The sequence below is a fragment of the Labrus bergylta genome, chromosome 23 (assembly GCF_963930695.1).
Source record: "Labrus bergylta chromosome 23, fLabBer1.1, whole genome shotgun sequence".
Taxonomy (NCBI): Eukaryota; Metazoa; Chordata; class Actinopteri; order Labriformes; family Labridae; genus Labrus; species Labrus bergylta.
This window is the reverse complement of record NC_089217.1, coordinates 5,352,784-5,407,107: the sequence shown is the minus strand read 5'-3', so window position 1 is coordinate 5,407,107 and position 54,324 is coordinate 5,352,784. Positions and strand designations below refer to the sequence as shown.

General features: G+C 41.4%; 1 protein-coding gene across 3 annotated transcripts; it reads right to left on the bottom strand.

Annotated features, from left to right (window-relative positions):
* Positions 1-1,815: 1,815 nt before the first annotated feature.
* Positions 1,816-54,082, bottom strand: pawr (PRKC, apoptosis, WT1, regulator). Of its 3 annotated transcripts, XM_029280041.2 has the most exons (8): positions 53,938-54,082; positions 52,938-53,687; positions 19,036-19,158; positions 12,034-12,068; positions 8,993-9,119; positions 7,322-7,426; positions 5,144-5,305; positions 1,816-3,191 (listed from the first exon to the last, which is right to left on the bottom strand). In XM_029280041.2, the coding sequence occupies exons 2-8, from the start codon at positions 53,553-53,555 to the stop codon at positions 3,105-3,107; spliced, it is 1,257 nt and encodes a 418-aa protein (XP_029135874.2). In that variant the 5' UTR covers positions 53,556-53,687; positions 53,938-54,082; the 3' UTR covers positions 1,816-3,104. The 3 variants fall into 3 exon arrangements, with proteins under 3 accessions (XP_029135874.2, XP_020503389.2, XP_065807431.1); XM_020647733.3 differs by lacking the exon at positions 5,144-5,305; XM_065951359.1 differs by lacking the exon at positions 53,938-54,082 and having other exon boundaries at positions 52,938-53,918.
* Between the last annotated feature and the right edge of the window lie 242 nt (positions 54,083-54,324).

The following is a 54,324-nucleotide window of genomic DNA, read 5'->3' as shown; positions in this document are numbered from 1 at the left end:
GTACTACTTCATAATGGTACCAAACATTCATTTGTGGTGGCAGGTTGGATTTTAGTTAAGTATATCATACTTCACAACTATTTTATATATTGGAAAAAGGGTTAGGGTTAGAACAAAAACTAAAAAGCATGACAACCACTTTAAAGACTGAAATGACCAGATTTTGACAAACTTTTATGTTACCAAAATGTTTCACGTTGTTAAAACTCTTTGAATATGTAGTGTTAACTGCTTCAAATGTTATTTCCCCTCCTTGTTTACCTTCATATTCCCTGCTGTGAGGCGAAGCTAAAACAGACAACAAAACCAAAAAAAACTTTCCCACTATTCTGAGCTGAAGAAGTGAAAGTCTGCCATTTTCTTTAAATGTCACACCCTCTGAACTGCCATTAGTTGATTCCTCTCTGTTTGTGAACTGTATCAGAATTACATTGACTTTTACAGAACATTTCAACAAAGGGCAGCTCTGCATGTGGTCCAGGTATTCAGAGAAGTGCACCTGAAGTCTTGTTTTTTTTCAGGTCTAGCTCCAAACATGTTGCTGTTTGTCAGCAGAGAGCGCCTGGCAGCACAGCGTGACTTCAAAAAGCACTTTCATGGAGGAGCGCCGGAAAAATCTCCCAAACTTGAAAGTGACAGCGAGAGATTGGGCCTTCTGCTGCAAGTACTGTGTGACATCAGATTGAGTTCGAAGGTCTGAGCCCAATCATTTCCCAACACCAAGGACGATTCAATTTGAATCCCAGCTTTAAAGCGTCACCTCAGGTATCACTTGGTTTGAGATAATGAGGTATAAAAGGTGCATGAGTAGGTAGAAGTCATTTTCAGGCTGTTGTGAGAAAGTGGAGCAGAAGAAATTGGCAGAGGAAATTGCACAAATATGTCCGGTCTCGTTCCATCCACTCGTTCTGGCTCTCTCTGGCATCCTGACCCCCGCCATCCTCGGCGTGGATGAGTGCTTCCCTGTACCAGAGACCCTGGAGATTGAGGAGATTGGCCGTAGAACCGAGAGCATGAAACCAACCGATAATGAAATATGGCTGGGTTTCTACAAGGACAAGATAAGGCCTGCCTCTCATCTCTGTCCGCACTATCAACCTTTCAGGATCTAATAGGACTTTTGTAGAGGTAAACAAGCAAACCAGATTAGACAAAGGATTTTCATTACAAGCTGTATGAAGCATTTTGTTGGTACATAAACGCCAAACACTGATTAAGTTGTGCATTGAATTGATTTTGACAGAAAGGGAGTATGTTTGCTCTGACAAAGACAAAGAAAACAAATATTTGGCATTAGCAATTTGGCAAGGCAGTCTTCGTATTAAATCTGGATATTATGTTGCCCTTTCATGTCTGGTTTGTCACATTTGGCAGCAAACTCTTTACTTATTATATCCTGATTGTCTTGGACCTCTGTTGCCAGGAAGAATGACAACTTTTCATAAAAATACAAATAGGGATTATGGAGCGAGCCTCAAGCAGCACAGATCAGCTGAAAGAGGTCATTATCTGAAAATGTAGGTGACATTGCTCCGGTTATGTTTCCTATTTAAGAAGATTGACGTGTTTCAACGGTGTAATAGAAGATCTGCGAGGTGGAAGGAGGTTTTCTTTTGTTTTTTATGTGCCAGGGTGGTGGCTGTATACAGTAAGGTGTTGATTGACATGTTGAATCATCATGATTGGGAGTGTGTGTTTGTGTTCAGAGCACCCGGCAGAGGATCTGAACCCCCCGCCACCGTCACATTGCATTACTGCCTCAGTGGCACAGCATCATCACAGCAAATTAGTCTTAATGAACACGAGCGAGTCGACTGAGGAGAGAGATAATCAAACTTTTATTAAATGTCTTAATCTTCTGTACATGCATAATGTCATGGAAAGAGAGATGGGTTTGTGGTGTCTGCCATCAAGTGGATGATCTTTACCCCAAAATGTGAGCATGAATGTAGAAGCTGAATTATCTATTGTACGTCTAAAACCTATCGATTAATCGCCATAGAGGAGGAGCTTAATGAAAAAGCTCCTTAGTGAGATAAAAAGATTTTAGTATGGAAATTACCCAGGTGAGCCTGTTCCCTTGAGTAAACAAAAAGAGATGCATTTCAAAAAGTATGTTCCTTCAGTTCATTTTGGTTGTCATACAAAAAAAAATGCACTGTAGCTCACTCCACACATCTTAGATGCCATAAACAGAGCAGCTAAAACATCTATCACATATAACAAAGAGATAACTTGTAAACAAATTACAGGAAGAAAAATGCTTTTAAAAATAGGATCCATATGTATATTCTAGGAAAAAGGGGTTGACCCTGCAACATTTCATTGAAATGCATAAAGCATGTACTTGGTAGAAAGTTTTACATCCGAAAAAATAATCATGGAATTTTCTTCACCCGGGTTTGTAGATGCCCTTATTGGGCTGCAAATGTACCAAGAAATGATGAGAGGAAAGAAATCTGGCACTACTGTTAATTATTAAAGCACCAGGCTTTAAGCGTTTGTTTCTTTTTGGACAAATAAAATTGCACGTCTTACACACTTTGGCTGTTGGTAATGAAAAAGTAACTAGGTCGAATTTAGTCCAAGTGTTCCTCAACAGAAGCTCCATCGCTGAATGAACTGCACTCAGACAAACTTCTATCATTGCAACACTGCAATTTTGTTATTCAATTGACCTGGAAGGGTTCCAATCTGAACAGGAAAAATATAGATTTTTGTCAACCTCTAAACATGTTTTCAAAAGGCTTTGTGTGCTCGTTTGTGCTGCACATACATTCGTTTGACTTTTGCTTTTTAAGACCTTACCAAAAAAAAAATAAATCTAAAAATTAACAATCTTAATGGCCTATGTACAATACATTTACATTAAATATGGATATGACAGATAGTCCTCATGAGAGTGTCAGGACAGGAAAACAAAAGCCCCTAGTTTGCTCAGCTCTCACAACTAATGGAATCGGCTGAGAGGCTGAGGAAGACTCCTTAGACAGAATATAACAGATAAAAGGTCGAGACCAAGGGCAGGAGGTCAGGAGAAAGGACAGATAAGAGTTGCTCCATTTCATCTGTGATGTTTGTGTCAGGTCCAATGGGGTGCAGTTCTACCTCGTCAGCTGACCGACCACTTTCAGCAGAGTCTTGTTCTCCTGTTTGAGTTGCTCGTTCTCGTCTTCAATGTCATCCAGGTCCTGTAGAGGAGGGTAAACACAGACAACCCTAAAGGTTACACTTTCTGGACACATTCAGACACATGAATATTCACAATCCTGCCTCTATACCTTTGAGGGCCCAGTCAGGTTGGAGTGTTAAGTCTGAGAGTTAAAGCCGGCATTACTTTCTGCAGAGTTTCCCCCTGCAGCCGAGCTGCCTCGCTGGCAGCAAATTAGACATAAACAGCTTCAATTAGCTGGAAATGAGAGAGACTCTCAGTTGCAACAGCACCGCCTCTTCAAAAGGACGACCCCCTATTCTCGGTTTCCCACATCAGTGGTCATGATGGCACGGCTCCTGAGACTGAACCAAACTACGTTTAAAGATGAAAGTGGAAGTAAGTCGACATGAGTTTCCTAACAGCAGTTTGTCTCTTCTGCACTATACGAGTGAAAAGTTAACTCTGATGTTAGAAGCTACAATCAATATGTTGAGCCTTCAGCAACTCTTTCCCTGAATCAGCATCTCCCATTAGCTTAATGGAGCTTAATGGTTTGTTTAGTCATCTCACTGCAAACTCTTTTGGTTGTCTGAACTGGTCTTAAAGCATCGTTTTTGCATTCAGCATGAAGATGCTCAAAGCAAGACCATAGACTGAATATTAATGGACAACGCCTGAGTGACGTCAGCCATCTGTTCCTGCAGGGGGCTTTGGAGTCCCATCTATGGAGGTCGCCATGTTGGAAAAGGAAATGCTGTCTCAGTCTAACTTTCAGTCAATCTAGCGAAAAGCTGAGAGACGGAGCTGAGGCGGGGTTTAAGCCTCTTGACGAACTGTTACAGGTCAGCTATTAGTTTGTGCTGTAAGGCTTTTTTAATATATCATGAATGCATTATGTGTTAACAGGTATAAACAGTAAGTGCTCTACAGAACTGTATTGTCAAGAACTAAATAAATGTCACACAGCAAAGCTTTATCTTTTCTCTCTCTACTCAATAAACTTCTACACCGACCGAGGGTTCAATCTGCGGAGACAGCACAGTGGATCAGTCTTATCTCCCTTTGTTCCCATCAGGCCTTGCAGAAGCTGTTCTGGGACATTTCTGATGGATATCACTGTCAAAAGTCCTTACATAAAGGCTCTCTCTTATGACCAGCTTCCTGTTTGTGCGATGCTATCACAGAGATGTCGCCTGCAATATTGCACTCTCAGTATTTGAAGATATGTTGTGTCTCACAATGACTGAAGTGCCAGGATAATAACCAAGCGACATTTATTAGACTTGTTGCTTAAAATGTACACATCTCTAACTGTTGTATTTTTCAGCAGAGCTTGTTTTCTTGTTTCGATTTGATTGGCTTCACAGAGAGAGATCCGAGATCTCTTTTCTCTTTTAGAATCTTTGAGACATGAAAAGTCTTTCTGATGTTTCCCTTCCTGCTGCATTTCCCTTATGAGATGCCAAAAAAACAGAGATGTATTTCAACAGCAGCCTTCTGCGCTGACCCCACAAAATAAGGGCTGCAAGTTGTGAAGATATTGTTGACAGTCGGTGGGTAAAAAGAAGATGAAAGCTCAGAGGGTTCAGGTAGGTTACACTCTGCCTGCTGAAAATAAAGCACACCCAGCTTACAGGAGAAGCCTCTGAACTGTGAACCCTGGCCACATTGAGAGGAGGAAGACGGACCTTGTCCTAGGAGGGCAAACCAAGCTAGTTAACCAAACTTAAGCAATTACATACATATTTTACCAAACCCAATATATGCTTAACTTTCTTGCTTGAACTAACACCACTGCAGTTTCTACCTTTAATCATTACCACACATCTGAAAAGACTGATCACTGTTTAGTGCAGAAAGCACTGGCTTGGTACACAGAACCACATCCACATTTTCAAACACTGGAGCAAAATCTAGAGGTGAACTTCATGTTTCATGAGCTACCAAATCTTTCAGTTCTGGTTCATAACTTTCATGACAATTCCTCACAGTGGTATCAAGAGTTTCTGATGCCTCCCCATCAAAAAGTGCTCCCAAATCAGGTGGGAGAACGGTATCAGGCGTATCCTTCTGAGATGTCTGGCAAAAAGGATTCATTTCATCAGGACAGACAGGTGCCACCTCAGGAAACTCTGTAACAACTTCATGTTTCTGCAAGACAAATTGCATCTGGGTTACAACAGTCAGAGGCTTTTCTTCAGCAAAAGACACATTACCCAGCCAAAGCATTCCCCAGAATGTTCATCCCATCGACAGGCAGTCGAGGACAAATATCCAAATGTACTTTTACCAAGTAAAAAAAACTGTACCACCTGTGTCTCAGTCAGGTGAAGAAGGCAAAACATGCGTGCTAGTGAAACTGTCTAGTGCACCCCGGTCACTCATGCAGCAAGGTTCACTGGGGCTTAATCTTCCCCAAATTAAACCAACCAAGCTTCACTACACCAAAGCTACTCACAGAAGAAATATTGCAACGCTAAGCTACAGCAACACAACAAAAGCAGCTTGCTACATCTGAGCTTTTCCACGTTTTAGATTTATTATAACTTCATTTCAGCAGGTGGCTCAACTCTCCCATTTTCCTCTACTCTAGGATGTAACATCTTTTGCCTTTTCTCCTGACTTGCACACCTCTTCCCTCCTGCATGTTCTGCGGTTAGCTGTTGGTTGGTCATTTTAGCATGTAGCTTCCCCTGTAGGTGAACATATCGCCTGTCTGCATTGTCACCATCAAGGATTACGCAGTGATGTCACTGTCAAATGGAAGTAACTAGTCCGCTACAAATACATGTCCGTGTGTAGTCTGGTTTCATGTACTCATCCTAAGAAGTTTGATTTTGGACCGTCACAAAATGCTCCGATTTGCTTCCACTTTCTCATGTTTTCAACCCCAACAGGGTGCATGTTTTGTAACCCCCAACCACAATCTTTCCCTAAGTCTCTCAAACTGTAACTAGGCTTCATGACACCTTTTTGCAGCTTACATTTATATACACATATTACATTTACCTCAGCAAAGATTCCTGATAAGTGATTTATTGAATGTTGGTTGAAAAAAGCACTACCTACACAGGTACAGGACAGAATCAGCAAAGCGATAAGACTCACTGCTTCATCCATAAGAGGTCGCCAAAATCGACACAAACCTAAAGTTCCTCACAGGAGCTTTAACTCATTCAGCCTCTCTGCAGATGGCAGACGAGGTCAAGCAGGTGAAATATCCCTGCCATCTAGCTGTATTTACTCTCCATCGTGGTGATTATGGATGCTTTTGTCTAACTGTAATCAGCCGTGCATAGTTAACATGGAAAGCTCATTCATTTGTTTCAGGTTTGAACAAAGCCTTTAATCTGATCTGTGACTGATTGTAGTCGTTTTCATATCCCAGAGGGGGGTCTGACAATTCCACACTGATTGGACGAAGAGGTCATCATTTGGTGATCATTGACATTGGCTTGTGGTTCATTTGCTGAATGAGTAATGCTTTATGAATGATTAAGCATGAGGTTGAAACTCACTTTGCAGTTTGATCTAGAGGGTTTTTGAACACCGGAAGCTCGACTCGGTCAACTTCAACTGAAGTGTATCGTTAAAAGAGATGAAAAGTAAAGAGTTAGAGACTAGGATGAAAAGATAAAGATTGTTGTGTTCGCAGTCGTCACTGAACACTTTCTTTCCTATTGATCGCTTTCTCTTCTGCTTTTTTTTGACAATCGGTCCCAAAACTTCTGAGACGAGCACCCCCTCAGAGTTGAACTTAAAGACCCCCAAAAATCACAAAAAAGATTTCCCCTCCACAATGTCTTTCAGACACAAAACATGGTAGGAGTTATTGTGTTTGTTGAAATAAACAAACAATGAACATTAATGTCACCGGCTCAGTTGTCAACAAACTACTTGTGAATTTTGTTGTGTGTTAAAAATGCCTCTGAGTCTAATATTTGCTTCTTAACTGTAACAAGGGTGTAAAAACAAAAATATTGGTTTGCTGGGTTCTACATCCTAATGGACTACAACAAAAAAAAAAACATTTTAGAATTATACATAGCTGTTAAAAACAACTCCACTTGAATGCCAGATGATGATTTTGCAACCCTCTCACGCCTCCCACACATGAAAACACATCAAAAAAACATCAGAGCAGAAAATCACGCAGGCTGGACTTACTGTGTTCAGCAAGTCAATTTCCTCTTTCAGCTTCCCGATGAGGTCATCTTTGTCCTGGTGGGCTTTTAGCAACCGGGCGTTCTCCTGACGCTCTCTGGCCAGCTCCTAAAAAAACCACACACGCATGAAGAACAACATGATTATGTTAATCATGAATCATTTACAAGATGAGAACGGCATGACATTTGTATTTAAGTTAACAAACATAAAAAAAAAAAAACGCTGTTAGTTTAGGTGATATTTGATGAATGCAGATTTTCAACCAAAGTGAAAAGAAAAACTAATTCATTAAATTAAAAAGTAATTCCCCTTCTTTATTGAAAACTCATTTCACTTCCTTTTTTTTAACAGCTGTTTCGATTTAATCAATAGGAAGCATTGAATCTCTGCGATATGACAGTTGGACATCATTATTCTTTTTCCTAACTCACCAGACGCTGCAGTTATAAACACAATACAAACTGTCAGTGAACAATGCATTAAAAGAGTCTTTGTGTTTCTTTCAAATTGAACTTGGTTTAAAGACAGTGTGTTATTGTCTGCCTCCTCCAACAACTTCTGAGAAATCAATGGATGATGTTCCTCCCTCACTTTATCTCAATCATTCACCATGCATGAATGTTGAACCTGCTGTTTGAGTACATGACTGAAAAGATGATAAGACCAGGATTTCTACTTTCACTTTTCTATGCAGAGCAGCAGTAAAGTGTTTCCATGGAAACCGAACAAGCAGGTAGTCATTCTGGGTTTGGGTAAGATTCAGCCAGGCTTTGAACAAAAACGTTTTCTTCAGTGAGAGATATATATGTTTATAGCAAACAAACGGGGAATACATCTCTGTAATTTGGAAGGTTTTTCAGTAATATCTAAAGTTGCACCCTGCAGAAAGAAATCTTGTGTAAACAGAACTGTTCCTCGAGCAAAGTGAAAGTGTTTGAAATTTGATTTTTTAAAGTGTCTCAAGCCATTTGACTCAGAAAAACACCTCGCACAGAAAGTCACCGAGGTCACAGAAGTACTTACTTTAAAAACCTCTTTTTGAAAGCAACCCAAGTGACATTTGTTCCGAGCTGAATTTTTCACTTTGAGAGCTTGAGTGTCTGATGGGCACGGCGTGGGAGGTAAAAGGCATATCTGCGGTGTAAAAGGTCATCTCTTCAACAAGGAGGAGAATTTTGAACATAGTTGAGACACAGAATCCAGACAGAAAATCAAAACCTAGGATGGCTGCTGAAAGTGGAAATTCATTTAAACAGAAGTGCCTCTGATAGAGGCTTTCAGTCAGACAAAAAAAGTTTAGGATGGACTCGTACAAACCGCAGGAGCATTGGGTGGGTTTGTTTGTGATAGCAGATTTAATTCTGGTTACACAAACAATTATAGAGGAAGAAAAACCAACTCCACCAAAGAGGAAAATAGGAGAGAGGGCGTAATAAAAACTAGTCATTGAACTTTCTAAAACCTTGTATCTCCTCCAATCCTACACAAGAATCAGGTGTGCTGTGGACTGTACCGACCTGAGGGATCTTTGACATTTGATGTACAAATTGTGTCAGCAGCGCAATATGTCTGTGTCCATCACTGAGGTAGTTTGGCTTCACATATGTAAAAACCAATGAGACAGAGACACACTGTCCTTATTAATATACGATCAATGGTCAGAAGACACACCTTCTCCAGCTCCTCCATCCTGTTCTCCAAACTCCACGTTGCTGCAGCTCCATCATCTCTGGCGTGACGGTGGTGTCGTTGTCTGCTGTTCCTACTCACCTCTTCTTCAGACCCCGGCCCTGCAGAGCTGCAACAAACGCAAGAAAAGAAAACAGAACTTAGTTACCAAAATACAATTTTTTTTTTTTTTTTTACTTCAAATAGTCATGATGATAGAAAAAGGTAGTAAAAGCTGTGAATACTGTGCAGGTTTCCACAGTGCAAAGTGTCCAGTATTGTATTAACACTAAGACTGTTTGAAGGTATGACTCATTGCCACTTTATTAAACTTCAATGGGATGACACATCCATCATCAGAAAAACAGGTGGGAATATCTTCTGCGTTTTTGCCCTTTCTAATTAAGCATGCATTATTAACAGGCCTCTGCCTTTTATGCTGTTAATGGAGAAAAAAGGTCTGCCAAGGGTTTGCAACTTAGTGCAAAAAGGATTCTGATTTAGACACAATTTACATATTACAACTTCAAATAGGCTCAAGAATGGCAGAAGCTGTTCTTATATCGGGTGGGGGGGGGGGGCATGGTGGTGGTGGTGGTGGGGGGGTGTTGTCAAGGTTTTTGTTCGCAGCTCTTGGAGAACATTAACCTTATCTCCTCTTTACTTCTTTGCTGCTTAGTGACGGATTCTGGGGCAGCTGGGGAAGAATATTCAGGTAGAGATTATTTGCTGACTGACCTTCTTTCAATAAATATTCATTTATTAAATATTTAGAATCGTAGAATGAGTTCTGTAACTGCCCCACAAAAAACCTGGCAGATTGTTGTTTATAGAATCTCACTGGAAATAAAATGAGTCTTGAGACTGTGCTGAATTTTCTGTAGGAGGCTGTCTGCATATTTCTACAGCTGAGACAAACAGGAAAGCTGCTGGCAAGACAAAAGACAAACATTACTCCTTTGTGCCATCTGTACTATTTTTTAGGATCTGCCAAATGTGATGGTCCCAATATAGACAAGTTTACAAAGCAGGTCCTTCCAAATCTAAGAATTAAGACAGCAAAGGGCTGTATGATTAAAAACTTCTTTGGCTTTCTTAGATTTGACTGAATAGAAAACATCATACTGCAGTTTTTTGGGAAATGATGCAGAAATATGTAAAGAAGGAAAAGACAGTAAAGATGTATCATTCTAGTTATCCAGTGAAACTCTACTGAAAAAAAAAGATCTTGCTGATTGATTGATTAGCAAAAAGTGTGCAATAAAATGCACATTTTGATAAATAAAGTATACCGAGGTGTTCACTTTCACATGACCTTGCAGAACACTTAAAGCAGGATGAGGGCTTAAAGAAAAGGGACATAGTAGACATGGGATTGGTTGTGTTATGATAAATTTCATCCACATATTTCTGAGTTAAATCTCTGTTTCACCCAGCTCAGACTGTCTTCTTTTCTCTGTTGAGGCTCCAGTTCTCATACACAAGCAGAGGCGTTATTTGTACGATGACATTTACAGGACCAACAGCTTATTTCGCTCACTTATACAAAGAGGCAAACGTTAGAGCGGCCATCACTTTTGATGAAGAGGGAGTCCTTGAAACGCTCTCCTTGGCGATCGCCCACGCCAAGATAAAGTGCATTTCATTTGTCTCTCTCATTGTGGCTCTAACGGCCACTTGTCCTTTATCAGTACGAGCACACACACACGTACACATGCAGAATGCTAACACACAATCATACACAGGTATACATTACAAAGCAGACCAACAACAAAAACACCCCCCTCACCATGATGCCCAGAAAAGCAGAACACAGAAATGCCTTGTTTAAGTCAACGCTTGTCATCTTTTTTTTCAGTAGATATCTGAATGTTGGCACACACAAACACAAGTACTCAGCAGGTGTTGAAGCTAAGCCTAAACAACCATGACCTCCATACTAAATATCCCACTGCGGCCCATTAGCACCCTGCAGCGGGAGGTCTGGGAGAAGAGCCGAGCCGAGCCAATAAAACACTCTTGGGAGCCTCAGCAGGTGGGAAGGAGAAAGCACAGACAGGTATAACAACGTCTCTTACAAACACAAAGTGTCACCTCACACACCAATCAACACACAGTACTCAAATATTTCTCAACGTCCGATCTGTCCACAATAAATCCTTTTTGCTCTAAAAACCAAGAAAAGTTCGACCAAGTATTCATTTAAAGACATAATATTTCAAAGTACATTTGATTGGTAGCGACCAATCAGAGTGTAGCAGATCAATGCCAGTCCCTTGTGTTCTATCTTAATGGCAGCCGAGTTTTCAAGCTTTGTTAATGGCCGTGTTTTGGTTTTGAATTCTCCCATCTCCGAGGGCCTCTGAACTATCCAAGATGACCTACATTCATTTATTCGGTCATTGGGAAAGTGAAAGGGGCTTAAGGCAAAATGATACTAATGTAGTGTTGGGACAACACAACCGGGCAGTAGAGGGGTTGTTACTACAACCTTGTGGACAGGAAGTGTTTGAGTAAATAGCAGGCTAATATACAGATCATAAGGTAATGAGGCTACTTGAATGATAAAAGTCCTGAAAATTCCCATCCCTAGGAAAAAGATACCAACGTGCTTTGTGACTAAACTTCTGCAATAAACGAGAAGGAGACATCTTTCCAAACAGTTTTAGGAGGTTGTCTTGAAAGTTTAGAGGCCTGTTGATAGACAGAGCTGCACATTTCATCTCCAAACCTTTGAAAGCCAACGATTACCTCTCAACACTCCCAGCCTGCAACAACAGTAAAATGTCTCGGGGCCCAGATGGAGTCTGCTCAAAAATGCTGTTCTTTCTTGAGACAGAAATTAAGAGATAGAGCAATCCTGAGTGGGGGAATAGACAGTGATGGAAAGTGCTCCTTGGTGCATATCGTTGTGTTTTTGTTCTTGTAATTAATGACATAAACTTCTGTTTCTCGTCCAGGCCTCTGTTACTTAACAAGACACATTACTAGTGATGTGAAAGCAGATAAACTCTCAGTGTGAGGATAATAAAAATGAGTCTCACCTCTTGTGGCGGCCGCTCCCAGATCTGGGGGTCTCCTGAAAAAAAAAAAAAAAGAAAAAGGAGAGGAATAAATTCAAGAAGATAGACATCAGAGCGAGATTTGGGGTATCATCTGTTGTGTCCATGTGCCTTGGGTTGTGTTGGTCCCAAAAAGAAATGAAAAAAAATCACAGAATCTCATTGGCTGGATAAGAAAAATTCATCAGGAGCAGCATTTATAGAAAGCCTTCAGGTTGTGTACGAGCGTTTGTGAATCTCACAAGCTGGGCTGATATATAGATGAGCTCTGTTGCATTTAATAGTTCAGCAGGAGCCCTATAGCCCCAAGTTGTATCCGACAATCTTGTTTCGCAACGTGGAGGTGAATGTTTATCTTCTTTTTCCATTATGGTATGATCTAAAGGTTGCTTAGATCTATACAGCGGTGATGCTCCAATAAAGCCGCCCTCGGTAAAATAGCTGCCCTGGAAATATGAGGTTTTTTTTGTTTTTGTGTGAGATGGATACGTATCTTCTCTCTCCTAAGGTCTTGTGCAGTGAAGGGTCCCCGAGTATGATGGAGAAACCTTGGCTCTGCTACCATCTATCAGTCAGAACCTGGTCTTAGAGGGTGAGGGGAAAACGCTTTGTCTGAATCTACGCATGCATCATGCCTCTCTGTGTCAGTGACATCATTTATTACCGCTGGATATAACCCCGGCCTTCATCTCTTCCCCGGCTCGGGCCTGGATAGATTTACTAAGACGGAGGACAGTCAAGAGTGCAGTCTCCTCTAGCGGTGGGCATGTTGTGGTTAACCACTTACATTATTAACCTCTGGTTTAAAGCGTCACGGTTGAATTAGAAGAAGAAGAAAAAGGAGAATTACATAACAACAATAACAGAATTAGATAACAAAATGAAAGACGGTGTGATGGCTCAAACCATTTCTTGTTGTGATATGATGCTTATAGTTTGTAAGGCAGCTGGAGACCAGCATTCGCTCAGACACAGACTCCAGCTGTAGAATAAAAAAGCTGTCCAAATGCAAATGCGTTTTTGCTCTAAGGCTTTCACAGTCTATTGTAACTTAAATAAACCAGCAGGATCTGTTGAATAAACTATTGACCTGGAAATGCAGTCTGTCATTCTCCATCAGGAACCACACTAAATAAGAAAATACAGTTCAGATTTCCCCAGATGATTTTAATACATCTGTTTTATAAAAACAGGAGCGAGAATCATATTCAAAGTCTGTTGGCTTACTGTCAAAGGTTCAGTGGACTGGATTGATTGTTTTCTGAGGTATAAAAGGATTGAAATATGAGTCAAAGCGACAGTATGATGTGAGGTCATAGCGGTCAGCAGAGCCTGTGAGACTGTGCCAATCCTTCTTTGCATAATGTGATGTGTGCAGTCAAAACAAAAGAGCAGAAATGGCTCTTACATGACCACGTAAAGAATAGACTAAAGCTGTAGCAACAGGGTTTTAATCATATGCTTTCACAGCCTAGCATAGGTAATTTTTTTTCTACACCTTATTGTAATAGCTTGAGTAAAATCCTGTTTGTTAGGACGTTCTTCGGCCACTGGAAGAGACAATTCAAAACTTTAGAATAAGAAGCCGCCATGTTTACGATGTGATTTCAATCCAAGCGGTTACCGTTTGTCTTCATGTTAACGGTCATTTAATGCATTCTTCTTCTCACAGATAGAAGTTAAATATTTCCAATCGAGAGGAAAATGACAGAAGCACATCTGAGATAACGATGCTTCAGCTAGGACCAAAAATGTCCCAACATGATTTTACTGTTTTAGAAGCTTCCAGATTAACATCATTGTTGCTGGACCTTCTGAAGTGCACTTTCAGTGTCCTTAGTTTCATTATTGACAGCACGATGACATTGTAAAAATAATAATACATTACAGATATTACTTAGCATAATTTGGCCCTTATTGAAAGACGACCCCCTTCAGTGTCGTCGAATGTGAAAGACCCAAACAATGATGTATAAACAAAAGCACAACATCTAGTCTGTTTATTATCACTAACTCTTTGTCTGAATCTCATGCTACTTTATTATCTGTGCATTATTATTTCCTCTAAGACTGTTTAAACAAGTCCTCCTGAGACAGCTGCCCCACCCCTCTGCAGATATATGAAGAGAAAATTACATCCATGCGTCAAATAAGACTCCACAACCACTGAAGTCCTTCTACATCCAGACTGAAGTGCTTTTAAGACAAAGGTCTTTTTGGGCACGCAAAATCTGTAACATCTTATTTCTTGGCTGCTTGACAGTTCTTTAACGACTCTGCTGCCTTGATATCTATTCTCTCAAATGTGTCATCATCGCTCTGCCTAAGTTGTCGCTTAACTTGACTGACTTTGGAGCCACGTTCTGAATCCTACCGGGACTGCAGATGTGAGTGACAGCAGGCTGGCGTCAGTCATGAGTGGTACAGTCACTACACGATAAGTGGCTTCCATTACTGTGCTGAATGTACATACTGACATTTACAAGTCTAGATAATACCACTCTTTTCAGATGTATTAAGAGGGGGTCTTACTCATCCAGGATTTACAAACGGAAACATGTGCTTTAAAAGTTATAAAACAGTCATATTATAGACCATATTAACAAGCTTAAGTTTAAACAGTATCTGATTGGCTTTATTTGCCACATTACAATTGCACCTTTTTGGAATAGTTTCCCCCACTGCGCTTCTTCTATCACGGATATGAATCTGTGAGACAAGGTCAGCGTAACTCATGTTATTCACTGCACACAATTCACGCCTGTGCAACTTTATTTATCATGCTCGAGCTGCGCTGACGGCTCCCATAAGCCCCGCTGTGGAGCTCAGAGCCACTGAGAACACAGAGAGACAAATATCAAACAGTAAAACAAAAGCACTTTATCACTGAACTCAGGCAGATTACTACTTAATGTGAATTTCTGTGCACGAGCACTCGCATGAAACACCCCATGGCACACTAAATGTGTGATAAAACACATCCATCTTTCCTCGATGGTTTAATTTGATTCATGATTTATGTCTCGACAGCTCGTTAAACGTAGAAATCTCTAAAGGAATACAAACGTTGTGCATGAAAAGGTGAGATTTGCAGTGTATCTGACCACCACTGTGTAATGCTTGGAACATATGCAATCACTGTAGGGGTTTACAAAGATTTTAAAAAAAGAGAGAGATGCTCAACAAAAGTGTTATTTGCATTTTTGCGAGTAAATGCAGGCCAGATATCTTAACTAGCAAAAGTAGACTACTTGAACGCAAGAACAAATTAAAATCGAGACCAAATGACATTTGGATTGCCATTCTTCTTAAATATTAGTTGTTATGTGGAAAAATGCAGGAGATTTCACCAGATACATGCTGTGTGTTATTCATACACATAATTAATCTCAACAATAGCTGTGGTAATTATTTGGTCGAGGGATGGAGAGGTTTAATGGAAAATGGAAATGGAAATGTGTCGCTAATTGTAATATTTTCTTGAAAAAGGTAAATGAAAAACTTGTGAGCTTTCATCAATGTCATCTATCTTTTTAATTTAGATGCCAACCTCACCTGGCTGTCTCAGGCTTTGAAAGGATGGATGTCAAAATGTCAACATGAAGCATAAATTGTAGGCTGAGGATCAAAACACGACTTTGCTGCAAACTCCAATGTAAACAGCTACAGAGAGTCATGTCAAACTCTCAGCCCTTTCGTGCCAATTGCAGCTGAAGGACACCTTATGGTTCAGAATGAACGCTTTTATGACGTCAGATCTGGAGATCTATGGACTCATTGTTATATCTATGTGAGGTTCATTTGACATCAATGTAATTTCTGTATAAAAAAAGATATAGAAGAACAGAAGCTGTGAAAAAGGTTTGAAAAATGCAAAAACCTGAAGGTAAGAGAAAATAAAGACGTAATGGAACGTGATTCACCTTGTCTCACTTCACTGTCAGTGGAATTCTTCAGTTCAATGTGATAACAGCTACGTTAGCTCATTTTCAGAAAGCTACAGAGGTAAAAGTCACCATGGACAGAGCTGCAAAGTCAAACAGAATATTTCTTTAGCGGAAGATACAAATCATTTAAAAATCAATGCAATCTTTTCCAAATCAATTGTTTGTGTCAAATTAAGCAGAGATAATGTACAGTAAGTGGTCCTGCTCACCCTGTCAGGGTTCTATTCTCCTATAACAAACCGCTCGTTATACATTATTATATATTATTAAATGTATTTTCTAAAACTTCTAGGCACCTTCTTCTTTTATGTTGATGTTTTAAAAGATCTCTGCGTGACATTTTATCGGCTTTTCTTCAGCTTCCTTTAAGTACATTTGCTGGTAGAAGTCCTGTCAAAGATAAATATTGGTGTGGTTTAGTTGGCTTATGTAACAGCGGTCCGTACAATCTTAAATCAACAGAGGTGTGAATGTGAACAAATATTGTTTCAGGCAACAGGATACATTTCAGTTTGCACAGAGGCTGCTGGATGGAAAAGCAATGTGACAGGTAGTGAACATGTCCCTGCTGCTCAGACAAGTAGTCTGCATCAGCACCAGTTTTTTGGACTGAAAGGTGATAATTAAAAATGCAAATGAGGCTTGGGGGGGGGGAGACTGTTAGGGTAATGTGTTTTCCATGTGTGTGTGCGTGTGTGTGTGAGAGAGAGAGAGAGAGAGAGAGAGGCGGATAGAGACCTGAACGGCTGTGCTTTGGACCTGGCGCCACATTAAATGCAGATGATCCCGAGGAATGCTACATATGGTTCTGACTCCTGGATCGCTGAAACAGGTTTCCTTGTAGCACATGCATACCAGAGGGAGGTAAGACCTGATAACCAGGACCACATGCCCTGCAGAAGGCCTCTCTGAGCCTGCTCTTATCAGATACATGTGTCCTGTCACACGGAGGACGAGCACACACACACACACACACACACACCGCCTCTATATGCGTACTGTACGTAAATGGAACACAGGCCCACAGATGGAAAAAGAAGGACAGAGTTTGAAACATCTGATAAAATGTTTCATATGCCAGATACTGTGTGGAGTTTCCATAATGTCTTCAGCAGCTAAGACACAAGACTTGCAGCTTGTTTTGGTTGTGAAGTGCTCTGAATCCTGAGGAGATTGTTAACAGCCCTGCAGCTCTGAACAGAAGTTGACATGATCTACTTTTTTTAAGAACTTTTTCTCCTGATATCTTGATTCCAGCTACAAGGCCAGACTGGACGCCGTACATCATAACCAGCTTTGACATGGCAATTGCTTGTCTCCCGTTGATAAATGGGGCCGGGGAGAAGAGGCACATTTTTGGGATGCTCTGTCTCTACAGATGTCTAACTGACAGCTCTGTTGTAAATCCACTGACCACGCTGTCTGCTCTTTTTATTTCTCCCAGCCGGCCTCCTTATGAGCGAGCTGGCACAGGACCCCCAGCAGAATCTGAATGTCTCATATGTTATATTTGAGTGACAGTGAGACATTTAATAGTTACTCTGTGCGTAGCTACATCTGGTCTGTGTTAGCCGCCATGTATGAGAATGGTAAAACATATCCAACAGGAATGAATGGACATATTCTGTTTCACATGATGGACCGAGAGTCTCTCCTTTCGACAGATTGCATGGAAACAGCTGTAGCTGAACCTTTTGAGTTTCATTTTTTTGCCACCACAACTCAGCAGGTGCTGTCACAATCTTCCTGTTTGTGTGGTGTTTGTGTACATATTTCATACACAAGCCCCTTGCTTCTTGTAAACAGCCTTAGACGGTTCCAGCCCAAAACAAAATAAGCCCGCTGATGCGAAACAGCCGATCCATCTGGAACAAAACTCTTCCAACAGGATTCACTCAGCAGCAGAGACTTTTCATCTGTATGTTTTATGTCTTTCAAATGGCAGTGTTCACGTCGATCAGATGATGTCTTTCATAGAAAAATACAATGCGGAGGATTCAGTCGATGTCACACAGCTGGATGCTTTTCTTATGCACACACGTTTGGAAAATCCCTCTGTGCGCATTTCAAGTGGTGGAGGAAATTACTTGAGCTGCACGGCTGAATTTCAACGACTGTTCTCAAGAAAAATGAGAAGACTCAAATCATGAGCGTGGCATTTTTTGATCTTTACTCGCGCGTTTATGTTCTCACTCTACGTTCAGATTTACTTTCCTAGTTTATTTGGAGGAACAGCAGCTCTGCACATCTTCCATCAAACAAACACAAGCTAAGTTTGACAGATTCAAAGATTCATTTTGATGACATCATCAGTCATTGATTAATTAACACAGCTAAGAAGCAGACAGCTGACAGACAAAGCAGATACTAATGCTAGCATTGAAATCTATAATCTATCTATATTTTGTTGAATGTGTTCTTTTTTTCTTAATCATAGCTAAAAAATCATTTTGTTAATTTCTAATGATATTTTGCTCATTTTTATCAATATACATTTTGTTGCGTCACTGGGACTATTACAAGCAGAATCATCCACTCTATAATTTCACATGAGCAGCTGCTGCAATGGAAATATCTTCAGTTTGTGACCTTTTTATGAATGAGCACATTATTATGGAAAAACCCCCCACAGCCCCAGACTCTCTCCAGGTAGCTTTAAGAGCATTTTAGGCTTTTTTCTCTTTCTCTTTAACTGATTTCACTGTGATGATGAAATGCAGAGACACCTTTGGGCTTTGCATCACTGGAGATTTTCACACACACTCAGATCCTGAGCTCTCTGGGTGTCTGCTTGAGCAACAGTGCCTCTGTTTGGCAGCATCGGTAAACCAATCTGTGCAGAATACTGCAGGAGGGAAATGGAGAAAATGGAAGAGGATTGTAGGAATCCATGGCAGACGAAACAGAGACAGAGGCACTGCTGCAGAGACATTTTAGAGGCTGAAGCATCCTTGGTAAATACACCCAAAACCTATCTACATACAGAAAAATATTAAGAGTCTGCCTCTCTATTCTCCTCCCTCCTGTCATTTCTTACCATATATCCAGTGGTGGGGTCAGCTGTCATGGCTTCATTCTGGAAAGTGTTGGCCTGAACCAGCTCCTCCTCCTCCTTACGGTTCTTCTCCCCTGTGTCGTCATCGTCCAGCTCGTCCAGGCTCTGAGAGAAGAAGAAAAATATGAGGATGAGAAATTAAGATTGGTGGGGGGTTTGGTTTGACAAAATTTGAGACAGGCCGTCTGAGGTTCTCGAAATACTTCATGTTGACAAAGAAAACTAATGACAAAAGCATGAGAGAGTCTTTGGGACTCCCATTCCTTCCTGAAATGTTACCCAGCCACGCTTTTAGTGAAACAGGCCAAGGGTTTCTCTAAAACCATTATGGATTACTGATATATACTGTAGATTGGAAGTGATATTGATGTTCCTTTTAATCCAAGAAAATCTATACTTTCGATTTTTTCTCATTCCTATAGGCTTGTAAAGGAACTTTTACATCCTTTAACAAAATCAAGAAAGCAGTTTTATCCAGCAGAAAGCCTGCTGTGCCTATTTGTTGAAGGAATGGGGTTTTCTATCCATCAGAAAGCTGACAGTAACTCTTCCACTTCAGTGCATGCTAACACACTGACAGATGAGTGGTGACAGGCGATGTCGTTCCCACCATCACAGCGATGTTGACCTGTGGCTGAACAAGACCAGGGTCTCCTTTTAATCCTCTTAAGACATGATCACATTCACTTCCAGGAATCCCTGAGGAGCTGCAACTCAAACACTACCAAACACTTAAGGGACTCAGGCAACAGGAAGATGGTGTGTTCGAGGGCCTTTCACCTCGTGGGGACAGTCTGAGGGGATTTTTCAGCTGAGGAATGTTCCTTGAACACACAATAAAAGACAAACATGCAGAGAGCAAACATCTTTCACAGCGGAGTGGGGACTTATCATTATTTAGGCAGAGATTTTGCACATTGCCTTGGAAGACCTCCAGTTTCACTCCTTGCAATCTTTTCTTTATCATGAAATATATGCCTCCGCTTCCTTTTTGCATTACTTTACAGTGACCTGTGAAGAAGTGTTACTGGGTTCATCTGTCAGGAGCTGTGAAGATGCATTGGGTAAACAGAGCTCGACATTAGGATGGATGGTTGGACGGTGATGAGAGACGGAGTGATCGCGGCCAAACTCCCACAGGAACACAATGCAAACTGGTCTTTCCTGTTTCACACTGCAGGGCGAACAAAAGGTGCCCGCTCGAAAAGCTCTTTAGCAGTAAAAATAGCCTTACAAGGTTAACAAGGAATGCAGTCATTTGCAAGGCCTTTCCTGCCAAACGGTTTATCAGCTGTCCTTAGGGAAAAATTCAGGCCCCTTTTCTTTTCGACTTGTTCTCCTCCTCCTGATGAAATCAACGACTTACCGGTTCTCTCTGTTTTTACAACACAATAACAAAACAATCCCTGTAATTTTAACAAACTTATTGACTTCATTTATGTTCATACCCACACAATCCTACCACATGAAATATCTCTGTGCAGCAACGTCTACCAACTTAAGGGCTCAAGATTAACATGAAACAATATGTGGGAATAAAGTGGTAGTAGAGGTTTCAGAGTTTGGAGTAAGAAATTAAACAGAAGTTTGTCCATGTTTACATACAGTGAATTATGCAGTGACTAACCACTCTGCTATGCACGAAGTTGCCTGAAATGTAGATTTGGGAATCTCAAAGTTTACTTTGGAAAGAGTTGCAGCCGGTTTTTGCCCTCCAGTATTTCAGATTGCTTTTCATTTCTTCTATTCCAAATAAAGGGGGAAAATGGAAACTGTGTGCAGCCATATAAGGGATGTTTTCGCTCCTGACAAATGAATCTGTGTATTTTTCTAGCCAATTGGACCACGGAAACAAGCGAAGAAGTTGTGGAAGAAAGAATGAGGGATGCGTTGACTGAGGTTATGAATGTTTGGAGCAACGTGTTCACATTTAACAACTACAGAGTCAAAAAACTAGCAATTACTTAAAACTTTTCTTTCATTTTTCATCTAGATGGAGGCAAAAAAAAAACAAGCTGAGGGTCTCAGAATACCATATCTGGAGTTTTTTTTATTTTTATAAATCATTCCTTTAGTCATCTTTAAATGATCTTCTCTCAATCTTTCAGTGTTACTTGCTAATTTAGGTAAATACCAGAAAATGCTGTCAGAAATCAATATTCCAAACTCTGCTGACATTGATGATGATTCATGCCAAATTGAGGAGATAACAGACAAGTGTGAGCTGACAAGAAGCAGCCAGATTCCCAGAATCATCTCTGCTTCCTGTTTAGAGCAGGAGCATATGTCAGGGCTTCACAAGACTGTTTACATAAGGGAAAGAAGTTCAGCACGTATCTCTGGTCTGCTCAGTTATCATGTCCATCACTCTGCACATGAAGAATTAAAGAAGCTCAGTCTGGAGCAGAGCTTCTCTCTCTATAGGAATGTCTGTTGTGGTTGGAAACTCGCTCTTTGGGGAGAAAAATGATCAGTCAGTCTACTCTAAACGTCTGTCTGCCCCGGGCTGCAAATATCTGAGTGTGTTTGACTCTTTTTTTGCACAAATGCGAGCATGCTCTGGTTCCCTTCTCTGGCATTTGCCTTCTAAGTGACTGTCAAAGTGAGGCTGCTCATGGTTAATTTGAGTAAGTGGAGTACATTGTGTGGTAGCGGACCCGCAGCATTGGAGATAACATAAAAAGGTAAAAGAATTATGAGCTGCCAGAGGCTTATGTCACTCTCAGGTTCAGTAACAAGTATGTAGATATAAGAGGGGATTGTACTGAAGAATTTTTGTAGAAGTCGAGCACATTGTGTTATGTAATGGAAACATTTATCAGAGACATATGAAATAACAAAGAGAGGAACTAAGTAAGAGACGTTATTTTTCTGACAGGGTACAAAAGCTGCATTGAGTTCTTGATAACAGGGTCATTCTCTATTTCTCTTCCCAAACGATTTGGATCAGCAGGGATCAACTTGACATAGCTTCGAGCAGGAGTGATGAGCTTTCTTAAGTGTTGCTTGTCCCTGCACATTATATCTATTTTCAGTTTTTGATTTAAGAATGTGGCAGATAAATAAAAAACTGGAGCTTCACCAGTAGGGCTTTTTATGCGTTCTCCCCTACATTGCATGCATGCTTAACAAAGACAGTTGATGGATAATGATTTCACATGACGTCAAGTCTCCACAACAGAAAGAAAAAAACATTCAGCAGCACCAACACAATACATGCAGTCATAGCTACAGTGGGATCCATGGCAACCATTGGTGCAGCTATGCTAACATATAGGGTGAGATGACAATGAGGACTCTACCCAGTAATTAAAAGATGCATGATCAATGCCTTCATACTGAAAACAAATACTTTCTATCCATTTGTAGCCATATAACCCCCTGTCTCCTTCTGAGTGAACCTGATTAAACTCCAATATCAACATCCATGCTGCCTTGTCACCCTGCCAGCACCTTGTCCACTTAGCCTTCAGATTTATCTCTATACAAGGAAAGGGCAGCTGCACTGGAGGCAGACTCCTATACAGCGGGTTTAACGACTTTTGTGTATTAATCACCTGCCACAGGCCACAGCATTGTGACTTCATTAAGATGATCTATCAGAGAAGAGGGGATGCCGGTACACTGATGTGCTCAGTCATTTAATCTGAGCTACCGGTCTGCTTAGACACAAGCACAGACGTGAACAGCGCTGAGTTTAAGTATGGCACAAATCAAAGTGAGGACTTCGACCCCCAGAGCTGGTCCTGTTTGATGCCACACTTCAGACTGCCAAGGTCAGTGTAAGGTCCCGTACGCCGACTCTCAGCAGGAATGAGGCATCATTTGACAGCTTCAAAAAGGTGTGACTGCACCATTACTGATATGTGCCGAAAATATATTTAATCCTGGAGAGAAAACTTTCACTTTCTGTCCCTTTCCCTCCGAAAAAAAATAAAGCTGTCTTTATTGGAAATCTGATCAAGAGTTACTGGCAAGTCTGAGGACAGGGTTTAGAAGTTTTACTCAATAAATGCTTCACTTTCATGTCTGCACATAAAAAATCTATTTATTTTTCTTAAGCAAACTTCAGATTTTGTTTGTTATAGAATCTCTTGAGATCATAATCTCAAACTGAGGCCATAACGGCAGCCTAATTAGGTTAGTCAGCCCCAAAACAAACAAACATGAAAAGCATTCTCAGCAAAAAATAAAGCTGTATATGTACAAGATTAACCACCGGTAGGTTTAAGATGAATCCCCATTGCTGACCCTTGTCTGGTTCATTCACTCTCTACAAAAATCAGAAGCCTTTTCAGTTGATTAAAGTCTCAAAATTGCTCAACAGGGTTTTTATGTGGGAAGGTCGTTTGGGGACACAGTGGAGTCAAGCAGCGTACAAGACATTCTCAGGAAGGGAAGCTTGTATTGGCTACAAAGCCCCAGGGTTGCTTTCTTTGAAATGCCCTGTTTATCAAGTGAAAACCTTGCACTCTCTGGTTTTGAACTTAAAGTCTGCTTGAAGCTTATTTTCACTCCAATAAAGACGATAATATTTTAATCAACACTTAGCCAGACCTCAAAATGATTTCACTTTGCATGGTGAAAGGCATAAAAAGAAATAAAAAGAAGAACTTTTGAGAAACAAACGACAGGGGTCCGGCTGGGGTTGATGACACAGAGATAGCAGCATCAGCATTCCTCTGGATGTGTCAGATGGCGCGGAGGCCTGAGGGCAGGATGGTCAGACTCAGCAGGGCTGGGCAGAGACCTCTGTCTGAAAAAGCTTCAGTACATCTGTGGGAAGCAGCCCGTGGCGCAGTTTAAGTTTGCCAGACTTGTTCTCTGCTCTATAACCTCCACAGCAGGTTGGAATGGGGCAGCACTTCTCGGCTTGTAGAATCTGGCCGTTGTGTTTAAGGTGTGTGTGTGTGTGTGTGTGTGTGTGTGTGTGTGTGTGTGTGTGTGTGTGTGTGTGTGTGTGTGTGTGTGTGTGTGTGTGTCTTCAAGGAGGGCTCATTCTTTGTAAATGGGATTTCACAATTCAACACCACAGACCTCCGCAGAAAACCACATGGCTCCTGCTCAGTGAGCAGAGCTGTAAGGCCAGACGAGAAGTCTGTAACTACAGGGGGCCGATACCTCATCAGGAAGAATTTAGGGCTTTTTGCGGCAAGATATGCAAAGCGAAGTTGCAAAGAATAAAACCAAATCATTAAATCTTAACTGGCAGGTACACTTGGCTTGTGCATTATCCAAGAGTAAAACAGCAAGATTTCACACAGCATAATTTTGCAAGTACTGATGGTTATTAGCCTATAAAATCCAGCATCAGTTCAGCTAAAAAAAACAGGGGGTTAGACTCAACACAGTGGGTTAATGGCATGTGATATTTTGCAAAGTGTAATTGTTTTCTTTTCTACTTGTGTGTGCAAAAGTGGATCTGCATACTGCCGCTTGTAAAGTTAATGTTTTTTATTACCTGCCTCAGGACTAATTAACATTCTTTCCCACTTAATACTGCTCTTCTAACAATAATTTTTGTTTTTTATAGAGGCTGTATTTTTGCATCTGCCTCCCCACCACAGTGACGAGCGTGTGCATCTATAGCAGTGTAGCTATGGGAGCTATAACATAGTGGAGAACTCTTTCAGCACCTGCCAGACACTGCTGCAATGTCTTCAAAAAACTTGCTGTGTGGCTAAGAAGGATCTTGAGCATGGATTATAACTCATGGCGCTTACATACTAACAGGTTAAGCCGAGATATTTAAACCCCTGTTACACAAGATGTAAGCCATGGAGGCGGAATGGTTAGGTGGCGTCGCTCTACCCCTGATCCATCATCAGAGGTAGTAATAGAAGAGCACTGGGGTGAGACGGCGGCAATGTATAATGTTGGAGTCGGCCAGAACAGCTCTGTGTGCATTAACTGTTAACCAAGTTTTCACAGAAACAAAGAGCCAGGTACCCAACTGAATCATAATCTTGTAAAATGATCATATCATGTAAATGAGCATTTTGCTCGCCACCCTTAATTATAAAACATTCATTTTGAATTCCAAGCAGGATCAAGCTGTGAAAACGACCTTAAGTGTTAATTGATGAAAATAAAATCAAGACGTGGGTGAAAATAAGTGCTGCAGAAAAGCAACACTCAATGGGTCGAACAAAAAAAATAAAAAATAAAAAGGTTCCATGACATGACATTCAACAAATTGGTTTAAGACTAAGAAATTACTCAAGATCATGGAAAATTGTGTAATTACAAGGTATTGCCTTGGATTACTGACAAATATTTAGCTAGTGGTTGAATTTATGCAAAACGGAATGGTTTTCCAGTACTGCAGAGAAAATGTCAAAACTGTTGTGATTATCTACTGACTTAAGACGCCATTTCTGCTTCATAAGATAAAAACCATAACCTCAAATGGCTGTGTTTTTTATTCTGTTTCCTCCAGGAATAAACATTGTCATTCTGGGAAATAGAAAGCAGACTGAACTCTCCAGTTCTTTTAGTCTGTACTTTTTGGTGCATTTGCTTTAGCCCCCTCCTCTGCTGGCTTGGGTCTCTGGATACAGAAGATTTGGCTTGTAGTCAAAGCCCCAATAGGGAAATCAGCTATTTCTTTTCTCCAGTGTTTGAATGGGAACCAAATTGCACTCAAACTGACATTGATTGGTCTGTTGCTGGCGATCAATGAGGTGCAAGATTGGCCTTCAAAGACATATTAAGGACATTTAAATTCATGCAAGTGCAATTTCTCTGCATTCAACTATGGCTGATTCAAGTTTGGCACATTTCTTAACCCAAGCTTGACAGCATTGGATGTACATCAATGGCTGCCTGGAATATTAAAAAATACAGAAATGTGCCTCTAGAAATGTCAAAACATGGCTAAAGTTTTAAAAAATATGATGTTTATGCCTATAAATTAAGGGGACAATTTGGAGAATAATCACTTACTTCACTGATTTACATGCAATGGTTGGTGAATGATAAAAGCCTTTTTCTCACAAATATGATGAATATGGTTGTCCTCTACAGATGAACACCAGCCATCCTGACATGTCCATACTGACACTCATCCCCAGAATACATGACACTGAGTAATAACAGCTTTCTCCCTCAGTTAGGAAATAAGCTTCAGGCCATCTTAAGGGATGAAAGATAGTTTAAACATCTGTGTCCCAACCGCCGACCAGGATGGCTGTAACTCAAGACAGAAAGAGACGGAGGGGGCAGGCTGGTTGTGACTCCTGCTAGAGAGTTTATCCCCGCAGCCTCTCCAGAGTCATGTGTCGCAGTAATGAATCCAGTTCCTGCAAAGCTAGCAGTAATAACGGGGTGCCTGGTGTTCGCCGTACAGAGGCCGCAGGGGGAAGTGGTCCTGTGTTTTGTCTAAAGCCTAATCTTGTTTTCGCCCCAGCGCTGGCATCCGCACTTCTTCTTCCTTCCTGTACTGATGTTTTTGCACAACGTGGAGGAAAGCATAAATTCACCCACCTCACATGCTGCTGCACAGAGTCCCAATACTTCTTACAAACTTGTGTGTGTGTTAGCACCAAGATCTGGAAAAAAAAAAATGCTGACAAACTACATTGTTTTCTATCTCAAGGCCCATTGTCCAAATGTAGGATTTAGGGTAAGCAGCTAACATTTTTACAATGAGGATGAAAGACAATGCAGTATACATTATCCTGCAGCTTTCACATATCGTGGAAAAGGTTGTATACAGAAGTTTTACAACATTATTAAAACAAATTTGAAGTAGAGTCAAATGTTAGGATGGGGATCGAAAAATAAAATATCGATAATGTTTGAGCTTATTGATAGTGCTGTTGAGTTTCACTCACACAATGCAGCTCATCTGCACAATTTGGGGAAGTTTTAAAGAGTGCAGTGCATGTGTGTAAGGGGCTTGTATCAAAAAAAATTAATATTGAGCCTCAGTCATCATTTCAAATTCTTTACAAGCACCATCTGTGCAAGGAATCCTTTAAGAGCAAAGTAGTGCATTCATGTGGCTGGATGCATGTTTGCCCTGAGATGGATATGAAGGAGTTCTTTCCCCTCAGATTTAATAACTACTTATCTCAAGGGTATTTTATCAGCAGACTGTAGCATGACCACTGACCCCGAGCTGTTGCTGGCAGCCTCCAACTCTGCAAAAACCCTCTCCCTGGAATGTCTGGTATCTCCTCACATGTTCAGGTGATCTTCACCCTGGTACACAGTGTGATGCCAAACTAGTCGTTCAACATCAGGTATCCCAGACACTTCTTTTTATTTGACCCACAATGCCCTCTTGAGTGCACTGGCCCTGGTCAACCCAGCAACCTGGCATGAATTTAACGAGACCACGAGGAAGAGGAGAAACAAACCCAGCGCTGACACAGGGAGGGAGGTTTTGTGTAAGCAGGAGGTATTTCTCTCACCAAGAGAAGTCTTGCGAGAGTTCTTCTGCATGAGGTGCAGAAATCTGGTCTCCTCTCCTCTCCTCTCTCTGTAGATTGGGTTTATCTAATGAGAATGAGACAAGTCAGAGAGCCAAGAGGTGTTCAGTGCTCTCTGGCGTTGTGGTTTTTGGCTGCTGACTCTGGATTTTCTTGGCCGAGGCCTCGCGCTCATTCAGAGCTCCAACAACTCTGGGACTATTCAGGTTTCATAGACCTATCAAAAGAACCACAGACATGCTGGCCAGGTCCACAGCATCCAGGAAGCTGCAAAAGTGGCAGCAGTTACCACGGTGCAAATGGCTTTCACACATTGTCATGAGTGTTCGATGATACTGAACATCTTCCTAAACATAGAAAGTAACCCAACTGTTGATTCTTTTCTATCCTAGGTGGCACATTACAATGCAATCAATCACGTTTGGGGCTCAGCAGCATGTTTAAGGGCTGGCTGCAAAGCTGTCAATAATGCAGAGGCTTTTTGGGTTTAACCTTGGAATGATAATGGTCCTGTGTAATGTCATTGCATATTCCAGAACTCAAAACATTTATCAAGACTGGCTTTGAAGCAGACATTTTTATGCAAATTTAAACTTTTTTAAGATTCACAGATTTGGATTTGTAGTAGAACTGGTGGCCATGCAGGCTACACAGTGATGTTAATGTGTAGGTCACAATTTTTTGTTTTATAAGTTGTATTTCCCAATGAATTAGTTTAGAAAATTCTTATTGAAAAGGTTTATACCAATACATGTGGTGTTATTCTTCCTAAGTATTTCCTGCGGCTGGTGGAACAATGCAGTTTCTGATGGCCCCAATAATATCATTTTGTACCAGAGTCAGCTCATTCTTAAATGTCAAACCAAAGGAAAAACAGGGTTAAGGCTTCAAATATTTTAAGCCTTGTGTGGAACTGTTGTTGCACATTTTTCCAAGGGTTTGCCAAAAAAAAAGATAGACAATAAAAGTCATAAATGAATCAAAACATTTCCATTTAAAACTAAGGCTCCAGAAAATGTTGTTTATAAAAAAGTTTTAAGCGTATTTAGTTTCTTCCCAGAAGTCAAAAAATGACAACAATCTGAAAAAGAATTACAGTCAATAAAAGCTAAACAATTCTAAATAAATGATGTTTTGAAAGATTTCTGTGTGGAATTAAAGAGACTCTTCTGTACGATACAAAAGACTGAATCTGAGACAGCTTGTACCTGCTGAGTGAATAATAAAGACAGCTGTTTGGGAAACATGACGTGGTGAGTCAGCCTCGCCCTCTGTGAGTGTGTGTGTGTGTGTTTGTCGGGTGATTGCTGGGCAGCTGGAGAGCAGTAACAGCCTGAGGGCACCTGATGGCAGTGCTTAACCGTCCTGTTCCCTGACCAGCACCTGAACAACACACCTGGCAGTGAAGAGGTCTGCGGTTCTGTCACATGTCCTGGCAAACACTGGTGCTGCCATCATTGAGTATCACAGGAGAAAGTTCAAAAACGTTCCTGTATAAACACCTGCAGGGCAGTATGGTCGGCATGCAGCGGTACCACTTTGTCATGGCCTGTTTTTTTTGTTGTTTTTTTTAAGTAAAATGATCAAAGATTATCTAAATGTGCATTACATTTTAAGAAGTGCACTGTCCTTAGCTGTGACTCTCTAAGCATTGTCTTGTACAGAGTCCTTTTCACTCGGTGCTCCTTTTTAGTTAAATAACTAACAGTCCATTTTTAATCTTAGGGGACACAATCCAATCAGGATAGGACTTTTTCTTTGATTTGTTTGCAGCTCTAAAGCAGTAACAGTGAATACAGCCTCATCTATATATTTAAACTTTTCATTTACTGTTCTTGATTTTCTGTTGAAGTAAAGTCTTCAAAATCTATCACTGCACAAGATAAGTAGTATAGTTATTTCTGATGGTAATTTTACATAGCATCTTCTGCTATCAGTGTGTGAATGGGTAGGTGTGACCTGCTGGGTAAAACCACTTTGAGTAGTCAGAAGACTAGAAGGGCGCTATATACAAGCTCAAGTCCATTTACCATTGAAATGTATGACGCTGTCATTTACGACGCTAAATGACGGAGGTTTAGATCAACTTATAATGAAAATAATTGTTAAGTGTTCGGATGGATAAGAACAAATAAGGTGAGGCTTTGGGTTGTGGTTGTTTTGCTTTTATATTCTACTGGTACAGGTGTCAACATTTAACAACCAACCAGGTGGTCACATAGCTCATCAGATGCCAACAACACTTAGACAACTATTTTATCTCCGTCTTAACAATAGCAACAATTTGTTTGGCATAAGCATTGCAATGCAGAATGACGCAGCAATGACGCTCCAGTTGAACCAAGTTTAAATATTTTGTTGGATAAACCTGCTTTGTATAGCTAGAATCTTCAAACTTAAAACCACACTCTACGTTTAGATGGATGAAGATACAGTTTCTTTGCTGTAGTTTTAATATACATCTAAAATGGACTTGGTTTTTGCCTGCAGGTGTATTTCTAGTAGGATTTGTGTCTTAACCACTTGCTGTGAGTCCACATCCAAATATTAAATGTGCAAAGTGCATGAAAGTATGCCAAACCCCAAAATTGCAGGATATTAAATCACATGGAAACGTGGAATGAAAAATGATGCCAGATTTTTAAGTGCCTCTTAAAATGAGGTCCTTAGCTCCCATTTGAGCCTCATACAGTAATGCATAAAAACCTGCGCTGCTAAACCCATATGTGGAATTCACAGTTGAGCCCGGTTAGCTCTTCCAAACAAACTGCAGACTGAGAACCCTCTACCTACCTACCTACCTACCTACCGCACAGCACAGCAGGAGAGGGGCCTCGGGGGACTATACTGTAGGTATGACTGACACGGCTTTGAAGGAAAAACAATGAGTGGAAAGCGCAGGGAATGATTCTATTTTAAAGCCCACTTCTGCCAGACCATTCTCCATGCAATACCCATTCTCCCATTTTCATTTCTATTCATGAAGACTTCTGCTGAGAGAGGGACCATCCCAGATGAAAGGGAGGAAAGATGGATGACAGACAACCCAGAAAAGAAAAAGAGGGATGACACACTCAGAATTCTTTATTCATGAAGGCATGTGTGGGGAAGTAAGATTTTGAAGAGGGAAGCTTCTTTCAGTGTCTGTGTGTTTGAAGGCTGCTGAAATGTTGTGGGCCCAAGAGACAGGCAATAACGTCACTTGAACAACACATTCCCCAACCATTTGGTACCATTTAAGAGCAAAAGGATGCATTGGTAACACTGGAGCAAGCATGTCTTCCCTCCATAAACAAAGACAATTACAGAGTGCTCGAGAGGACTAATTTATATGTTGTAAAAGAAAAATGGCAACATGAGCAAGAGGTAGGTGGATGCAGTGTGACTTGAAATGAAAACATAGCTCCAATAAGTAATATAGATGTGATGCAAAGGGATGAGATTGTTATATCTGTACAAAAAGCCTTCAGGATATAACAAAAATATGTGATTACATTGTTCATTAATGCAACATTATTATGTAGTGCAATACATGCGTAAAGAATGTTTAAGAGCGCATATCTAGCTATAACTCAGTTTTTATGTCTACCTGATTTTCTTCATGTTTAAAACTAAAACCTGAGCTTGAAACTTTCCCCTCCTGAATAAAAATAAACACTAAAAGCTTTCACGACTAAACTGGCACCAATTGATCTGAGAACCAAAGAATGACCTTTACACCCAGTCGTTCACCAAAACAGGTCAAATGTTGACACGTATATACAATATTTCTTCTTCTTGTTTACCGTAGTACATTTAGACCACGTGTGTTTTTCGAATGCCCACATCGCGATCACAATGAAATTGTGATTAATTGCGCATTTCACATTAACTGTCGCAACAAATAAAGCGACTACTAAAGATGTAAACAGTAAAATAACAAACAAGAAAATCTTAACAATAGCCCCACTGTTGGACACTACAGAACCCAGAGATTCACCTTTACCTTACAGTATATCAGTTTCCTGTTTTTGTATCAATTGGTGCTTTTAAAAAAAAAAAAAAAAAAAGGTCTCACAGGACCCCAGTCAAAACACCCAGCGCTAACGATAAGATGTTTCTTGTTATACTGTTACAATTCACCTAGCAGACGCTTTTATCCAAAGCTTAGCAGAGGGAACTATTTCTTGAGCGCATGTTTGCCTCTGCTCCTTATTTTAAGTCACACACACACACAATCAGGACATTCAGGGCCCAGGGGTCAGTGTTAAAATGACCACTTTGTGTAACTTTTGTTCCTCAGCACAGTTTGCTGAAGATGCTCCTGTTCTTTAACTTGATTAAAAGCTGTACTCTAGTAGCTCTCTGCTGACCTTGTTCTCAGTCTTTGTCATTCTCACGAGAATTCTCTTATAAAACTGTTACACACACAGTTATGGCTAAAAAATTAGGCCTCTTCAACAACAATCTGGCTTAACCAGGTTTATTCCTTAATCCCTTTCCTGACTAAGGAAACTGGATTTCCTGTTAACATGAAAGAGACAGCCGAAAATAACCAGGTTGCTTGAGTTCATTACTAAACAGAGTTGTAGAACGAGATTTAACAGCTCGATAACCTGCGCTGAGAGCGACAGAAGTCTGGCAGTATTTCTAGGAGTGGGAATAAACTTTTGCAGCGAAGAAGAGAAGAGAAGCTACAGACAGAATTCATATCGATATAAAAATGAATAAAAGTCACATTAAGGTTGGTTTGTGTGAGTTTGTGTAAGAAAAGGTAATCAGTCTGACCGAAGGCCCAGTGGTGAGCGGTGAACCAGGTTCCAAATATCAGAGGAATTTCAATGAACTGCGAGTTGATCCCAAGAGCCACAGCAGCGGTACACTCATCAGGTTTCTGTGGGTTTGTTTTGGCAGGTAACACCACATTCTCTCCAGAGTCGGTCCTCCTCGCCAGTAGAGATGAGTAGCAGACACTTAAGAAAATAGCCCCTCTTCCCCTCTTTGCTGCTGCCGAACATGAAAATTACATCTGGTCGAGTAATTAAACTTGTGTGGCCACTGACACCGCCGGCGAAACTAGACTCACTATCCCTATGTAGAGGTTCCTGCATAGAGCGCTCCATGAAAATGCTGCTTCCATAGTGCAGTGGTGACATGCGTGGTGTGAGATTACTTTGACATGACAGGCAACACGAGCAGAACCGCTGTTCAATAAATGAAAAGATAGTATCTAAGGACATACAGTAAACAGACTAAGACACCAGTCTCATTTCACTGGTACTCTTATCTTCCTCCAAACAGGAGACAACAAAGATACTGCGAAAATGAAAGTGAGTTACTTCTCTGTGCCCTGGTGCGCTGGCTCTGCACGAGGCTGACGATAAACTGATATTGGCTTTAATACTTTTTGTTAACATGTTTTCAAAATGATACAATCTGGGTTTTTTTTTTTCAAAATCGATAGTATGGAAAAGTACCAAAGCTTTAAAACTACAGATCTTCACAAATATTTTTGTTCAGCAGTAGTTCCTCCAAATACAAAAAAAAACTATCTTTGTCACAAATTCTGGTAGATTTATCTTTGTCAACTTAAAACCAACATAGAATGTGTATGTAGTCTGTAAATGGGACACAGGAAAAAGCTTCCTCCCTAAAATAAACATGTGGATCAGCTTTACTGGAAGCTCTTCAACAGTGAGTGGGGGGGTTTGATAAAGGCAAAAGAAGCTGATTAGGGAAGCCTGCAGTTTATGTGTGTGTGGCTGCAGCCTGTGATTATGTTATGTAATTTCTACTGAAGGTAACAATGGTTTGACTCTTACTGCTGCATGCCTGAGGCCCTTTCTCTCTCTCTCTACACACACGCACACACATACGATAACATCTTTCCTGGCATTAATGGGGTCAAAACGACGGCCTTATCTTTTAGGGACAGGGGTCTGTGTTTCCAAGCAGGGGCACTCTGCACTATACCCTCTATCCTCACGCCTGATGGGGAAGAACACAGTCAGAGAACTCCAGGCTAACCTCTGCTCTCCTCAACGCAAACTCTCTGGAGCAATCAACGCTGCAATTTCCACCATCAAGCAGTCGATAAATTCATCTACCGCTTCAGAAATAGAGATGTTCCCCAACGCATGCAACTCAACCCTGGATGTGAAGAAAATAACTTGCTCTAGCTGCACAAATTGCAGTAATTTCAAATGAACTGCTTTCTTAAGAAGACTGGTTACACGAGTTCCAGATGAAGCGATGTGATAATGTGCGTTCACACGCAGCACAGCACACAACTTTCCCACAACCATGCTGACATACACTGCTGTGTTCTGAGTAGTCGAACATGTGCAGAAATTGGTAGCAGGTCCTTAAGTTTAAGTGCTTTAGGTAATGAATGTTCACTTTGTGTGGGCTTCTTTAAAGGCATTACGTTTCTCTGTGTTTCACATGTGCATTGTTTGAGTCCTTGACTGAAACAGCAGAGTCCAACTAACTGTCTGGAGTCTCTACTGTGTTCACTTTGGTTATCACCAGAGGTTTGGGAGGTTACAGTACATGAAGTTTAGTTTTGCCAACATGCTTCTGTGTGTCTGGTTCTCGTTCCCTTCATTTAATGTGCTTGCATCTCTTATTACATAATTACACTGCTGGCTTGGCGTCATGTATGTATAGTGGCTGTAAGATAACAGATAAAACTGGTCCTGCACCGGGTCATAAAGGCCAGCCCTGCAGGGAAGAGGAAAGACAAACAGTGTGCTAATAACATGTTTTATAGACCTCCTTTTTTAAATCCTGTTAACCCTTTCATGTCCATTTGCAGACAACTTCTGGAACCTGGCTGCTTAATCTCTAGCTAACATTTCTGTCAACTTAACAGCTAATTGGCTAAATAATACATTTTATTTCAAAACCTTGGTATGAACTTGGACTAAATGCTTCTGATATTGTCCACATCACAGCTAATTTAAAGACGAGGACTGTAGAGACCATTAGATCTCTCCTGTTGGGGATTAAACGCACAATAGTGCCTTTAAATCGTTTCCTGAAGTCCCACAGGAAGATGCAGATATTATATTACTTTCAAAATGTATGTATTCATCTCTTATATAAGGAAACTACTTCAACTACTTTAGAAATCTTTTTTTTCTGGGGGCACTGGTAGCCTAGTGGTTAGTGTGTATGCCCCATGTATGGAGGCAGAAGTCCTCAAAGCCGGTTTGAATCCAACCTGTGGCTCCTTTCATGCATATGTGTTCCCACTCTCTCTCCCTCATTTCAATTCAATTCAATTCAATTTATTTTGTATAGCGTCAACTCATAACAAGTGTTATCTCAAGACACTTTACAAAAAGCAGGTAAAATACCTTACTTATTGTTATGTTACAAAAGCAGGTAAAAGACCCTACTTATTGCTATATTACAAAGATCCGGCCTATCCATCATGAGCACTTTAGCAAAGCAGCAAAAGTTACAGTGGTAAGAAAAAACTGCCTTATTAAAAAGGGATAGGGGAAAAATGGGATAAGATGCAGGAAGAGGGATAGGGAGCAAGGGGGTGGGGGGAGGCAGACCGTCCATCAACAATCCGGTGGGGAGGGGGGGGGTTGTTCTGGCAGGCCGTCAACCAACGATCCGGTGGGGAGGGGATATCCATTTTCCTATCTCTAAATAAAGTCATAAAAAGCTGAACAAAAAACCTTAAAAAAAAAAAAATTTGATTTTGGATCATAGCAGAAGTAACCAATATAGATGAAATGCATTTATTGTCTTTAGTCCGACCAAATGTCCCCATCATCTGACTAGTTTCTTTTTTGCAGCCACTTAACTCTTAAAAAGCTCAATAGAAATAGTGATGTTGTTGTGAAAAGAGACACACTGACACCCTTTATTTTACTGGTTACACATCTATCACCAGGTTCAGGTGGCAGTTCCTCTTAATGTGATACCATGATTATAATGTTGTGCCGTTGAGCTCCAACAATCACTCAAGTCACATTAACCCTGAATTAAAATAAGTGCTTTGATTTGAAGCTTGAAATGAAGGCGCTGGTTAGAGTGATAAGCAGTTTGAAAGCTGTATGAAAGTGCACACTGTGAGCTTTTATTTAAAGGGATATTGAATCTTTTGAACTGATACCAACTGTTTTCATTAGCGTCTGTCAAGTCTTTGAATTAGAAACAAAAGACAATATATAAGAAACATACTGTCTCTATTCTGCATTTTCTCATTATGCTGTTTTATTGAAATACGATCGGACAAGATGAACCTTTATTTATCCCACAACAAAGACATTTACCACTTTTATAAACCTCTATGTAATTGTCCTCATGAATGAGAGAACCTTTATTGACCTAAATGCATCAATTAAGTCAAATCCAACCGATTTCCCCGTTACCTGACATTGTTCCGGCTGTAATTAAATACATCTTAGTAACAAGCTGCTGAAAGTAGGACAGGAAACTGGACCCAGTGCAGCATGTGACACACCGAGCTTTGATCAGCATGTGAGCGGCTCAGAGGCTCCGTCAGAGTTTGCTTTGACATTTGGAACAATCGGGGGTCTTTTGTGTTTTGACTGGTTTTCTTCAACCCTGACATCTTCTTATCCATGCTGACACACTGAATGATTTATTTTAGAGGCGAGGCTTGTCTGCTGGGTTGTGAACCATAGAAAGAGGCAAACCAAAAGAAAGAAAGGAAGAAGAATTGGTGCTTTGATGACAGCAACAACTATTTATTTAACCAATATGAGTCACTGTGTTTGTTTGCTTGCATAGAATAGTTGTTATGGAAGCTCTTTAATTTGGAGTCTTAGCTAAAGGGAGTCGAAGATGCCATTCTGAACATACAGTATTCAACTCTCTGAAAGCCAAACAACATTTTCAGCTTTTTCAGTATTGCAGGAAACCACGTTGTCTTAATTCTTTTGGTGTTAATGATCTTAATCTCTGTGAGAGCTGTCAGTAGTGAGTATTTCTCTTTTTTTGACGTTCTGTTAGTTTCTATGAACCATGTCAGGTTTGAACTGAAGTTCTATCTCAAGCCAACGATCACCACTGACGACACCAACAACTACACTAAAAGGCTAGCTACTCTGTTTCAAGCTCTACTTTTCATTTGCCTATTTTTTAATTACCACATAAAGCTAGAGAGGACACCATTTCTGCAGGAATCTAGCAAAAGGATTGTAAACAGTGACCCTGCAAGATGCACAGTTTTTGCAAAATCGTGTGATGTGAGAGGGTGGTAACACATTTGTCTTTTAAATGTCTTTCAAACAATTCAAAGTTTGTTGTAGACAGCCAAGGATTAACAAAGAAAACAATTCTTCCTATAGTAAAATCAATCTGTGAGATACAGGCGGTATGTGCTTGAGGGGGGCACCTCTGCTTTTTGTTAGAATAGATTCTTACACTTCTATGGTTTATATTAGAATATTGTTAAACTTCAGTGTAAACCATTAATGTTGCTCTATAGCAGCAAAGGACAAGTTTTTAAACGAGTCCTACTTCAGTTAAATTGCATCAGGATTCAGCTCATCGATCGATTACTTCATGTAATCATAAGATTAATTAATCAGAGCAGCGGGTCACAATGTTGGAAAAAATTAATATTTCTCAGTTCTAAACAGTTCGGTGAAGTCGAGACGTTCAGCCCAATCAGTCGCAATCAGGGCCTGATGAGACAGAAAACAACTCACTGATTCTTAATTGGAAACAAAGTCTGATTTTACTTCAACGCTGATGTTGACAAAGCCTCAAGATCGAACATGTTGGAAAAATAATCAAAGAATGATGTCACACTTTGTCACCTTTTGTTAGTGACTGTATTCAATCAATCAAGTCGATCTGAGTGACATATCACACACGCTTCTGTCAGCAACAACAAAACAGATACTGTCTGAACATGTTTAACTACATTTTCATAATAGTATTTTTCCATAAAGAAATGATATAAAGTTCATCAGTGGTTCACTCACTTCTTCATGACAAAAATATGCAAAACAAAAGGAAATATAATTAACGTGGTGTAAAAAGCAATGAGTCAATTTGATGACTGTGCCGTGAGCGAGACGCACAGAAGCTTCAGAGTGCCTGAAAGCTCTGCTGTGCGCTTCCTGCTGTCAATCACTCATCTTCAAATGGAAAATAATCTGAAAAATACACTAGAGGGGAGTAGCATAAGCCTAATGAAAAATGTCCTGTGCTCCTGGCCAAACCATCAAACCGTACACAGTCCAAGATTTATTTTTGTACAAACGCAAATGGTTACAACATTACATGGGGAACAGACAGAGCTGCTGTATAGTTTTACTACAGGAGAGTAGAGCACAGCATGTCCTAGGAAACAAAAAAAAGTTTTATGCCTCAGCTCAGGATAAATCTCTCTGCTATGCAAAGCACGCAGCTCCTGTTCAGACACTTTTTGGCAGAGTTTGACAGAAGAGTTTATTGTCTTATTAAATAGTTTATTTAAGTAAACTAAAAGGACTTAGAAAACACCCTGATTGTGTTGGGATACTGCAAACAGAAAACAATATGTCATGATTAATACTGCATGGTGCCGGAGTAAGGATTCTTCACAAAAAGGTAGGACAGGTATGATGTGGGAGAGTAGAGAAACGAAGACACTGAATGTGACCTATTGTTCTCTGAGGCTCAGTTTGGCCTGGATGGCTAAATCTGTCCCAACATTCCCGCCATGGTAAGATGAAGACAAGAGGTGTGTGTGTGTGTGTGTGTTTGTGTGTGTGTGTGGGGGAGGCTAGTTGTTCCTGGAAGACCAAAACAATGCTGCTCCGTCCTCTTTTATTTCTTTTATGTCACCGTGTTTGTGTAGTAAGAAAGCGAGAAATGGATGAAACCGTGCAGGTTTTTTGTTGTGGTTTCCAAGTGCAGACAAAAGGCAGGGTGGCTGACAAGGGCAGGGCAGCACAGTTGCGTGATTAGTGCATTCCTCGTCACTCCCACCCCGCCTGGTGCAACAGCACTGCAAAGCGATTGGACGGGCAGCAGAGCGACAATAAAATTTCCCTTCTCCATTCCCTGGCAGCGCTCTAAAGGGCTGATTCAACGCATCGCTGCATCCGCGTATTTACATACAAATAAGAGAGAGGATGTGGATAGTTATCGCTGCCTGCCCTCCCTCAGCATGTCTACGTGTCTCTGGTTATTGGCCAGCTTTTCTTCAAAAAAAAAAAAAAAAAAGCTGTGGGGATGTCAGATTAGAAAAACTGCTCGATTTGCCGAGGGCTATAAGAGCTCGGGAGCCTACGTGAACCTGGATAAGGCAACACAAAGAGGGTATGCAAGACAAATATGACCAGCCAGGAACACCACAGTGTTACATATCGGTGTATGATGACAGCAGTTGTCTTTTAAATAAAGGTTTGTCTATGCAACATTGCCCTGTCAGCTTCCACTCCAGAGAAGGATAAATCACAGCTCCTCTACAATGCCCCTCAGGGGGAAAAAAAAAGTCTCAGTCTCTGCTGTGGTTGTTGTTTGATTGTTGCAGGTAGATCTGCTGCACGGTCATCCCTGCAGCTCCCTATTCTTAAGTCTAGCCTGCAGAGAGGATCACCCCAGACATTTGCAATAAACTCTGCTGCCTTCAGAAGCCGACTGCAGATCTGAGGTGAGAAAGCAGAAATGAAGACTCAGTGTGAACTCCTTCCCCTGAGCAAAGCTGTGTTTGTTATTCATGAGGACTCTGGCTCTCCTTGAGAGATTCTTGGAAAAAAAAAAAAAAAATTACACTGTGGGTTCTAGGACAAATGAACTGCTTTTCTTTACCCGCATGACAGAAATGGCTGCCGTCAATCCGCAGTGTTCCACGACCCTGCGCCCTGCTGTGGCTTATCGAGCCCAGCAGAGTAAAAGGGAGTCTGAGAAAAAGAAAAAGGCTTGGATTCTGTTAGTATGTGGGATGAGGAGGGAGAGACTGAGAAAAAGAAGGAAAGCAAGAGATTGAGTGGGGGAATTAGTTGGGTATTTCAGTAATGGATGTCTTTGGAAGAAGCCCAACCACTCATCTGGGCATGGGGGGTGAAATATGCAGGGAGGAAGAGAAAAGGCTGAAAACAAAGAGTGCAAAGTAAAAGAATGTGTATTCAGGTATGTTCTGGGACCAAACCCAAGTCTGTCTAACTTTAAGCTGTTTGCAAAAACAGATGAGTGTTTTAGATGTATCTTTACTCAAACCTTTAAAATGCTGCACCGTTAGACATTGCTACCCTACAAAGAGAACTTCAGACAAAAGCCTGAAAGTGAAAGGCAATGCCTCGAAAGCAGACGTATTGGGTTATAACACCTGCAACATAATATATAACCACAGACAGCTGATTGCACCCTCTTAATTTTTCAAGACTTAAGCTCCTTATCTGTCCTTTGAAGAGTCACTTGAGGAAAATAAGAGCAGTTGACGCTTGAGAGAGAGAGAGAGAGAGAGAGAGTCAGACAGACAGAGAGAGAGAGAGAGAGAGAGAGTCAGACAGACAGAGAGAGAGAGAGTCGGAGCAGCAGAGCTTTGCATGTAAATGAGGAAGCCAGCTGGAAAAAAAAAAACACGCCTGATTAATTGAAAGCACCGCACTCAAGAGGTGGTCACAGCAGGTCCATCAACATCTCAGATTTTTTTTTTGCTGGAAATAATACTGCAGACTAATGAATCAGTCCTTCTGGAGAAAAACTTGCTGAGGTGTATCAGCTATCAGGATGGCTCCTCAGTTGCATAACAGTACGAGTCTTGTACGATTATGTAACTGATCTCGAGGGCAAATCGATCCCCCTTCATAAATCACTCGTCACTGAGACAGACGTTATTTATTTTAATTTTTATGGCAAGCGTTTATAGCAAACAGCGGGGCATTTTGCAGGCATTCCTCCCTCTCATTTTCCCTTTTCCTGTGAGTAAAGACATGCTGAAGCCTCACTTTAAAGAGGGAGTGGAAGCCTCAAAGTGGAGGGTGGACGCTTTCTTAACAACGAAAGGTCTCCCATTAACCCGGAGTGAGTGGGAGGAGAGGACACTAGCAATAACGTGAAAGCAAAGTCATCACTTCTTGGGGTTTTTCAGGAGCTTCTTTCTGTAACAGACTCTGCTGCTCTTAGAGACGTGGTGAGAACAGAAACTCTGGAACACGTGAGAACAGTCTGAAAGTCAGTATGTGATTGGCTGTCCCCCTCAGGCTGTTATGCCACAGCAATCACAGATAATGTTTGTGAATGTGCCACAGGTCTCAGAGGAGCTGGACTTCCAGGCACTGACATCAGAGGTCTTGCTCGGTCTCTTGAAAACACTTCCTGTTTAGGCAAGTTTGACTATCAACAAGAAAAAAGACAGATATTCAGTAAAAATATGAACCATTTTTAAGATGTATTTGTATCTATTTATTTTAGATAGGGCAGTGGACAGAGTCAGACATCCGGGAGGGTGAGAGTGGGGAATTGCATTCAGGAAAGGAGACCCGGGTCGGATTTGTACCTTGGCCGCCTGCTTGGGGGACTACAGCCTGTATACATGAGTGCATGCACACTAACCACTACTGGTGCCTCCATCAACCCTTCTTTCTACAATACTCTATCTTGCTCTTTGAGACACAGCGCTGTGTACTCTGTTTGAAAGTATTTTATGAGAGTAAAATACAGTAAACTTTAGTGTTCCTGAGAGGAAACTTGTCTCTGACACATCACAAAAACATGAGAAGTCTTTAAAAGGATGCAAGACTTCAAATGAAACATTAAAGAGACATTTATATGCTGAAGTGGCTGAGTATTTAAAGCATGTCCATTTACTGCACAGAGATTCAACATTACAGTTACAGAACCACTTTGTCAGCTTGTGACGATCGACACTAACAGAAAAGTTTCTCTCAATTGTTGATGATTCGATTTTTGTCAACATGCTGGAAGAGGATAAATAGCAGAATATTTCATTCTAGCTTTCCACTCAGAAAATCATTTTCTCACTAAAATTGGCCGAGACGACGAATAGTTTCCAAAAAATTGACTTTTATTGGATTCTCTTCCAGCATAGTAAGTGTCTCTGGAAAAATTAGGTCATTGTGCCTGGGTGTGTGTTTGTGTGCATTTTTGTGGCTTAGTTATGCACCTTGCCTGCTCACAGAGTAACACAATATACAGTATCGGAAACTGTAGAGGCATGTTTTGCATTCCAGCAGGACAGAGGCAGGAGGACTATTGTGTACAGAGGCCATTGTGTTTGTCCGCTGGCAGACACCAAACCAGACCATGAGTCATGCTAAGCACAGTCTGAACTCCACCACCAGCAGCTTACACCACAGGACGGGAAAGGTTACAGCCCGTTCAACACACACTTTGAATCAGCTCTAAATTCAAGCCCGGTTAACTTTTACAGTTCCTGCCGACCACGACAAAGACGAGTACAAGATTTGACACGAGTACATGAGCCTGGAAATGAAAAACTGGATCACAGTACAAAAGCATGCAGAATGTAAATAGTGTTTCCTGCCAAGAGACCATGAACTGTGAGAAAGGGAACACTGCAAATAAGAAATTCAATTTCACTTGTCAGTCTGGCTATATCAGATGGTTGCTCTCCTGTAAGCAGAAGAAATTGATTTATCAAATGTTGAGGCTGGTTGTTTCTGCAGGTCCTTCTGAAGAAAGGATGGAGCAAGTTATCTACATGAAAGTTACCAGGAAAAGAGTATAATTTAATAATCTACCTGGCAACGGGCCATCAAACAATACAAGTCTCAAACGGGAGGTAGCCAGCAAGTGGAATCAGCCAGATATGAACACTGAACCACAACAGTTGATAACAAAAGCAGGGCTGTTCTTAGTGATTTATTTCCTTTTCAATTAAACAGACATTTAAATTCAGACCAGATCCCTCAGAAGACAGTCAAAACTGAGCTATTTATTTAACCAGCTAAAGTCGTCTGTGTCGGGTCTCAGTCATCCAGGTCATGGGCAGTCAAAGCTTGATCCAAAGGCAACAGGACTAGATTATGCCAGCATCTACCAGTCATGCCTGGAAATAAAGGCACAACCGTTTCTGTCACTCAATTGCAGCACTTTTCTTTGTCCTTTCATGAATGGGACCCCCTTTTTATTTTTTCCACTCAGGATTTTGATTTGAGTTCTTTTACACAACTTACATGCACTTCCTTTGTTTAAATTGTGCACCTTCACTTTTTACAATACATTGTTTGTTTTGTCAAAGATCAATAAACATCTTTTCCATTTGTCTGTGTTCGCAATTTCAAGCAGCTTTAATTAAAGTTGCTTCACACGGTCAATTCAGCCACATATTCAGACAGCATAGACCCAGCCTGCAGTGCCTCCGCATGGAAATTCTCAGTTTTTGTGATAAGGAAGGTGCACTTGAATGTAAACATTATTCCATATAGAAGTAAAAAGTCAAATACTACAGACATGTTGTGCATTTTGATCACTGGGACCAATATGAAGTCGTTGCACTCAAGACGTCTCTGGTTTACTTTCAGTAACATTTTAAAAAATAATTCCCAGAGGTCTCTTTCTGTCCTCTAGATAACAGTTGGCCAACGACTGTTTGCAGCTGATTGTGTGACCTTTCACACTGACATGACAAAGATGAATCCGGCCTCGTGGAAAAGCAGAGCTGGTGACATCAGGCCATTCATCCTGGCCTGGACAGCTCCGTATTGGCTACTGGAGCAACGATGGCAAAGGGGAGAAAAATAGAGCTGAGGAGAAGGAGAGAGGAGAGGGCACAGGGGCCACATTCCCAGCTATACCTCATGTTTACTTATGAGCTTCAAGCCTGAAATCTGTGAATGCAAACAAATCAGTATGGATGCATGCAGGCTCGAGGTCTGACTTACTAATGAGATGTTTGAGGACGCAGCTGAGGACAGGCAGGATTTTTTTTGTTTTGTTTTTAAGAATTGGAGAAGGACAGGACAAATAGAAAATAAAACCATACATTTATAGGCAAAATGCCAGAAGAAAGATGAATCACAGAGAGAAAGAGACCAGACAAAAATATAAATAAAGAACCGCTGGTGGAGGGGGGAAAAAAAAGGGGGGTTTGTGATACAAGGAAGGAAGAAAAGCATACAATCAAGCAGGGTGGCTTGTGATGAAAAACCTATCTGTCACGCTGTGCAGAGAAGTTTCACCGGCTATGAATCTTTTAGGAGCCACAGGCAGGTTAATACCCACAGAGGAGAGAGGGATACAAGACGCCAAAAATCACTGCCCTGCATCTCTTTCCTCTGAATATGAAGGTTAAAGTAAAGGGGGCGAGTGGACCGACCGACCGACCCCCTGAGGAAACAAACATGAAGGAAATGACATGCTCTGTCTGTGCTTTGCTCAAAGTTTCGTAACAAGTTGTTCTCCACCGAGGCGTCCACGTTTGTGTCACCTCATCTACATCACTGAGAGCGCAGCAGAAAGCCAGAGCGCATTTGTTGATCGTTTCATTTCAAATTTACGTTCTAGCATGTGGGCATTTTTAAGTGATACTTTTCACACCTCCTTGGCTTTACATTTAGAACTGTGCTTTATCTTCTCTGTGATGTGCTGTCATTAATCGGTGTGATGCCCACTTGAAAACATTGTTAGAACACTAATCTTTTTTGCCTTAGTGGATTGTTCAAGTATGTAAAGATAGATGTGACTTTTTTTTTTTTTTTTTTTAAAGGCAGCACCTTGAAAAGTGAGGGCTTGAACTGTTGTTTCTCCAGCATTTAAATATTTGAGTACTGAAATCATCACAGCTATAATTCTGCATGATGAGAGTGAAAACAGGTGCTAATTGGGTGCCAGGGAGTAGAAGGTCAGAGATGAGAGTAAACACACAATCAAGGGTCTATAGTCTCTGCTCTGTTACTTCACCTTCCTCTTCAACCATGACGGCATTTTAAATTAAACAACGAGCAGAAGTCATCAGTTTAAGGGCAGCGAGCACGCTTGTATTAAGTTCTCACTTTAAAAAAAAAAAAAGAAGCAAAACAGACAAACAAGATGAGTAGTTTTACTATCAGTGTGTTTTCATGAAAGCCAAAAAAAACCTTTTGTAAATATGTTAGCAACAAAGTGAAGAATATTCTAGTTAAAAAACAGCTGATGACCTGATTATAAAGGTGAGGTTAACACCCACAACACAACAACAACAACAACAGCAGCACATGCAGCAATACACAGGGCAAACAAAGCAGAGGTTAATATGAGTCAGACTTGTTTGAAAACACGGTGAATATCTGGTGATACATGCTGGCATCATCGTTTGAGCGAGGCGGTAGTGACACGGATCTTGTTTAGTTTGCTTTCAAGCAGGTCTGACATCAGCGCAACTGAAAGCATGGCGCAGGCTCTTCAAACAATTTTCAGGTGTCTGACGTAGCATAGAGACATCAGAATCCCTCATGTTGGGCAGGGTACAGGCACCACAGGCAGAAAAACACTTATTTTATGATACGACGTTGTCATGTATTGCAAGCCGCCACGTAGTTCTAAATAAAGATTGGAAATAGTTGAAAATGTACCACACAATTTTGTAATAAAGACAGAGCATCAAAACAAAGTGCCAGCATGTATTTTCCCCAAGTATAGCAAGAGAGAGCTGGACTGAGAACATTAGGCTTTTTGAGGATGGTACAGTTTAAGAGAGCTTTCTCCAGTGTTGTGTGTTGGGTGTCAAACTGGCACACTGCCTCAGTAAACACACACACACACACACAAACCACAGAGACACTTCAGCTTCAAGGCATGAGCTTCCTAACAGGTAGCCCCCTTCTCTCAACTCAAGCAGCTTTCAGGCTCCTTTGTTGGAAAGAAAGGCTTAAAGATCAAGGCTCCGAGCGTTTGGCTGGTGGGAGCCACATATTTATTCAATTTCGAGGGTTCAGCTGCATTCCTGGGCTGTTCCACCGAGCTCTGTTTCCAATACGGTGTCCTTTTGAAGTGTGACTTTCTATGGCCGTTGTGTGCAATTATTCAAACAAGACCCAGCACATCTATCTTTAATAAATCTGTCACAAAGTAGAAGTTAAATCAATCCGCTGGTGTTGAAAATATTTTTACTTCCTTCTAAATGACCAAATAAATCCTCATGTGTCTTATTCTAACAAACCCGATTTGTTTTAGTTTAAGGGAAGCACATGTGCCAAGAGCATCATTACATAGTGGATTTTTTTTTTTTTGTCTTGAAGTTCAGTTTGACCTCTCCTTGGTAAGAAATGAGACGTATAATTGCCAAACAAAACACAGGGGAGACTCAAAAACATCATCCTATGCTGCCAACATTCCTCTCTCTGTCACTTTCCGTCTGAACCAAAACAGAAGGAAATGATGATTGTTCATCGTTCCTCAGGTGCAGGCGGGGCGGTAAAACCACCTTGTCTAGTAACAGAGATGCTTATCTGGGAGAGAAAGAATGTCTGAGAGGGATCCATGGTGACGTAACACACTGAGGCGGTGTGTGAAACCTGTTGAACTGCAGACAGAATCAGTCTGTTGGTGTGCATTCACTCATACAAATATCACTGAGGCTTATTGTCCCTCATGTAATAAAATGGCAGAGTGAGCAGAGGACTGTGGCTGCATGCAACATGAAGTATCAGACAAAAATGGACTGACTTCTAAGGAACTACAACTGGTGCCTAATGGGTTTTTTTTTTTTTCATTGAAATATTAAATATGTTGAATGGTTGAGTCATGATGCTGTTATTGAAAGGCAAATAAAATCTTAAATGAACTGGCATTGGAACCTGATGCATGTGCTAGAGCTCATGTTTTATAAGCTCTGGTGAATTTGACTGCCTCAGCAGTACAGTTTTGAATTCTTCCCCCGCTGCAGTGCACAGAAAGAGGCGAAATCAGGCTGACCGAATGATCACCAGAATTTTAAAAAGAGTCTCTAAGTAACTTTAATGAACACAAACAGATGCCTCATCGCCCAGAGTGGCCTGATAAGATCCGACTCACACACTCCCAACAGGCGTCAGCAAACACACAGGAATGTCCGACCAATAGGTTACAGACACACAAAAATCACATCACACCCCCACTAACTCTTCTAATCCATGACTCTGTTGCTCAAAACCCCCTGCCGTGTGTGTTTGTGTGCGACTGCGTGCTGTGAAACTAGCAAGTTCCCCCGAAAGCTAAGCACAGAAAACATCCACACAACCGGGGGAGAACTTGTTCCCCAAAAAGCAGAAAGCATGAAACCGATTATCGCTTATCGCAGCATGCGTCAAACTATGAGGATTAAACAGTAAATTTCTATAGGCTACATGTCAGTTACAACCACACACAACAAATCATGTTAATGGTCTCAGCGTGAGAGCTGGTAATGAGGAGGAAAAATACCAGAGAGGCAATTATGACAGAGGTTCTAAAGAATATGCAAATTCAAAGTGAATATAGGGTGCAAATCTCCTCAGTGAGGGTGGCTGCACTTGAACTTTCAGGGCTGATTTTAGGGTCAGACGAGGACAGGACGATTCACTCTGACTGTTTTGTCTTTGGGGGCAAAACATTGTCAAAGTAGATTTGGTTAAATATTTACACGGGTTATGCGGCACACTACGTTAAACCAGTTTGTTCAGCTCAGCCTCCAGAACATCTGACTGATGAAGATTCCACGTGATCAAACATTTCCGCTCTAATTAGAGGCTTGTTTTGAATTTCAAGAAAACGCCAATACAACTAAGGCAGTTGAGAAACTCGTGTGCCGCGCATGTGTACACATTCAGTAGTTAAATATTAGCCACAAAGAAAGCAATGGCGTCATAAAACAGTGGCCATCCATCATGCGGAGGTAGATAATATTAGACTCAGCGGACCAGATTTTTTGGGCTGAAGCTCAGATCTGAGCGCTCATAACTGTTGAGCTGAGAGGAGACGAGGGAGCGCCTGCGGGGGAACAGGATGGCCCGCTCTCAATTCTTTCACGACATGTGTGCATGCAACGTCAGGGCTCTGGGCAGTGCAGGTTTTGCATGACTGTGCATTCTGGTTCATGCATGCCGGGCAGCGGGGGGGGGAACTTTGGTAATCATCTACAATCTGTTCCGCAGCGATCCTTAACAGCCATAACTGAAGAGCGGTGACCTGGATAAAATAGGACTTTGAACTAAATGTGCAAATATCAGCAAATTCCAACAGTAAACGTCCACCAGAAAGGGAAGATTTGACTGTGCATGCCCCTTTTACTACTGTGATACCAAGGCCAATAACAGACTGCTTTCAATTTTTAATTGAAATTCTGAAGTCTAATTTCTTCAGGATTTTTGCTGCTACTTACTAGTACTGTTTATTTCCTACAGATACTAATGACGTGATACCATCTGATAGGCGTTATGGGCCCTCATCGAGTCAAGATGTCACTTCAATAGGAACCAAAGTTTACGCAACATTCCTACAAACTGAATCAAGCCACGTACTACGGTCCATGACGAGGGCGCTGGGTGTTTCATGAGGTGTTGAGAGACCCCTCAGGTGTCTGTATGGAAAAAAAAAAAAAAAGGGGCAAGCTGGTAATGGCTTCATCGCAGAGGAGGACGAGCAACGCTTTCTTCCTCCTCCAGATTTCCCACGCATTTCTCAGAGCGGATCAACTGGGGACTTTCTTCTCTCAGTTCGTCACCAGTTTGAAACGTTTGCAGTGACAGTGGCCCTCTCGTAAACAATCCAGAGTTCAGTCCAATAAGAGAGCACGGCAAACTTCACTTTCTGACACACGTGTGTAGTAATTAAAGAGTTTTGCATTCCTGTTGTTCAACTAACAAGTGAAAAGAAGGAAAGAAAACACCCTGCCCAAATAGCTCTGTGCCTACTTAAGTCCATGAGTAAATCCCTGTGGTATTTGCTGTGATGATGTGCCCTTGTTTGGAGAAGGTTTAAACAGCAAGTAAAACACGTCTTCACGCCATGCAAATTAACATTCTTGCATTCATTTGCACAGCTGTGAGTTTTGGATGGTTTTTTTTATATGTGAGTGAAACCGAGGATTGAGCAGGATAGTTATGCACAAATTGAATGATTTGCTGTGCAGAGAAAAAGTGTCACGATTCATTTCATACATCTTTTCTAGTAGTTAAGACAATTACTGCTTAACTTTCCCATGTTAGTGTGCTGCTGAATCAAACTGACATTCACAGCACTGCACTACTGAACAAATGCGATTCACATAACTTTTTTAACGACTCGAGGTAACTATAAAAGCAGAAAAGTCCTACCACAAGGACCAATAGTGCAACAAAAAGCTCCGACTTCAGTTTCTCCCATAGCTCCCTTTTCTCCAAGACTGGCAACAAGATACACACTTTAATATCTACTTGATTAAACCAGGGTGAAAGCATGCGTTTTCTCCAGCTGTACTGGTGCAAAACATGATCTGATGTTGTCCAAAACTTGCTCTTGGCATGACCATCTCCAAACAAACAGTATGACTTCACCCTTCACTGAACTTCAGCACTGAATAAAATGGAGCAGAAACATATTAGAGCACAGACAGGGCAGGGCTGTTTGAATTAAAGCAATTTGCTTATTTATGCCACAGGAGGCGGATGAAAGAGTTCCCAACTCAACGAGGCGTAACGCTTCACAGGAAACAACACGCATTGACATACACTGCCCTTAAGTAAGGGATGTCACAGTTTCAGTTGTTAAGTTTGCATTTCGCATTGCAGCATGCATTGTCCAATCACATGTTTTTAAAAATAGGAAAAAAAACAGACTGAAAATGTCCTGAAAATGTCCAAGCCAATAGCTGCCTTTTCATTAAATGTACAGTATAACATATTTATATTGAGAGACTATGTTTTTACTGGCTGTACTTTTACAGACTGCACATGTAAAGCATTAGCGTGAAATCTATTTGGCAAATGTCAGCTATCTTTAAAGGGCCTGACATATAAAGGCTTTGGGTTTGACAGAGTTGGGCTTATTAAACATTGACATGCCAGTGGGATTGTGGGGTCGAGTGAGAGAATGTATGTTGTATGAAAGTTTCCATAAAGACATTAAAATGTGAAACAGCTAGACTGACAAGGATCAGGCTAAACAAGGAGCCCCCTTGTCTGGCATGCCCTCCTATCAGCAGAGTGTTAACGGCCTGAGTGCTCCCAGTCGGCACTGTATGGGGATGTTGAACCTGTTGACCTCTTTAGTGACGCTGCAGACAAATATCTGTGAGGCTCCACGCTCGCAGGCGGCAGTCGCCTCTGTTGGGGCAGCTTCAGAAAATCCACATGAAACAAAGTTCACGCCGTCTTTAAAAAAAGGGGGGGGGGTGACCACCGCCTCATAACTCACAATGGTCATAAAATGCTGCCCATGAATCACCATCAGACTGCATGAAGCGTGTCCGACGGGAAACATGCTTAACATCACAACCCAAAACATTTTCTCGACGCTCCCACACAGTGATGCTCAGCCTCCCTCCGCACACTGTCACACTCGTTTCCACATTCCTCTGTTGCATAAGCGTGTAGTGAGAAGGTCAAAGGTCAGTATCAACAATAATCCCCCCCCCTAATTCTCAAGGCAGCAAGCAGGGTGACAGAAAGGAGACACCTTCCCAGGGCGCAGGAGGTCATACAGAATGATGCTGTGCAGAAGTGTCCATTCTTCAGTAAAGTATGAGGCTTTTATCGAGCCATTATGGCCTCAACGGGCAGAAGATTGGGTTCCCCCTGATTCTCTGAGATCCTGTTCAGCAGCTATTATGCTCCGCAGAACGAGCGGGGGACACAATCCCAGGCATCTCTAATCACATCTGTCCCCTCATATTCACATCACAAAAGGGAGTTTGTGTGAGGGGGAGTCTTCATTTGCATAGTTTGGTTGGTCCCAAATATATGCAAAAGAGGGAGAAAAGGAATTTGTGTTTATTTTTTTCTGATTTCCCTGAACTTGCAGAACTGCAATTCAATAATCTGAGAGTCTAAAAGCTTCTGTTATTAGAGCTAGATTTTAAAAGTGGAACATGGTGTTAATAGCCACACTCAGCTGAACATCAGATTTCAGTGACGATGCGTGACGTAAAATGAAGTCATCTTAGACAATAGAGCAGGAAGTGTGAAATATTAACTCTGCAAACCCGGGCCGTCCCAACCATGTCCTCTGTATATGGGGCGCATGCACTAACCACTAATCTACCAGCACCCAAAAATCAATCGACTGTCTAAGCAATGAATCATACGTGTTGCTAAATCTAGTCTTGTATGAGTGTGTTTTTCTTGACGTGGATGACTGAACAGCGATACTTCCCATAGGCTCAGGGACCCAAGAGGTCAAGGTCACCTAAGCCGGAACTTCTCTACGATATGACTAATGATATTTCTTGTAACAAACAGAATCAACATTGCTTCTGAAAAAGAAAAGAAAAAAGGATCTTTGAAGATATCACAGAAAGTTTGCCATCATGAGACCCTCAACAAAAAAGCAGAATTGCAATATTTAAGGATCAATTTAAACATTGTATCCATAGTAACCACCCTCAGACTTTCCTTATTGCAATTACAGTTCAGGATTTACCGACTGTTACGTAACTTCAAATTAAACTGCACCTGCTCATATTTGGTATTTGTGATCGGACATTCATTGGACATTCAGTGGACTCCAACTACTGGCATATTTTGCTATCTCACAGATAAGCAGCCGACTCCGGGAAATTCCAACAAACCGTACTGAAGCCAGGGCACTCCAGTGGAGATCAAAGCTTCCAGTTATTTCCCTCTGCCACACAAAACACAAATCAGTTCACCACTTCATCAGATGACCCCCCCCCCCCCTTGGTAATAGTCTGTTCGCTCACTTTACTCGATAATCAGCTGCCTATGGGCTCGATCTAACGTATCTGGCACAGCCCAGAGTGCTGAAGCCCGGTATTACAGCCTGGCATGTGACCAGTTTTCAAACGGCTTTGCTCGGCACTGCTGAGCGCCTAATAACAGGATGTGGAGCGCCAACCGAGGAGCTGGTCAAACTCCAAAGTTGTGTTTCCCTGAGGGCACCGGGTTTGAGGGATAGACTGGGAATATGGGAAGCAATGTGGTCGTGATGTATCAAACCACCATCAGCTTGATAAATAAACTTTATCTACATTCAGATGTGTACATTTTGAGTGCTTTTTTTTTTTTTTTAAAGTGTGTGATTAGAAAAAAAAAAAGGAAAAAAAGAGTGCTTGTTGTCTAGGCACAGCCTCATATCAGAGTTCCTGCATGTGTCTGAACCAGGAACAGGCAAGTGTGACACGACTTTAATTCAATAACAATGAGCGCTCCAACCCCAGCCACCAGCAGCAGACAACCACTCCCTCCCTCCCCTTTCTCTTTCTCTTTCTCTCTCGCTCTCTCTCTCTCTCTCTCACCCTCCTTTCCCACATCTGAGCGCTGCTTACATTTCTCTCGCTACGGAGGGTCGATTAAACCAGACACATGTATGAGAGGAATTTGGACACTTCTGGACAACAGCCCCCCCCCACACACTTTTTTTTTTTTTTTTTAGAAGTGAAATACTGATGGATCTGCAGCACTGAGGGAAAGTGTGCTCAAGGGAGAACATGTTCCAGCATGTTGTACAAGTTGTTCAGAAGAAACCTAACTTGAATTAAGTTATAAAAGAGAGGGGCCAAATAACAGCAGTGCATACTAACCCTAAAAAGGGCGCAACAAATGCAAACTTAAGAACCAGTCTCAAAAGTTCACCTTGTCACCTTGCACCAAAGGTAACCCCTGAACTGGCTGCTATACGTCTGCCTGTGTTTGGATGTCCAGATATGTAATTTATAGATATGTGAGCACAAGTATAAAAAAAGTATGCCCACTCTTTATGTTCAAAATCAAGGAGGACCAATCTTGTAAGCTGATCTAACCCTATCACAAATGTACATGTTAACATTTGGCACACATGTCGGTGATGACAGGACATGTTTGAATTGCCCCCGCGGGGACAAATAAAGTTTTTGGAATTGAATTGAATTGTAAACGTCTTTAAATTTGTTGGTCTTGTATAATCGTATCTTCTCCAGTCTGTCCAGTCAATGTAACTATTTTAGAATAAGCTGTGACATTCTGTTTTTGGAATAAATCCCTTAATCAATTCAAATTTTCTGAGATTTAAAAAAAACAAAATGTGATTAAATAATGTTATTATATTATAAATATCCCACTTTTAAACACTATTTTCACACTCATAACTCTTTATGTATCAACTTAATTCAACAGAGTGATGTTTTTCAAGAATGTTATAATTGTAGTGACACTTTTTTTAAAGTTATATTTCCATCTCTTAAACGACAGAAAGCACTTCACCTTCTGTGAAACATAAACAATCCTCTATCCTGCTTGAACAACAGAGCTGTTCTACAATTACAGGAATCCCTGTGGAGATGTAAGCCAGGAGAAAGTGGGTCTCTCAGCTGAAAGTGACACATTCACACACACACACACAAAAAAAAAAAAACATCATCTTGGGTTGACTCACCTCGTTGGATGGTAAGCTGACAACACCTGTTGATCTCCTTTTTTCCCTCATCTTCCTCTTCTCGATCTGCCCTTTCCCTTTCCCCTTCCTGGCACTGGGGCCGCTGCTGTTCTTCTCCTTCACCTTGCTGGGTGATGGACTCTCCTTGTCACTGTCATTACACGCCATGGGACTGGTGGAGTCCGGGGACACACACTGAGCCGGCTCCATATGCTGAGGAGGGGCCTTCTTCAGGTTGGTCCCCGGGGTGAGGAGGGCGGCGGCGGCGGCAGCAGCGGCGGCGGGGTGGTGGTGGTGCGTTTCCTCCTCGGGTCTCTTTAGAGCCGTGCCGGAGGAGGACCGAACCAGAGGGGAGGACGGGTGGAAGTTTCCAGCGGAGGCGGTTCGCTCCAGGTTGTTGGTGAGCTCGTTGCCCGGTGGTGGAGCAGCGTGGCGGCTGCTGCTGCTGCTGCTGCTGCTGCTGCTGTTTGTGTTGCTGGCACCCAAAGGAGCACCCAAGGGAGCACCAGTCGCTGCGGCAATGTCCCCCAGCATTTTGGCTCTCATTTTCTCCCGTTTAGCCTTCCATTCCTCTAAAAAGTCTGTCGTGGGACTTGACTTAAATCCTCCTGTTGCCATTATCCCTTTATATGTCCGTAAACGTGTTAAAACCTTCTCTTAAAGTTTGATTTGATAAAAAAAAAAAAACTTTTAGGTCTCAGCTCTCGTCCTAATGGCACCGCATTCCTCAAGAGATTAACCCGGGGGGTGCTGTTGACAGGTAGAAGGACAGTAAAGTCAGCCACACCGGAAACAAACTTTCAATTTTCTGGCACTTTCTCAAAACCTTTGTAGTTTGTCTCTACGTCATTTGTGTCAACGTAAACAATAACTGTTGGAGGTGCAACTTTCCGCGTATCTCCAAAGATTCGTCCTCGCGTAAAAGTTGCACAAAGACTTCTAAAGTTGATAAAACACGAGTGAAAAAAAAAAAAAAGTTTGAATTGAGGCGCAAACTCACCTGTTTCAGTCACCAAAGTGCTCTCTCCGGTGTGACCAGGTGTATCCGTGCTCCGCTCTGATGAATGGCGCTTGTCTCGGGCGCTGCGCTCGTGCTCTGCCCTCTGGCACCGCCGGGTGAATCCGGAAACTAACGAATGAATCCGAACTGAAGCCGAAGCAAAGACAGAGCTCGGCTGTTAAATGAAGGCTGTGAAAAAGTCCTTTAAGGCTCGTTTCAAGACGGTTTATTGGTACTTTTAGAAAGTTTCACGGTATTTCTGTTACCTGTACAATACATTTAATCATTTATTATTATGATTATCGGTTTTGTGTTAATATAATAGAATAGAATATAATTACTTTATTGATCCCAAACTGGGAAATTACAGCAGCAGGTTGTCCAAAC

Bases quoted from the DNA above. Each gene is read 5' to 3' on its own strand.
- pawr (XM_029280041.2), bottom strand. From the start codon at position 53,555: ATGGCAACAGGAGGATTTAAGTCAAGTCCCACGACAGACTTTTTAGAG. The intron at 12,069-19,035 runs GTAAGAAATGAC...TTTTTTTTTCAG, and splicing joins ACCCCACCACTGGATATATG to GAGACCCCCAGATCTGGGAG. The intron at 5,306-7,321 runs GTAAGTCCAGCC...TTTGTCTTGCAG, and splicing joins AAATTGACTTGCTGAACACA to AAACATGAAGTTGTTACAGA.